Source organism: Rhamphochromis sp. 'chilingali' (assembly GCF_963969265.1).
Source record: "Rhamphochromis sp. 'chilingali' genome assembly, chromosome: 9".
In the NCBI taxonomy this organism is placed as follows: Eukaryota; Metazoa; Chordata; class Actinopteri; order Cichliformes; family Cichlidae; genus Rhamphochromis; species Rhamphochromis sp. 'chilingali'.
Genome location: NC_137936.1, coordinates 31,980,902 through 32,035,659, shown reverse-complemented (window position 1 = coordinate 32,035,659; position 54,758 = coordinate 31,980,902). Strand labels below are relative to the sequence as shown.

Genomic DNA, 54,758 nt, shown 5'->3' with positions numbered 1-54,758 from the left:
CTTGCCTAACTTTATAAGTAAAAAAAACCCAACTTATTAAAAGTGCATCATGGGTTATCATAATAGAACCAGCAAAATGTTCATTCAGCTTATTTTTCACTTCATATTTTTGCCCTGCTAGTCTAGGTCTCAGCTAAAGAGGCTCTGTGTTTGAGGATATACTACTGAGTTAACTGGTGATCCTAACTTGGCTGCAGGTGTGAATGAGTATGACTAGTTGGTGACAGACTGGCAACCTGTCCAGGGTGTTCTCTGATCCTATGACAGCTGGGAGCTCCAGCCCTCTGCCATCCAAAGTTGCATAAACAACTAATAAAACAGAATGGAGAAAAAAAAAGAGTTTTAATAATTTATCCCGTGTTTCAAGTTGCCAACTAGTGCAATGACTGAAAAAAATCATTTCATATTCCAGGAATGATGAATTTGTGCAACATGTCACGTCAATTCTCAGGTAAAACTTTATTTTTATTGCATATTTTGTCTCCATTTGTATATGATTATTCATTTCAAGTCTTTTTGGTTTATTAAATTTTGAAAACTTTGGGTTTCAAAGACTCACAGCATTAATTGCAGTATACGGCTGTGTAAATGGACCAGGCAGGGTAAACTATATAAAGGTATTCGAAGAGGAATGCATCACACTTCAGAAGTTATACATTAGAAAACAAACATATATACAAGGGTCCCTATTACACTTCCACAGCAGGATTTGAGGCAATTCCTAAAAAGAGGAAGTCCATTTCTCAGGTGCTTCAAGATGAGATAAGAAGAGTTTCCTGTTCAGACAAAGCCAGTGCAGCTGTAGACGCTTTTACCGAAGAGCCATCAGTTGGAATGCTTTGATTTGAGCTCAAGATATTTGGAAATCACAATAGGGAAACATAAACAGGCAGATCATGCAAATAATAAGGCAGTTCATGTACTGTTTTTCTGTTTTGCTTTGTCTTTGTTTTTTTATTCTGTTCTCTTTTTAATTTTGCAGCAGGAAAAAGCCTCAACAGCTACACTGTTTTTGTCTCTTCCTGGCTGGCTTTGCACAGATAAGACTGCAGCAGCTGCCAGCTGTTACTTCAGTGTTGGCAGTCAGGTGTGTACCATCGGAGTAATTCAGTGCACATGTTCAATGTCACCTTTTCGTCTCAGGAATTAGGTGTTCAGGTGCATGGTGACACAATTTGTCTTTGTAATTTTCCGAGTTCCCATCTCATCATCCTCTGTCTTCTCCTCCCACTTTGCTTGCAGTCTCATACTGGGTGAACAAACTGGTAGACCAGTCTCTGAGACACGTCGGGCTTGCGGATGATGCCTTTCTTGTAGTACTGACGTATGGAACGGCTCAGCTTGTCGTAGTTCATTGCAGGTCGATTCTTTCGTTGTCCCCACAGTCTCGCCACGTGAGCAGAGTCTTCGATTTTGAAAATACCTGGTGGGAATCAAAAGCAGTTATTACCACACAACACAACACGTGCAAAACAGTGGATGATTACACTTTATGTGCACACATAAAAAGTCCGCCACTTGGACTCATATTTCATTTGGCATGCTTTTTGCCTTTCAGGCATTAACAAACCCAATAAGCGAAACCCTGACATACATCCGGCATTCATTCCATTGCGGTTTCACTTTAAATACGTTTTAACGGTGTATTCTTATTGTGTGTGGCTGATTTTTATTGTGTAGTGTTTGTACCATTGCACTACAGGGTGTGAAAAAAAGGAGGGAGGCGCGCACACTCTTAGGTTCTGATTTAAATCTGCCTTAAAATAAGAACAGTGAATGAAATAACTATATTTGTTCTATTTACTAATTTTGCATACACATGGCCCCTTTATATAGTGTTGTCCTACAATTATTACTTTTAAATTGTAATAATGCAAATTTATTGAAAAACTTTACTCTCATTCAAAATTTCCTGTTTGTTTTTTGATTTTTTAAAATTAATGTGTCATGATTTTGGAGCTTCAAAGCAGTATGATGAGCCCATAAAACAGTAGATGAACTAATAAGAGATAAAAGCAGTTGCGACAAAAATTGAAATGTAAAAAAAATACATTTTGTTTTAAGCTGAAGAATAAAAGAAGAAATCACTTAAATTGTAATAGCACAATGTCATACACATTCTTCTGCTTTTATTTAAAAACACCAGGTAAATTAAGTTTTATTCATGTGCTCAAGGACTAAATAGAGCAAATAAAGAATAACTGAAATGAAAATGAAAGTACCCTTTTCTTTATTGAGCCAGCGAATGCAACGTCCATAGTTGTGGGGTTTGAGCAGGAGCTCTCTGAGAAACTGCCACAGATGAATAGGTTGACCTGAGCAAGATGAATCTGCCTCAGACCAAAGCTCCTCACTGCCTGCACAGCAAAACAAAACCATTCAGTCCTTAGGGTCATTGTGCATTGTTTCAATGAAAAAGCTCTGTACCGTGAGGGACCAAAAGATCAAGGAGCCCTTTAATCAGGACACTGAAAATACACAATGCAAAAGCCTGATTTTTCACTGAAATTCTGCAGCATATAGTTATTGGCGTCTATGTAAAATACAGTGTTAAAATTATACTGTGCGTTGGATTTTTTGTGTGAATGCAACTTGCATGACAGCTAATGCAAACATAAGAATCTTACCTGTAGTTTTAGTGTCTCCAATGGAAAACCGCTCTTTCATCCATGCAGCTGGAAAGTAAACAGATGCAGAAGTTCAAGCTAAGAAAAGGCTAGAACTTCAAATAATCCCACCCAAACACACATGAACGCAGTAATAAAATTTGCACCCGCTCAAAAGTTCACAGCAGCCAAATATCCGATAATAAAATCATCACAGGGGGTGCAGCAGGTTGCACATGTTGAACGTGTTAAATAAATATTACCTGACTTCCATATGTCCAGGTGTGCGTGCAGCGTGTCTCCACACTGCGGGGAACGCTGGTGAAACTCCTCCTCGCTCATGGCGCACAGATCCTTTCCCGTCAGCTCCTGGAAGGCCTTTCCCGCATGGGGCAATCTGTAGAGATGTTCAGTCCAGAGCAGCCACTTCTGGACATTCCCAGTGTTCCACTCTATCGGATCTGCAGGCGGAAATAGATATGAAATCAGTGAGAAAACTTCCAGCTGCCAATGCAATAAATGACCTTATCTTGGACCATTTCTTTAGTGACACTAATGTCATATGGATCAAGATAAGTCATTTATATATCAATATTGTTTTCACCTTTACCCTGTCTGTATTTTGTTTGCCTTTGACTCATAATAAATCTGCTGAAACCACAAGATAATCAAGCTTTTATGCCACAACAGTTTTAATCAGTAGAACAGACGATTGGGGATTGCATAGGTTTATAACAGCTAGAAGCCATACAATACATGAAAAACGCTTCCTCTGTTTGCTTTATGAGCAGGAGAGGCCTCGCCCTTAAGACTGTGTACACGTCTACTGGCAGGCAAGAACCATCACTATTACAATCCAGGAGTACCTTTGCAAAGGTCAGGATTAAACAGATCCTGGAGCAGGCAAACACAGCTTTGCGTCAGTAAGGATATGATTTAGGAGTTCTGTCATCTTGTGTCCACACAAATATGTGTTGATTTTGCGAGTAAGATCCAGTAGCTTAAGTATCTGAATCAATACTTCTATATTTGCAAATACAGAGAAACACTTCAGCATTTTGGGGGAGATGAAATATGTTTTGTTTAAGGTCAGTTTCTTTGTCAGCTATACGCTGTAATACACTCGCCACAGCTGCAGGTGTGCTGGAAAGCAGCCTACCTGGGGTGATGTTGAGCAGTTTGCAGGCTGTTTCAATGTCCTTCAGTACTTCTCCCACAACCATGCTCTGCACCTGCTCCAGGGATCGCTCCTCCTCCTGCCCCTCCAGGCCAGGAGAGATCCCCTGTTCCTGGCTATCAATGACCGGGCACTGCTCCGGTTCCTCCCGGGGTTCTACGCGGTTCATGGGTAAAGCCAGTGCTGAAGAGGCCTCTGAAACTTTCACCAGCCAAGTAGCATCTTCTGTGAGGAGCATGTCGAAGCAGGAGAGGTAGACGCCTGGCATGCCCCGCTCCAGGGCTTCCACATTTGGTTTGGTTTCCCCCATCTCCCAGGGGTCTTCGCAGCCTCTGCTTTGCTCCAGGATGGAGAGGGAGTCCTCTGTCATCCCAATCCGAGACCCATACGATGTGGTTTCTGGTACGCTGCCCACTGGGTTTGACATAACTGGTCCTGAGAGAGAGAGAGAGAAAAAGAAACACAAAAAGCCACATTAAACTTCTATCCTGTGAACTGCAAATGAAGTGAGACGTGATTTAAAAGTTTGTAACTATTCGGCGCAGCATAAAATCTGAAAGATCTCTCTGTCACATAAGCCCATGGTAACAGGTGTGCATGCCACTTAAATCTGCAGCAGACATTAGTTCATTTTAAGTAATTTAATCAAAAAAATATGCAAAAAAAAATCACGATTTAAGTCATGGTTACCTTTTCAAACAGTTCCTCTCCTTTGTTTCTCAAGATACTAAAATGACAGCTGCTTTAGTTTTGCAATGATCTCCATCAGAGTTGTGCATGAATGTGCAGAGAACCGAGGTTAGACTGTGCTGGTGTAGGCTCTATAAGAAGCTCTATAAGTCTAATGGAGATACTGACCCTCAAAACAGTTAAAACACACACAGCGCTGACAGGCGTGGGGCAAAATGGATCTGACTGAGTCTTATTTGAGGGTCACTGGCCCAGAATGATTCGTTTCATGGGGGTAGGTGACTTGTATTGAGACCCGAAACAGCTCTGCTGTCTGCCCGGGCTTTCAAGGTGCCGTCTCTGCAGCCCTCTGTCTCCACTGTCAGCTGGAGATTTTAATCAAATCGAAGTTAGATAATGTGGAGAGAAGAGCGTGCATAAAATCTGCCCAGCCAAAATGTCTGTTTTATGAAGAGCAGGCTTTATGAAAACAGCCCTTTGATAGGAGGTGGCCTTTAAAAGTGTACACCTATGAAGGTTTGTAAGCTGTAGCACAAGTGTAATCTTGATTATGACACCCATAATGCTTACCTGCCACAGCTGGTAAATGGGAGGACATAGCAGCAGGTTATCAGCAGCTGTGGCTGATGCCACAGTAAAGGAAGTAAACTCCCACAGAGTACATGTTCAGGGAGAGTCACCATGTAAATTGTCAAAGTGCAAACAATTAAAGTCTCGTAAAATTTGCAAAAGTGATATATGGCATCCACCGAGTCAAAACCAACAATAAGGGTAACTTTGAAATAAACCACAAAGACATGAGAGCTCTCGAAAGAAAAAGAATCCATTAGTTTGCAAAGCTTTAACAAACGTGAATTTCTCAGCCGTGCTGCACTGACCATGGTCTTATCTGTTTTGTTGTTTATGCTGTTTGTACCTTTGATTTTTTTCCTGCTCTTGTTCTTGTTAAAATGCTTTTACTTGGCATTATCAGTTCTCTTATTTTAAATAGAGTTTTGTTGTTCCGTGTAAGGTTTTCCCAGTTTAACCTGTCGTCATTTTATCACCACACACACACAATACGAGCTCAGAAACTATTCTCTCCTTCCATTATCAAAATAAACCAACTCAGTGGAGAATTATTGTCTGTTATGTGGGATTTCAGATTACACACTACCTGAAGCTGCTGTATGAACAGGTCTCCTATTGAGGTCAGGCGCATCAGCCTGCAATAGGAAAACCTGGATTGCGTGGCTATATTCACCTAAAAAGAAATGTAAAATCTGAACAAGCTAAAACTGTATTTCCACTATTGCCAAACACAACTAAATGAAATTTCAACTGCAAAAAGAAAACAAAACCCCCTTCTAGCTCTTGGACCTCAGCATGCCATTGATAAATAGCCTCCACAGTCTTCCTTTTATCTCTAAACTTCTCGTAAATATCACCCACAATGCCTTTTACTCCATCAGACTGTCAGATTAAAAGCCACTGGTATCCAAGCCTGCTGCTGTGTGTCAACTCTGCTCTGTAACAGCTTGCGCTAAGCCCATTAGCAAAGCAAATTTAGCCATATTACCTTCTTCCAAAAGGAAGCGGGGACACCAGAGAAAGACACAAACACCCACCCCTGCAGAGAGGGATTAAGGCCCTGACTGATCTCTAAATGAGTTTGGTCAAGACGCTGATATTCATTTCAGGAGCATTAGTTTGCTCCATTTACTCAGCAAAGTCAGCCTTGGAATCAGAAGGAATGGGACTCCATCCATGCTGGCGCCCTCCCTGGGAACCATATTTTTTCCACCTGCTTGGTCTTATTTAACATAAATACGATGATTATGTGAGGTGAAGTTTGTATCACTGTCTTAAGTTTTGTATGGTTATAGCTGCGCAAAGAGATTTTTGTTTTTTTTTTATCCAAATTGCCCTATTTTTATGTGGAAAAATTCTTTTCCTAAAATGAAAGTGGTGAAATTTCCAAACCAGTGGAGCCAATCTAGCTAAATATTAACCTGCGAGCCAATTCAGCATTGTTGAACAGTTTTGTGAAAGAAGACAGGTAAGTGTTTAATTTATAGTTAATGAGTAGTGATTAAAACAACTCTAAATGTCCGGTCTTGTTTAACTTGGATGAATCCATTCAAGCACCAAAAAAAGAGAAAAGGTCAGCGATTAGATCTGATGCCATCTATCAAGGCATAATCAAAACACACTGAGTGTTATGCTGGTAGCGTTTCAGTCTGGTATTAAAGAAGCGTATACAGCCAAGAGTGACTGTTTGCCATGTGACCCCCCCCCCCCCCCCCCCTTTTTTTTTTTTTCCCTGTTCCTCATGGGAAATTTGGTCCTGCTCATGAAGTCATTGTTCAGAGAAAAACGGAAGGAATTTCATCTTCTTCTTACTTAATATGACTGTTGCTCTGAAAGAAACGCCTGCTGGTTGGAAGAGGAGATTTAGATCTGCAGATTGCTCCCTTAGGGGATTTTTTATTGCAGCAGTGACATGTGCAGGTGCTCTGTTCACGTTATAAATTAGCTTCAGTTTATGTGCTTATTTTATGAAATGCAATAAAGGTTTATTTCGCGTGCTTGTACTTACATTGCCTTATAATACTGATCCCATTAAACTCTGTTTTTAACAAATTTTTCCAACCACCAACACTGCGAGGGGATGTATGGTGATTCATATCTGCTGTTAGTCAGGTGTGCAGGCATTAAGCCAATATCAAAGGAAAATGGCTTTGATGTTGGTCTAAATTAATCTTGACAAAGAGTCTACTTAGAGCTAATTATGCTGGTAATAAACCTCATTTAATTGGGGTTGGACCTAAAGATTGGAAAACTTGAAAATGGGATAAAAAAATAAACCTGTCACTGTTCTAGCAAAGACAGATATAAGGGCAGCCGTTACGTGGCCTCGGGCGTTTTCTTGAGCGCTGGGTTTAAATTGTAAATCATCACAAGATTAAAGAAAGAAAAAAAAAACCCAAACAAGCAAAAAAAACAACAGTTTTTTAAATTTTAAACACAAGGATGACCCTTTTCATCAGCTGCCTTACAAAGTGTGATGATATATGTTATTTGAGACACAATTCACAACTCATAACTTTATCAGATCATAGCACACACTGGCAAACAGGCACTCTGGTTAACCTTTAAATGCTAGAAATAAAAATTAAAAACAAAACAAACAAAGAAAAAAATACAGAATCTATCGGACAATTTCGCACTTGACCCAACATAACTGAAATCCTGCAAGTCTGAGGGAAATGGGCTGTGAAGCCACTGAAGAGAAAAACATGTAAGAAGGAACAAGGAACAAATCTCTATGTATAACAGGGCATATGTAGAGGATTTGGTTGAACCATCAACTTGTTTTTTCTAGATGCAACTAGATGCAACTAGTTCATATTTGCATATGACCAGTTCATGGAAACATGAATCTTTTACTTTTTGTTTATTTAATGTAATTTTTAAACTTGTGTGGGTTTGAAACTTATTGCAAATCTGAAATAGCTGTCAGCAAACTGTCAGCGTGCTTCTTTAGAAGAGAATCCCGGATCATTTTCAGTCTCCCGAGCAATCAGAGGCAGCAGATTGTTCATGAGAAGTCAAGTCTCACCCTCCTCAATGGAAGTGAAAAAGGAGCTAGGGTTTGTTCACTCTTTACACAATCATCACTGTTACCTTTCACGTGTACTGATTGCAAAGCTATGAAATTGTGTGCCATTATTTCTGTGTTTATATGATATGATATCTGTTTCAAAGCTTTAAAAACACTTTTGACTTCAGACCTGGTCCGACAACCAGGAAAGAACTACTATTTGATTGTGTAAAAACCTGCCCCAGTATTTCACACCAAACCTCCTGAATCAAGTAACCAAGTATTGCATGAAATTATCAGGAGATGTGGTTTATATATTTTGATAAAGGGAGAATAGCAAATTTTGGGGGGGAATAGAAAGGTCTTTTCTGTTTTTCTTACCCCACTGTTTGTACAATGTTATTACGTGTGATTATCTGTGCTATCTTGTTATCTGTGCCATGAATTAAAAAGAGATGTTAAGATTTATATAGATTCTACATTTAAACTGTGGCTTTAAACAGAGACAAAAATAATTTCATACACTTCTATACTAACAAGGTCACAAGGCCTCTGAGAAATAATCGATTAGCTTGGCATGAAAAGGAATATAAATGCACCTGTACCCTTGGAAGAAACAGAGCAGACAATCCTTCTGTTATTCCTCTTTGGAATTTCTCTTCTTTCTGTCTCAGGTAGTTGCAGTCGTATTTGATTTCCACCTTTGAGTAAAACCACAGTGAAATCCCCCGTCTCATCCCGCAGTGACAGCAGAAAGAAATCTGTTGGGTTTTTTGTGTTTGTTTCAAAGTCAGTCTATTGCTGTGGTTTATGGCATCTAACTGACAACAGCATTTTATCTGACCACATTTTGCATATTTCCTTTCTGAATGGAAACTTTCAGATTTGCATGAGATTTATGAAAGAAGAAGAACAGGTCTCAGTCTCTTTTTTCCTTTTATATTTGACTGGGTATTTATTTATTTGCTTAATCTAACCTGCAGTTGGTTCAGGAATGTTTGAATGTTTCTTTTTAATATTTTTACTCTTAACTTTCATATTATGAACAGGGAATGTATTTAATAATTAAACCTTTCCCTTTAATAACTGTTGCTTTTTAACAGAGTCAAAATCTCTGGACTTCACTAATTAGGTTACACGACCTGTTCAAGACTACTAAGAAAACTATAGACACACACACATATATATCTCAGATATACAGCTTATGTCCTATAAATAATGGGCCTATAATAAGATTGTGCTACAGAAACATCCAAGACCCTGTTTAACAGAGAGCAACGTCTTACCCCAGCAATGATGCTCTGATGTTCTTGAGTCAATGACTTGACTGGATGCTGGCAGATGCAGTGTTGTTTCCAGCCAGTGGCCGGTTGCTGCCTGAAGGTGAGGCGCAACAGGCAGCGGGCAACCTTCAGTCGGCTTCTTGCTGGTGACTGTCACTGAGCCCCAAACCCAGGTCTCCTCAAATCTTCTCAGGCTTTTTTGTTTGTTTGGTTGGTTGGTTTTTGGTTTTGGCAGAATTATACTTAACCTGAAAGTCACAGACTAAAACACAACTGCACACTTAGTTCAAGTGGAAGCACCTGCTACGGGTGTGTTCAAAGTGAAGCCAAGAGGACTAGTGGCTGGGTGAGTGAGTGCAAAGGAATTCCACCTCCATTGACTGCAATTTATATTTATAAGGCAGCCATGTTTACTTATGCAGACAACTCTCTCTCTCTCTCTCTCTCTCTCTCTCGCTCTCCCTCTCTCTCTCTGTGTGTGTGTGTGTGTGTGTGTGTGTGTGTCTTTGCTGATTAGCTCAGACCTCCTCAAACACTGCAAGCCAACCTTAGTGTTTAGGTGAGAGAGAATTCAAAGCGATCAGATTAAATAAATAAAAATTGCTGTTTAAAGTAAGTGATTATGTAGCCAAATACAAAATTTTAGTTAGGAATACTTTTCTTATCACGTTTCCATGTGTTGCTGGTTTTTGTTTGTACTCCTACTTTTTACTTCACTACCATTTGAAGACTATAATTACAAACGTACCATTTTTATGCCGTTTATGTTAAAAATAGGAAACATATTATTATTGATGTCTGAGCTGTGAGTAGTAACTTCTCACATAGTGCTAAAAAAAAGTGGATGTAACAGATCAAATTTATCCCTCAAACTCACAGAGTTTAAATGATAAATGTAGCTTCAAAACATGTCCATTTGTAGTGAAGTCTATAAATATAAACAGTCATTGGCTTCTGTTACCCATGACTTTAATGAGCACTTTCCTGAATGCAAGCTCAAAGGCTGACTGAAAACAACATGCTGTTCATTTTGTACATTGTAGTCCTGATTGTCATCACAAGGAAGTTAGAGTTGGAGGTAAGTGATAAGTCGCCAACATAAGTGCACCATGCAGATTCACGCCTCACTTGTGACATCTAGTTTTAAACAGCAGTGACAATGAGAGGAAAAATACTGGGCTCTAGGTTTCAAAACCAGACTTTGCAGAACATGGTAGCTATGCCGATCTTTGATATAAAGTATATTAGCAAACCCCTGTCCCCAGTATGGATGATAATAAACAGCTGCTTCTTCTCAAAAATCTAATAATGCCATACTTAATGACTCATTGTTTTCTACAGCACTGCTGTTATTGGTTATGCTGTAAGAACATTTTTAATCTAATATGTTAGTCACCACGAATTAAGTGAGATTTTAAATGTGTGTCACTTTAACGTAAACCACTAATCTGCGTATTTCCATCACTGTCTACTCAAGAACATGGAAGGAGATGCTGTTTAAACAAAAACATTAATTACTAAACACTTAAGATAATAATGTTTGTATATACCATTAAAGTCACAGTTTGATGTTAACATGTTAGCGTTCCGGTGTGCTCACATACAAAGCTGGTGTAATATTTCATTTTGCTTCTAAAAGGATTTCCGTGTAAGAACCCCAAGAGAAACCATAGACTCTTTTCTGTGTTAAGAATATTTGCACAGGCATCCACTGAAGTAATATGATGCTTCAGCAGAATGAAATTTAATATTACCTACAGTTAGTGTTTGCTTGTGTTTCTCCACTGAGCTGCAAAAAGGGAGATATTGAATAGTAAAATAATTCTGGCTTACGCATTTGTCTAACTCAGACTGCTCTTCACTACATGTCTGGTTTTTCCATTTGAATAACTATTTGCAAAAAATTACTGATGCTTTCCTCCCAAAACCTACTTTCTTTGAGACAGGGTCTTCTTGTGGCTTGTTTAAAAGGAATGAATAATTAAAGTGGTTTTAGCTGTCATATGGGAGGGTTGCACCTAAAAAATACGAACCTGTTGAGAATAACCTCTCAAAAGCAGATTTACTTTGTATTATTATTACTGCCCCCATAAGCAGCAATTTAAAGATTCTGCACATTAACACCATTGTTGCGTGGACATGACATCACTCTTACTCACCCGAGTTTATTTGCAAGTCATTCTTCTTCTTTAATGCCATGTTGTAATTTATAATCCAGTTAAACTTTGTTTTTCTTAACAATTTACTTATTATTCCTTTGTGATAATGTGCTTAGTTTCAACAGTGGTTTCTCAGCTTAGATATCATGAAACCCAAATAATTCATAACACCTGTGTGGGTGTGCCGGGCTTTCACAATATAACCGACAGAGCTGGAGGTCATTTTTTAACTGCTGAACACTGTTTATCATTACCATCACGTTTTTTCCCCTTATTATTATATTATTAAATGGCAATCACCAAAGTACAGTCACTTGAAAAAGAAGGTACACCTGTTTTATTTCTTACATTAGGTAAAACCTTAGAGGAACTACGACATATGACATACTAAACTGTCTTATTTAACAAAGACTAAGCTAAAATACAAAAGCAGTTAGTAAAAGCCTCAGTAAAGCCTTACTGCTTCCATTAGAATTAAGAGGGTAAGTAGCAGCCAGTTGCTGATAATCACATTCACATGATTAACTGACGATCAGCAAGTGTGAGCACCTCCATAAAAGCAGAAATGTTGGCAGTTTGCTGGTGTGGGACATTCAGATGTCTGTTAACACAGTGCTGAGGGGGAAAGGTTTTAGCAGTGAGCATAAACAAACATCTGTTACTTCCCATCAATCCAAGAAGGTAATTTCCAAACAATTTGACCTCCGTCATTCTGCACTGAGAGAGATTATTCGCAAGTGGAAAAGAATCAAATCACATGACTCTCTTCCCAGGTTTGGACGTAAAAGCAAATTTAACTCAAGATCAGATCATGCAACAATCAGAGAAACTGCAAAAAGCCCAAGAGCTATATCTCAGAATCTGCAGGACTCACTTGCTAAATGTTTAAGACAGTAAAATCAGAAAAAGACTGAACAAGTATGAGTTGTTTGGAGAGGCTGTCAGAAGAAAGCGTTTTCTCTCTCTAAAGAACATGACAGCACAGCTTTGGTGTGCATAGTTGCATCAGAATAAACTACAAGGTTTCTGTAAAATGTCCTTTGGGTAGAAATAACCAAAATGCAGATGAAAATGCACCACAAAGAGCTCATACCAAGTAGGGATGGTAATTAATAAGAATTTAGCAATTTCAATTCTATTATCAATATCACTTATCGATTCTCATTGGGTTTGCATTGCCTCCACTTTGAAAGCCACCACCATCGCTAAGGAGCATGTCAGACATTACATTCATGCAAATTAACTGCATGTACAAAGTAATGCATTGCACATACTACACAGAACAGTTTTCTTAAAAGTACTGGAGTAATTAATTACTCCCAGGAGAAAGTAACTACTCTTTACATTAATTGACAATGTATTGTCTCATTATTACCATTAAACAATATAAACATATAAGCTACAATCCCACTGGTCAACACAAATTCCTATCCTAATGAGGTACACATATGATCTTTCTCTTAGTATTTAGGGATGAAGCCGACAGCACAAAGCAAAGATGGAAACCAGCACAAAGAGGCTTCTAGGCGCTCACCACAGTGATTCTGCTTTAGAAACATGAACAGGTAGAAAAAGCGGCTGCAGCCTGACTGCTTATCAATTTGTTACCTGTTGAGGTTCAGGGTCTGGCTGCTGGGCAGGGGTCGGCATTCACTCAGGTTTGGCATTACTTTGGCTTCTTGGATGGCTTAACATTAGCATGCTGTCTGTGCAGGTGCTTGCAAAGAGCTGAAGTTGTGTTAGCAACATAAAGTGATTGTTTCTGTCCTGGATGCAGTTTGCACTTAACCACCCCACTCTCTTCCTTTTGTGCAATAAAAATAAAAGTAATAAAAGTGTCCATATCCACTCTGCAGACTGCCACAAGAACTGAAATCAGCTGTGCGCAGGTGCAAGTGGAACCGATAAGCGGGATCAATGACAGACTAACAATTCCAAGTAATTGAACTACTGCTGGCCCAGAGTAGTGCAGGCCTTAAAATTCACTAAGTAGCTACATATGGAGCAATCATATTTTTGTATTTTATGACAGTCCCAGATGTAAATCATGACCCAGGGAACTCCATAAACACTATATTTAAGTTCAAACTGAGATCTTTTTTTTTTCATGAACACAAATCAGTGCATTAAATTATCCATTTCACAATTTGAAGTGACACTACATTGCATTCACTACATACTGCTGAATAGCAACATCAACAACTTCTCTGAACAAATAAATAACCTGGTGAAGTTAGTCCACTTTTGTTTCCTACTGCACAGACAAGATAAACAAATAAAAAATAAATAAAATGTTTTCATATGGATGACTGCATGGACTCTGTTTTTATAGTTCATGCATAGAAAAAACACAAGGTGAAACAATCCCCCAAATAATTCCTATTTTGATTACTTGACAGCTATGTGTTAAGTGTTAACATTGCACAGGTTTTATTAAGCTTTTACATAATACTTTGCACTAATATGAGTATTTTATGATTTCTTATGCAAATCCTGGCTTGAAAATAATATTAGCACACTTGTTGTACCTTGACCCGAAAAGGCTCCCAAAATATTGTCAGAGAAATATGAAATATAGACATTTCACACAGAAAAGGGTTTGCAGCAACATAGACAACAAAGTGATATTATGAACATCGATAACAATTGCAGAAAACAAACATATATTCCCAAACTGTACTTACCTGAAGCACCATATCGCTGCTTTTAAACATGCACTTAATTTATTTAGAATCTGTGAATCTCAACCAAAATTCAGAAAACTCTTTGTGTAATTGTGTTTGCTTTAACTGCAAAGTGACTGTAATTAAAAATAAAACCTCTTTCTGCTGGAGGAGTGTTTTGTGTAATTTTAGCCTGTTTGAACAATGTGGATCTGTCAAAACCATAGAAACAGGTGTTTGTGAAAGGGCATTCAATGAAAGCTTGTTATTAGCAGAACAGTGGTAACCCACAACAATAAAAGTACTACTTTATATCTAATCTTTCCCAACTAATCTTGCTTTTAATTTATCGTCGCTAAATGGCCCGTCCTCTGATAGCACCCAGGAAATTCTAAAGATTCCTGTTCTTTTTCAATCCCCGAACACATTTTCTATTCTTTGATTCAGAATGCAAGAGCTCTGAGTTTGATATGGTGAGCCAAACAGTTTGAATGGATTGATTGTGAGATATGGAGAGGGTGTGCACAAACGGCGTCAAGGCTTCTCAGCAACCAAGTGTTTGTAGACACACCAAATCAAACTGTGAGAGATGACAGCCACCATTCATAAGACAGCTCACTTTGAAACTAAATAGGAACATGTGCATTTGTGCATGGGCATAAATGTGCAAACGTGCATTTAATTACCTAGTATACGAGTGCAAACCTGTGTATGCACACGATAATACAAAGCTGCATTTTACTAATTAAAAACTGGCTTATAGTTGAAGTTAAATTTGCAACATTATTCTAAAAGATAACATTTTTAAAAAATTCTTTCATTAAATGGAAATGATTGGAGATTTGCAGGAAGAAAAATATTTGTTTGCTTTTGGCTTTGCCCACATCCATTCCATGAGCAAAATTTGCATGGCAGTTTCTCTAACTAGCGTTTGCTTTTTTCCTTGGCTCTAGAACAATATTCTCATGGTTGAAAGACAATGAGCTAAAAGAAACTAACAGACTAAATGTCAAACACAAAGCCACAATCGGACCATGATGATCTTGATATGACTAATGATTGTGCAGGTGTCCTTACTGTAAACAGGTGCCAATGACCCACCTAAGTTGTCTTAGCAGTGTCAATAAACCCCTGTAGTTGGCCTCAGTGTAATCTTTGTTGCATGAATTTGCTTCATACTGTCATGAATACAAAGTCAGTTGTCTTTCAACTGTGTGGGAGCTTAGTAAGCTGAAAAACGAATTTCACATTGGAAAAATGAAGCATCCCGAAGCCTCATTATTAGTGTATGGGCTTATTTAGTGACTACTTCTTAAAAATAGAGAGATTTATTCACCGAGCTACGCAGTAGATCTGTAGACACTTCCTAGAGATCTACTGCAAACTGGCAGCCTGCCAAGGTGCTGTGCAGCCTGTAAATTACTTGGACCTGCAGGGACATGCCTGATGCTGACTTTGTGCAAAACCCAACTGATTTAAGGTGATTTGGTGTGGAACGTTATGTAATCATTTCATTATAGAAGTGTAAGAGCTATTAATGAGAAAGAACACAATGGACATGCTTTAGTGGAAGTGTATCAAGGCCTTTAAATTCTTCAGGCAGGCCTAAAGTTTTTGCAAAATACATTAGCTGCAGTGAGAAGATGAAATGAAATTAACAACAGGTTCATTTGAGGGGCAGCAATGAGACAACCATGAACCATGAACCAAACTTAGTCTTAGGATGCCTGATTTTTATAGGGGCAACAATATCCAAGGCAGTCTGGCAAGTGGTATGAAACCAAGAAGTGAGTTCCTCTACGTTTTGGAGTGTCTCAGGAATGGAGATTTGATTATAGGTGGAGAACCGTGCTGCAGTGAAAGAATTTAACAAACGAGATGGCTGAGCAGGGACGTGCCCCCTGAATTAATTTCTAGATAAAGAAATGTCAAACAGAACCAGCATATGATTAGAGAAAACAGGGTCAGAGACTTTCAGATTAGAAACAGGCAATGCGTGCGCTAAAACCAGATCGACAGTGTGGCCACACTGTTGTGTGGGTGCAGACACACATCGAACTAAATTAAAAGAATCAGTAAGATTCAAAAAGTCTTTAACCAGGGGCTTTTCTGGACAGCATAAGTGAATATTAAGATCCCTGACAATACAAAAGGAGTCATAGTTTATCGTGACTGCAGCAAATTCCTTTATAAAGTCCTTACTGTATTTTGGGGCCCTGTATATTATTGTGCACAGAATGGGAGGCAAATACTTTCCTCCCATGATGCATTGAGTGTTTCTTCTTTATTCACCTTTTTCACTTTTTCACATGTGTTTATACACATCTTTGCATTCAATTCTGAGTTATTGATAATCTCTGGCTCTCTTCCATAGCATGTCTTTGTCTTCATCCACTCACCCCCAAATGGTTGCAGCAAATGGCCACCCCCCCCCCCCCCCCCCTGAGCCTGGTTGTGTTGGAGGTTTCCTGTTAAGAGGGAGGTTTTCCTTCCCACTGTCACCAAAACACTTGCACACAAAGGGTCATATGATTGTCGGGGTTTTCTCTCTTTTCTTTTTATTATTGCAGGGTCTTTAACTTACAATATAATGCGCAAAAGGAGAACAGTACTTGTCTGACTGCATTGTGCCAAGTGCAAATTTTGGTGGAGGGTGCACTTATAGAATGTGGTTATTTTTCAGGACTTGAATCCACCCCCTTAGTACTAGTGAAAGGAACTTTTAATGCTTCACCATACCAAGACATTTTGGACAACTTCATGCTCCAAATTTTGTGAAAAAATTAGGGATGGCCCCTTTGTTTAGAATGAAGAAAAATAACAAATTAGCAGCCTAGCAGTTCATCACTTCAAGCAACAGTAATCATGTCATGGAGTAATCATGGTTTCATAATATCAATAAGATTGAGAACAAAGATAAGTAGTTTCAGTATATCAGCCCTTCTCTTTTCCCTCACCCCAATTAATCAGGGTGAGGGAAAAGAGGTTGGTTGGTTTTTGCACCTGAGCCTAGTTCTGCCAGAGGTTTCTTCTCTCTGGATATTTTCCTTCCCAAAGCGCTTGCTTATAGAGACCGTGTGATTATTGAAGTTCCTTTCTAATACTGCAGGGCCTTTATCTTACAATATTAGGTGCCTTGAGGTGACTGTAGCTGCCAGCAGATGCAATATAAAGAAAATTCAACTGAACTGAAATGAATCATGTCCAGGTCAGAACCATACAACGAGCTATGTTATCTAAAAGAATTAGACCCTGAAAACTGTTTCTCTTTTTCTTATTAAGTTCTTTACACATTCTGTAAATGTAAAGTTGTTAATTTTCATTGTTTTACGTTAATATCATTTAAATTAAATTTGCTGGAATAGAGTGGAGTGCTGAAGCTTAGCTTCAAACATTTTCTCAGGTCGATTTCTCAGTCACCTTTTCTTATTATGTTATCAGATGTAAAGCTCCACTGAAAACTAACAGTACTCAGGTCATACATCATGCAAATGCAAATTGACAGGTTTTGCCGTCTTTGTTGTGAAAATGTTTAAATAATTACATTCTGATGAATTTCAAACTGAAAACAATTTTGTTTCTGTCAGCATTAGAACTGTAATGACTATCACTGATGGAGACGAGAGCAGGATCACTTCCTGCTTCAGGGAAAAAAAATTTGCATTAGTATACATATATCCGTGTTTGAAGGCGAATTGTGCTAAGGGAATGTTTACTTAAAAGGACTTATTTTGACTTGTTTTTGTTTTGTTTTGTTTTTTAAGCAGAAACTGAGGGCGAAAAGAGGCATTCAGGAAGTTATAACCGTTTGCGGATCAGGACATGTAACATAAAGTTTATGTATATAAGATGCCCAGGTGCTGTCTTCTTGTTAAACACACTCGCTGCTCTCTGGTTCTCTTCTGTCTCAGGCTTGGAATTTATTAGCTGTTCTTCATATGAGATTGAAGAGCCTTTCAGCCTGTTGCAGCAATGCTTTGAAATACTCTACCACTCCAGCTCTGTTTATAATGATTAATCCGAGTTTTCGTTTTACAGGCTTTGTGACAAGATGTCTGTGAAAAGCGCTTGTAATTAAACGTTACTTACATGATATTTACTTCCTTGGTGCTGAAATACTGTGTTTGGTTTTCACCAAACGTGATGCTGTGCATTATGGCCAAACATCTCCACTTTGGACTCATCTATCTAAACGACATTGTTCCAGAAATCTTGTGGTTAGTTCATGTGAAAAACAAAGATGTGTTGCTCTTTTTAGAGAGAAAAGGTCAAGTCTTCCAAACAAGCCGTGCTGGTTCAGTGTTTTTCTAATTGCATTGTCATGAACTTTAACTTTTAACATGCTTAATGACGCCTTAGTATTGCTAGGTCTTGTTTTTTTGTTTGTTTGTTTGTTTGTTTTTTAAATATATTGTATTTTCTCTGAGCATTGCTGTGTCTGACCTTTAGGAGAATTTTCTGGAACTTCCAGTTCGCCTTGTAATCGGAAGGTTGCCGGTTCGAGCCCCGGCTTGGACAGTCTCGGTCGTTGTGTCCTTGGGCAAGACACTTCACCCATTGCCTACTGGTGGTGGTCAGAGGGCCCGGTGCGCCAGTGTCCGGCAGCCTCGCCTCTGTCAGTGCGCCCCAGGGTGGCTGTGGCTACAATGTAGCTGCCATCACCAGTGTGTGAATGTGTGTGTGAATGGGTGGATGACTGGATATGTAAAGTGCTTTGGGGTCCTTAGGGACTAGTAAAGCGCTATATAAATACAGGCCATTTACCATTTCCACCCCTAAAGATTATCATCTAAACTGAACATTTTTCACAATTGAATAAATCTTTGTTATTCTGGAATGACAGACCAAATTGTTTAGGAATGGTCTTATGTTTGTAAGACTGTAAGACCATTAGTAAGTCCTGATTATTTGGCAGCAACAACTGTGTTAACACACACCTGAATGTCAGCAAAGCTGCAAATTTCTCCTGTTATAGAGGTGGTCTTCTGGATGTTCACAGTGGGATGCAAAAGTTTGGGAAACCTTGTTAATAGTCATTATTTTCCTGTATAAATCGTTGGTTGTTACAATAAAAAAAAATGTCAGTTAAATATATCATATAGGAGACACACACAGTGAAATGAAGTTTGTTGGATTTACAGAAAGTGTCCAATAATTGTTTAAACAAAATCAGGCAGGTGGATAAATTTGGGCACCACAAAAAAAGAAATGAAATCAATTTGTAGTAGATCCGCTTTTTGCAGAAATTACAGCCTCTAAACGCCTCCTGTAGGTTCCAATGAGAGCCTGGATTGTGGTTGAAGGTATTTTGGACCATTTCTCTTTACAAAACATCTCTAGTTCATTCAGGTTTGATGGCTTCTGAGCATGGACAGCTCTCTTTAACTCACCTCACAGATTTTCAATTATATTCAGGTCTGGGGACTGAGATGGCTGTTCCAGAACGTTGTACTTGTTCCTCTGCATGAATGCCTTAGTGGATTTTGAGCAGTGTTTCGTGTCATTGTCTTGAAAGATCCAGCCCCGGCGCAGCTTCAGCTTTGTCACTGATTCCTGGACATTGGTCTCCAGAATCTGCTGATACTGAGTGGAATCCATGTGTCCCTCAACTTTGACAAGATTCCCAGTCCCTGCACTGGCCACACAGCCCCACAGCATGATGGAACCACCACCGTATTTTACTGTAAGTAGCAGGTGTTTTTCTTGGGATGCTGTGTTCTTTTTCCTCCATGCATAACGCCCCTTGTTATGCCCAAATAACTCAATTTTCGTTTCTTCAGTCCACAGCATCTTATTCCAGAATGAAGCTGACTTGTCCAAATGTGCTTTAGCAAACCTCAAGCGGCTCTGTTTGTGCTGGAGAAAAGGCTTCTCTGCATCACTCTCACATACAGCATCTCCTTGTGTAAAGTGCGCCGAATGGTTGAACGATGCACAGTGACTCCATATGCTGCAAGATGATGTCGTAGGTCTTTGGTGCTGGTCTGTGGGTTGACTGACTGTTCTCACCATTCGTCGCTTCTGTCTATCCGAGATTTTTATTCGAGCCTTAACTTGAACTGAGCCTGTGGTCTTCCATTTTCTCAATATGTTCTTAACTGTGGAAACAGACAGCTTAAATCTCTGAGACATCTTTCTGTATCCTTCCCCTAAACCATGATGGTGAACAATCTTTGTCCTCAGGTCATTTGAGAGTTGTTTTGAGACCCCCATGTTGCTACTCTTCAGAAAAAATGTAGGTCAGGTGTTACTGAGCTTACCAAGCCAATTTGAGTTCCAATAATTAGTTCTAAAGGTTTTTGAATCAATAAAATGATAACAGTGCCCAAATTTATGCACCTGCTTGATTTTGTTTAAACAATTATTGCACACCTTCTGTAAATCCAACAAACTTCATTTCACTTCTCAAATATCACTGTGTGTGTCTCCTATATGATATATTTAACTGACATTTTTTATTGTAACAACCAACGATTTATACAGGAAAATAATGACTATTAACAAGGTTGCCCAAACTTTTGCATCCCACTGTATGTAACACCTGGGTTTTACTTGCCTTCTTTAGTCCTATGGAATCAGTACTGGTTTGTCTAGGTTTTAACTCACTGCTGCTTCATTTTAGCTTAATTTTTGTTAAATAAATAAAGACAAGATCTAATGTGTTATGCGTTGTTGTTCATCTGAGGTTGTATTTTCCTTATTCTTGACAATTTTTATTCTGTCCTGACACCTTGTTAAAATAACTGACGTTACTCACTGTGCCCGTTTGTACACTGCTCAAAAAATAAAGGGAACACAAAAACAAGACATCCCAGATCTGAATTAATGAAATATTCTTATTAAATACTCTGGTCTTTACATACTTGAATGTACTGACAGCAAATCACACAACAATTATCAATGGAAATCAAATTTAGCAACCCACAGAGGTCTGGATTTGGAGTCACACTCAAAATTAAAGTGGAAAAAACACACTACATGTGCATCCAAATTTGATGTAATGTCCTTAAAACAAGTCAAAATGAGGCTCAGTAGTGTGTGTGGTCTCCACGTGCCTGTTTGACCTCCATAAAATGCCTGGGCATGCTCTTGATGAGATCGCAGATGGTCTCCTGAGGGATCTCCTCCCAGAAATGGACTAAAGTATCCGCCAACTCCTGGACAGTCTGTGGTGCAACGTGGAGTTGGTGGATGGAGCCAGACATGATGTCCCAGATGTGCCTAATTGGACTCAGGTCTGCAGGGTCAGGTCAGTCCATAGCATCAATGCCTTCGTCTTGCAGGAACTGCTGACACACTCCAGCCACATGAGATCTAGCATTGTCCTGGATTAGAAGGAACCCTGGGCCAACCGCACAAACATATGAGCTGTGTCCAAATTCATGGGCTGCATCCTCCTGAGGACCCGGCCTTCGCGGTCTACGTGGGCCGGGTCCTCAGAAGGTCGGGTAGGCCGGAAGTAAACGGCTGGGGAAATTGGACGATCTAGCCTTCTGATTAGCGTAACCGCTGTCTCGGTGGAGTTTAATAAACTCGGCCGTCTGCTCCTTGCTATCTAAAATATAACAGGACACTGGCGTAAATTCTCGACCATCTCACACTTCTGTTTATTCAGTTTTCTGTTTGACGTTTATTCAACTGTGTAAAAACCAAAGAAGAACCCACCCGGGGGATTAATAAAGTTTTATTTTATCGAATCTAATAACTTTAATCTCAGCCAAACCGATTTACTCACGAACAAATAAAATACTGAAAAAAAGACAAACAATAACATTTTTAGGTTGTCTAAGTGACTTATTTATTACATTTAACCTGAGTAGCAAAAGTCCGATGTGATCTGAAAATGATGTGCCGGGAGTTGGCCCGTTCTCGGCGGCTTCAGTAACCCTCGAGCTCTCGGCTAGCTATCGAGCTGGTGGGTAACAGACGTCTCCGAAAACGTCGAAGCACTTTTGCAAATATGCGATATCTTGATAAGCCGAGCAGATATTTGAAGTTTACACACCCACATTCTCGCCTGAAAATATGTTAAAAGTTTATTTTGTGACCCAGAAAGACTAGTAAGAGTAATTTTAAAACTTAGTTGCGGCCGCCATTGCCAGAAACTGGAGTTTGGCTGGGCCGCGCTATGAATTCTGGGATATGGTGGGCCACGAAGGACACACCCGACCCATCCTTCAAATTCGGGGAAAAGGAGGACGCATTTGTCGGCTGCATTTGGAGGAGTCTACAAATTTGGACAGCCTTCGGCGTGTTGCTGTGACGTAATCGGTCTACAAATGCGTCCTCAGGAGGATGCAGCCCATGAATTTGGACACAGCTATGGTCTCACAAGGGGTCTAAGGATCTTATCTCAGTACCTAATGGCAGTCAATCTACCTCTGGCGAGCACATGGAGGGCTGTGTGGCCCCCCCAGAGAAATGCCACTCCACACCATTACTGACCCACTGCCAAACCGGTCATGCTGGAGGATGTTGCAGGCAGCAGAACATTCTCCGCAGTGTCTCCAGACTCTGTCACATGTGCTCAGTGTGAACCTGTTTTCATGTGTGAAGAGCACTGGGCGCCAGTGGCAAAGCTGCCAATTTTGGTATTCTCTGGCAAATGCCAAACATCCTGCAGGGTGTTGGGATGTAAGCACAACCCCCACCTGTGGACATCGGGCCCTCATGCCACCCTAATGGATTCTGTTTCTGACCGTTTGAGCAGACACATACATATTTGTGGCCTGCTGGAGGTCATTTTGCAGGGCTCTGGCAGTACTCTTCCTGTTCCTCCTTGCACAAAGGTAGCAGTCCTACTGCTGGGTTGTTGCCCTCCTACGGCCTCCTTCACATCTCCTGATGTACCAACCTGTCTCCTGGTAGTGCCTCCATGCTCTGGAAACTACGCTGACAGACACAGGAAACGTTCTTGCCACAGCTCGCATTCATGTGCCATCCTGGATGAGCTGCACTACCTGAGCCATGTGTGTGGGTTGTAGTCTGTCTCAAGCTACCACTAGAGTGAAATCACCCCAGCATTCAAAAGTGACCAAAACATCAGCCAGAAAGCACAGGTACTGAAAAGTGGTCTGTGGTCACCAGTCCTTGATTGGGGATGTCTCGCTAATTGCCTATAATTTCCACCTGTTGTCTATTCCATTTGCACAACAGCATGTGAAACTGATTGTTAATCAGTGTTGCTTCCTAAGTGGACAGTTTGATTTCACAGAAGTGTGATTGACTTTGAGTTACATTGCGTTATTTAAGTGTTCCCTTTATTTTTTGAGCAGTGTATTTTGGCAGAGCATGTGCAATCAGTTTATCAGAGCTGAAAACAGGAGAAGTGACCCAACACAGAAAAGTTAGCACTGGAAAAATAAAACAATTATTTTAAAGAGATTTCAAATGTTCTCCTTCTCATAAAGTGTCCTTTGTTATAAAGTCCATCTTATAAAAATGCTGATTTCAGTACAGTGTCTGAGACACAACGCCTGGTTTCTCATGTATTTAAAAATTATATGTTTAAATCTGCAGCTGCAGGATAATAAGAGGCTACATGACATTTTTCAAGTGAGCAAATTTTCTTGTAAGGCAGTACTATTTAACTTCAGGAAATGCTTTCCCACTATTTACTTTTCGTAGTTCCCGATGCTCAAGACTTACCATCATTTAAAGTTGCCTGTCATTTATAACGCCTGCAGTGCTCCCCACCCACACAAATAAAATCCATAATCTAATCACATTGATAGCTCCAAAGGCAGCAAATTCCCCATTAACCAGATGGTGTTTGAAAACATATGGCAGCTTCCTGTCCCTAACGCTGACTCTCTCTCTCTCTCTTTTTATTGTACTAAAAATGCAAGAGTTGTACTTTAAACCTTTATTTTACATTAAATGGCTGACTTTGAGGACTCTCGTCACATGTCACATGTCACTGACAAGAGATCCCCAGGAAAAACTGCAGCAAGCTATTCTTCTTTAAACATTTTATATAAATTTGAGTTGTAAACATACCGTCCTAAACATAAATATGACAAATTAAAACATTATCTATAAACACAGACATTTTTTCAACATTAACTTAAAACCAAGTCAGTAAAATGTATTCCATTTTAATTACTTTAATATTAAAGTAAAGTTTTCAAGACAAAAACATTATCTGTCACATCTGACTTTCATTCTTTCACTAAAACAGTTGAAGCCTCACATTAAAGACCTCATTAACCTAATAGAAATGACAGAAAAAAGGAAAATAGAAAAACAGTGACTCAAGCGCAATGAGAGATGATAGACATGATGGGATGTTTGCTGAATTAACGCTGCAAAAGTCAATATTTGTCCTCAGTCACCCTGGCACACAAGACACATTCAAACAATTGCCTCAGTGCTGGCTTGCCTGAATGCACATGGACATCTCGCCTTCCCACACATAAACACACACACCTTGATATACTGCCAAAATAATAGATACAGACATAGACATATCACACCTTATCAACATATCTTATCACCATAAGACTAGCTGCTGTCATATGAGGCTTTCGTGCAAAGAGACTTACTGCTTCCACAGGAATTAAGATGATATCAGTAGTCATGTGCTGCTAGCTGATGAACGGCAAGTGTGAGCAAGACCTGCAAGACTTCTATTAAAAAAAGCAATGTTGGCAATTCACATGTCTTAAGCATTCACATATATGATAACACAATGTCACATTCACAGCAAATTTATCCCAAGATCAGACCGTGCGCATTTAGAGAAAATGCAAAAAGATCCAAGAGCTGCATGCAGACTCCAGTTATGTTAACTGTTAGAGTTCATGACAGTACAACGAGAAAAAAACCCTGAACAATTATGGCTTGTTTGGAAGTTTTGCCTTCTCTCTAAAAATAACACGGCAGCACAGGTCAAAATTAAAAATAAAAATAAAAAACAATGAAAAAAATAGAACACCTAATAACTCTGCCAATACATGCACACCATCTATCTTGAAGATAGGTGTGGCCCCAAAATACACTGGCATCAAAGCCTGACAGCTCAACCACGATGACTGACAGATGTGCTGACATTGGCAGCTGTAGGTGCTGGCGCATCCCTGGTGCTAATTAGAATCACTGATCTGCACCTGTTTACCATGTGCATGCTAATGGTGCCTTTTATAGAACTTTTAATGAAACACAATGTGGCTCTGTGTGTGACACAGATCATCCAAGAGGCTTTGTGGTTGAAATTTTATTACTATTTAATAATTTGCTTGGCATTAATTAAAGAACGCGTGTCTATGTGTTGTACTTTTTGTGTTAATGGATGCAGCTTGCTACCTTAAAACTCCACACGTTCATCCAAGTACAGTAAGCTGTGGCTAAAACTCATTTTGAAGATCTGAAGTGGGACTTTGCGTGATGTTACTGTGGCTACACAATGCATCTTTTGTGCTGTCGATGGATGTGAAACTGTAGCTCAACGATTACATGATACTGTTTGTGTTGGGTGTAGCTTAAGGTTAAAGCGGCAGCTGGAGTATAGAGTGATTTTATGCAAAGATGGCATTTACTTTGACCCCATGAAAAAAACAAACACTGAAGTCATTGTTTCAGTGTTAATTTAATCATACAAATGCTTAATTATAGTTACAGGAGGAAAAAAAACAAAACTTAATTTTGACAATTTCTCTTCAGATAAATGTGCTATCTTAGGACTATGTAAACTTTCATCTCATCCACTCACTCTGCCACCCATCTCAAGTCCAAACATAGTCACAAACTAAAACTAAAGAATGGATCCAGCAGTATTTTCTCACCATTTTTCTCTTCCTCACACACACAAGCAAGCCAACAAGAAGGAAGCTCACGCATGCACGCACACATGCACGCACACATGCACGCACACATGCACGCACACACGAAAAGGAGGAAAAGACAGACGTGAATAATCGAAGCAGTGCAGAACAGTGTATACTGTTTGGGAGGAGGACTGTCAGATGACTCAATACAAACAGAGAAGAGCTGCAACACAGAATGCTGGTGAATTTTAAAGATAAACATACATTATAATAGAAGAAACAATCCCCTTGATAATTAACCATCAAAAGTTGTTTCTAATAATCCTGTTTGAACACTTCCTTATAAAAACTGTAACACTATAATGGCGTTCTATGGACCACCCATTTTATTTTTAGGCCAAAAAGATACACAGAAAAAAAACCAAACAAACAAACAAAAAAAAAAAAACATGGACATAATGAAGGCAGCAAAGCTGAAGTAGAAATTCAGGTGTAACAGCAGACAAACTCATTCATGTGATCAGAAGAGAAAAACAAACAAACCCAAAAAACATACAATAACCTTCACAGTCAACATCAGACACTGGTGTAGGAATGAAACTAGTGTTTAACATTGAAACCTTTCATTTCAGGATATATAAAAACAAAAACCTGAAGCTGTGAGGAATACACAAATCAATATTTTGAGGAGGGGGGAATGCTGGTGTCACGATCCACAATAAGCCAAAGAAAACCTTAACTGACCCTCAGTGCTAACAATGCTGATAACAAACATCTACATTCTTCAGACAATCTGCTAGGCTCACACTACAACTCATCACCTTTCCCCCCTCATTCAGTATACTCAGCACTCATGACAAGTCTGGTGTAGTTTGGTATTCTGATTTTTAGCACCACCTGCTGGCTATGAATGGGAATTATTAAATCTGCAGCACAGACAAAAAGACAAAATAAATAACATCTGGGACATTTTTGATGCGTGAATTTTTGGTGCAGAATCACTCAAAAATACTTCTGAGGTACACACTTATTAAAGCTCTCTCAGTAATGATGTGCATGTGTCAAGTCATCCTTTCCCCAAGTAGTATACACCATTTATGTCAGTTCAATCCAAAGAGAAACCATTAACATTTACACGCACACACGCACCAGGCAGGCACATACATACATACATAGACATGGACTCAGTCATTCATCACGCAAAATAGATTTAGATGGCTTTATCAACCTTTCCTCACAACTCACATATTCAAGCTTACTCACATCCATTTGCGCTTCAGCCTCCATTAAAAGCGAAACCCACCCTAAACAAAACAAAACAAAAATAATAATAATAATAAAATAAACTCCACCCTTGTCCCATGCAGTTTCAATTATGCACCTGCAGACTATGCAGCGGATGATGCCACCCGTTAGTGTCTGGTCTCTCTGGATTTTGTCTTTGGAAGAAACTGGGTTCCTACACAAGAATGACAAATATTTATATGCAGAAGGGCAGGAAGTCTTAGCTTTTAATAGTCTATGTAAACTTGGATAATAAGACTTGTTTCTTTAGATATTTTGTCAGACGACACAAGTCAAATGCATGTTGTCTGACTTGAATTGAATGGCATCCTGGATTCACAAAGTCCAACCCTGCTTAGTTTGAAGTTAACTGCAGTAACGAGAGAAAACGGCTTCTGTTGGAAGCATCCAAGCCATCTTACAGTGCAAATCTGTATGACAGCAGAACATAAAATCTCCAAATTATCAAGGATGAGTGCTAAACTCAAATCAAGGACTGCAAAGAAAAGGGGGAAAAAAAGTGACTGAATGTGGAGCAATCAGTCTAACAAGCCAAGTCGTAGCAGGGGGGAAAGTGTGTTGCTGCAATGCAGTAACTGCTGGAGTCATATTGGAGTTTTGAGAATTTCAAGTTTCCAGCTTGTGAATTTCTTAAAATTTGAATTACAAATGGAAATGTGTGATTTTTCTGGAGCTTTAACCAAACAAATGCGGACGACTCACTTTAGCCAAAGTCAGATATTCAATGTTGCCAAAGCCAAAATTAAAGTGCCCCTATTGTGCTTTCTCCTTCCCTCCAGTGTGTTACATATCTTCTGCGCATGGAAATAGTTTGCAGAGTTAAAAAGGCCAAACTGAATTATTCCAACTCCAAAAAAAAAAGCTGTCCTCATTTACACATTTCACACATGTAATAGTGACACAAACACAGCACAGTACAGGACTAATCAGCCATTTTCACAAGGCTAAAAATCCTTGTGTTTTAACAGTAACGATCAACATTATCATAGCTAGCAGACAACAGCTGTGCTGATGAGTCAAAGTAAAAGGCAGAAGCGATACAATGTATTTCTAACAGTTTTAAAAACCTTTTGTTAGCAGTCAACAGCTTTCAGACTGTTTCCTCACCTGTCATGAGAGGGGCCTCAAAAAGCTGTGAGCGTGCCAAAAATGTGAACATTATTTTGAACACTGAAATCATGTAAAACAATTCAGGCTGTAAATGAGCATAACAGGGGCACTTTAGACATAGTGTTACATTTTAAACATGGCATCACCATATCCATTACGACCAGTTGTCTGGTGATGCAAAATTGGTTGATGATGGGAAAGATTCCCATCTCTCTCATACATGAATGCAACTTTGAGGCTTACATTTTTGTACGCACTTAAGTGATGATTTTCCAGAGCTGGCAAAGACCTGTGCATGTTTTCTTTCTTTCCTTTCTTATGTGTAGTTTTCTGCTTCTGTGTTTTACCTAAAGGAGTTTGAAACTTCTGCACATTTAGATTTTTTACATTTTTTTGAGGGGGATGGTGAATAAAAGATAACACCTTTTTTGAAATACTGTGTAAAACCTCAACATGAATGACCACTAGAATTTCCTGTACTACTCTAACATATTTAAAAAAATAAATAAAAAAATTTCTAGACCTGGGTAGGAACCCAAAAGAGAGAAAGCATTCAACTGCCCACGGGAATACCAAACTGTTTAGGGTGACTTTCACTTTAATTAGGCACGTTTTTACCACGTAAATAAAAAATAGTCAGGTGTATCTATTCGTAAAGGTTTATAGCACTCTTAAATGAAGCATTCACACATGCGAGTCCAGGTGTTGATGTCAGGTGGGATGTTTCACGGCAGCTGATGTAATCCATCACCTCACTGTCCTCTGTGTTTCTGTGGAAAGGGTCACGGGTTGTTTTTGGAAGAGGGTTGTCATGAGTCAATATAAAACAACTGTTCCTCTCCCCCTCCAACTCCTCTGTGTTTAAGGACTCCCAGGGTGCTAAGCTCTTCATTCACCGTGGGGGAGAGGGGTCTTTGTCATTCTAGCTCTGTCCAAATGGGTAGGGTCCCTGTGGGGGAAGACAAAAAAAAAAAAAAATGAGAGAAAGCCTTTTGGTTTAGTTTCTATTACAACACAAAGGGGAAAGAAAAGCATAAGCTCCACCATGTCTGTGTTTATCTTCAGTTTCAGGGCGGTAATAAAAGGTGACAAAACCAAACCGCCCAGGCAGTCTTCTTTCGAATTAATGCATCACTTAAAAAGCCACAAAAGATTCACACAGCTAGTTGACTCTAATTATTCCAGTGTAACAAACCCTGAAAAGGTTGAGAGGTCAAACTGTGAACAAAGCTTTGCCTATGAAAAGTACTGGACCACACCTCTTAACCTTTGAATTCTGATATTTGCATTTCTACAGGTGTATAAGATGATGGACGTAGCCATGCAGTGTGCCTTTACAAGCATATATAAAATAATGGGTTGTTCTAAAGAGCTTACTAAATTTGAGTGTGGTACTGTAACAGGATGCCACCACTGCAACAAGTCGGCTCATGCAAATTTCTTCCCTCCTAGAGAGTCCACGATCGGCTTTAAGTGGAAAGTGGAAGCATTGCGGAACCACAGCGCTTCAGCCATGTGCATAAAAGTCGCCAGCTCTCTGCTGACCCAGAAAGTGCAGACGCCAAAACTTCCACTGGCATAAACATCAGCATAATAACTGCATGCATGGAGCTCCGTGGCATGGGCGATCAGCTCCTCCAGGTGTAATGTGTAGGTGGTTCAGTCCATACAGTGTTTGAGGAGAGAATACCATAGAACAAAAAGGTCTCATCTAAAAGATTTAACTGTAATTTTTTTCTTCAACAAAGACCACTGAGGGAGTTTAACAACGCTGTAACATAGAGGTTTACACGTGTCACAAATAATTACCTGTCAGCCAAACTGTAGCAACAATCCATATCATCTCTGATTTTAACAGGCTGTTTAGCCACACTAGAATTGCAATTACAGTAATTAAGAATAAAAGTAAGAACTTAACAAGAAATGAGGAGCTCGCTTTGCTTTTCTCTGATACTTACCACCAACACTGCAAGAAAATACAAAACCTGGCCAAAACTAAAACTCTATAGCATTCCCAGTTGAAAAAGTGGGGCTTTTCATTCCTTTGGAATGTTCAGGCCTTCCACTGTAATTAAAAAATATATATTTAAGTGAGGTTTATTTACTCAAACTTACAAAAGAAAAAAGAAAAAAAAAAAAAAGGGGGAAAGCGGTTTTGGCTTTGACCATTTGCAGACCAACCGCTGATTTGAATGTAGCTACCGCCAAAACACACACACACACACACACACACACACACACACACACACACACACACACACACACACACACACACACACACACACACACACAAAAAAAAAACCCTACTTTGTCTGTAAAATTAGAACATTTTTTTTTTAATATTCAAACTTTGTTCTGCATCATCAGACGATTGCGCAATATGCTTCGCCAAACTGTACCGTAAGACTAAAATGGATTAAGTCACAGAAACTCTTTTCTGTTTTAAGTAATCCATCTCAAGTTACAACTAATTAGAATAAAGTTTTAAACCCTGAGGCTCGTCTAACTGTCCACAACCTGATATGCCGACAGCTGCAGAGCAGACTGCCAAGAAGACGGTTAGTGTCTAACCACAATCCCCCGAGTAAAGATATCTAATCATCTAATTACTCACGTGAACTTTCCTTTGGCAACATTTTACTCAGTGCGAAGTATATGTAGGTGAATTGAATATATTAAATTTGTGTTAAAATGTGTGCAAATATGTGTAGTCCCAAGAGGAAGAAAATGATAAATGCAATTATCACATTCATGCCCATAAAAAGAGAGAGAGGAAAAAAAGACATCTGATACTTGGGACCAGCTTCACAGGTTAAGTGGAACTAAACTAAACACTGATAATGTAATAGAATTTAATTTTACAGAGAAATAATTATCGCTTCTTCTTTTTTTTGTATAAAGAAAAAAATCCACGTAGCATTGCTGAAAGAAGGTTTCAGTCTCACAATTCAGCACTGATATGATTTCCACATCTCCTTCTTGGTGGGACAGCGTCAGAGCTGAAAGCAGCACGTAAAGGTTACTTAGTGCTTTGTTTAAATGGATCAAGTTTAAGAGCTCTAATGTGCAGCTGTCACGTTATAAATAAACAGCGACATGGAGGGTACACGAGTGGTAAAATACAGTGGGGCAAAAAAGTTTTTAGTCAGCCACCGATTGTGCAAGTTCCCCCACCTAAAATGATGACAGAGGTCAGTAATTTGCACCAGAGGTACACTTCAACTGTGAGAGACAGAATGTGAAAAAAAAATCCATGAATCCACATGATAGGATTTGTAAAGAATTTATTCGTAAATCAGGGTGGAAAATAAGTATTTGGTCAATAACAAAAATATAACTCAATACTTTGTAACATAACCTTTGTTGGCAATAACAGAGGTCAAACGTTTACTATAGGTCTTTACCAGGTTTGCACACACAGTAGCTGGTATTTTGGCCCATTCCTCCATGCAGATCTTCTCGAGAGCAGTGATGTTTTGGGGCTGTCGCCGAGCAACACCGACTTTCAACTCCCGCCACAGATTTTCTATGGGGTTGAGGTCTGGAGACTGGCTAGGCCACTCCAGGACTTTCAAATGCTTCTTACGGAGCCACTCCTTTGTTGCCCAGGCGGTGTGTTTTGGATCATTGTCATGTTGGAAGACCCAGCCTCGTTTCATCTTCAAAGTTCTCACTGATGGAAGGAGGTTTTGGCTCAAAATCTCACGATACATGGCCCCATTCATTCTGTCCTTAACACGGATCAGTCGTCCTGTCCCCTTGGCAGAAAAACAGCCCCATAGCATGATGTTTCCACCCCCATGCTTCACAGTAGGTATGGTGTTCTTGGGATGCAACTCAGTATTCTTCTTCCTCCAAACACGACGAGTTGAGTTTATACCAAAAAGTTCTACTTTGGTTTCATCTGACCACATGACATTCTCCCAATCCTCTGCTGTATCATCCATGTGCTCTCTGGCAAACTTCAGACGGGCCTGGACATGCACTGGCTTCAGCAGCGGAACACGTCTGGCACTGCGGGATTTGATTCCCTGCCGTTGTAGTGTGTTACTGATGGTGACCTTTGTTACTTTGGTCCCAGCTCTCTGCAGGTCATTCACCAGGTCCCCCCCGTGTGGTTCTGGGATCTTTGCTCACCGTTCTCATGATCATTTTGACCCCACGGGATGAGATCTTGCGTGGAGCCCCAGATTGAGGGAGATTATCAGTGGTCTTGTATGTCTTCCATTTTCTGATGATTGCTCCCACAGTTGATTTTTTCACACCAAGCTGCTTGCCTATTGTAGATTCACTCTTCCCAGTCTGGTGCAGGTCTACAATACTTTTCCTGGTGTCCTTCGAAAGCTCTTTGGTCTTGGCCATGGCGGAGTTTGGAGTCTGACTGTTTGAGGCTGTGGACAGGTGTCTTTTATACAGATGATGAGTTCAAACAGGTGCCATTCATACAGGTAACGAGTGGGGGACAGAAAAGCTTCTTACAGAAGACGTTACAGGTCTGTGAGAGCCAGAGATTTTCCTTGTTTGAGGTGACCAAATACTTATTTTCCACCCTGATTTACGAATAAATTCTTTACAAATCCTACCATGTGAATTCATGGATTTTTTTTTCACATTCTGTCTCTCACAGTTGAAGTGTACCTGTGGTGCAAATTACTGACCTCTGTCATCATTTTAAGTGGGGGAACTTGCACAATCGGTGGCTGACTAAATACTTTTTTGCCCCACTGTAAATAACTTACAAATTCCAGAGATTAATCTTTTTCTTGCCAGCACTGCTCTCTTATTTGCAACGCCAGTGTTGCATTTTTCCATTATATTCTTTGTTATAATCTCTAGTGAACACAGGCAGAATCCAAACATGTGTTAACAAAGAAAGCTGATAACTGCCACTGTGATACCTGTCAGGGGTTTGAGGTTTATGTGAAACACACAGATGCAAAGACATCCTGGCAATGTCGAACACTTCGTAAGCTACACCCTATAGAGCCATAGAACTGCATAAAGCTCAATATTTAAACATTTTGTACAAGTCAAAACAACTGCTCATCTGCTGCCCATCACCTGTAGAACAGAGAATATAGTTTTTACAAAAACTTGCATATGGTACTTAAAAGTATAAAGGAGTGAATGTAGTGATGTAGGCTTAAAGGTGAGAGCAGATCTGTGATGAGTTCATTTTTACATATACATACCTGTCCATAAGTTACCACAGAAAGATTAGTTTGGAGACCATTTGACGCCCTATTTACAGCATTATGAGACAGTCCATTCTGATCTTGCTGGATTGGCTCTTGCGTGCGTTCCCAGGCTCCACCTGGATCTCTGAAACTGTTGTCAGTGGCATCATGCTTGTTCTTCTGTGGTGAGGCAAAAGGGTTGAAGTCTCCCTGCACATTGCGCTGGGGCTGAGTGTTGAATTCTGTCTCGAAGGAAGATAGCTGCTGGGTCACTCCAAGAAGACCTCCAACTTCTACACTAAGAATCACCCATATTACATCTGTGGAGATAACAAACAAGCACAAAAGTGACCTGACTGTGTAAGACTCAAATGTTTTGCCAGTTTGACAACTTTCTTAGTGTTAAATTGCCATTAAGAGAATATGTAGAATCACAATTGCTTTTATTACCAAGCTTGTACACAAACAGGAATTTGTTGCTGTATGTTGGTGCCAAAAAAACAAAAAAAAGAGTATGCAGCTAGTAAGGTTTTTAACGGGTAACTTTTCTGCTCTTTTCCAACTGTTTATATGGATTTATATGTACTCTTTTAGAGCATTTTTGCATGCTTTACAGCTGGTGAAACACTGGTTTTTGGAGGTTATCCCCTAAAGCATGCACTGCATTGCTGTTTTGAAGCTTTTAGAAAATAATTACTGAAACTATTATCTTCCACTTTGTATTGTGACCTCTTCCAACACTAACACTGTTACCAGCAATGTAACTAATGGTGCTGACATAATTGCATAATTTCCTTAGGGATTAATAAAGTTTTCTGATTCTGATAACAACAACAAGGGAGAGGTAGATGTAAGCACAGGAGTGCATGATGAGGAAGGAGATAAGAGACTGCTGTGAACAGGTTTCACAGGCTAAGGTGTGAATATCTACAGCTGAGGGTGATGTTGATTCTCTGCTGGGCATTTGTGGAGCTCCCCAGGTGACCTTCTGTCAGAAACATGCAGATTTCACTCCCTTCCCCCTTCACTTTAAACCAGCTTTCTTCTGATTGTCTGTCCCTCTAAAATAAAAGACTGAGATAGCGGGTGGGACCTCTGTGCTCACAGCCAGAGCTACATGCTTGAGACAACAATATGAAGTAGGTTTGTTACAAGTCTCAAATGAAGGCTTAAACCACGGGCATCCTCAACATTGTCTGGTGTCTGGTTAAAGCCTGACAGTCTGATGAAATTTTGTTGTTCGTCTTATTTTATGAGAAACTGAAGTATGCGCCAACCAGCGTGCAGCCTGTTACAGTCGCTCCTGCTTTTCTCTTAGTTTAGCTTTTTTTTTTCTTACGTATTCTTTTTTTTCCTGACTTGTATTTTCCTCCGTTTTCTATCTCTTACTCAATCATGTGGATTGAGAGAGTTTTTGTTCTTCTGGTGGCCGTGGAACTGTTACTTTTATCAAGGAACGGGACCGCGGCACATCTCCTACACGCACGGACTGTTTACTCCAGAGATCAGCTGATCGCCCTGATGCCGGCCGGTTCGCTGGCCAGGCCCGCAGAAGTACCAGCTGAAATTTGGAGGAAAACACATCGGGGATGCAGAGTTCAAGGACAGAAGAGAAGAAAAAAGGAGACGGTGAGACAGCGGAGGCTCGAAGCGAGGAGGAGGTATAAACCATGTCTGCAGTCTATCATGATGGGAAATGTGCGATCGTTGGCAAATAAAATCGACGAGCTCTCAGCACTGGTACGGAGTCAGAGGGAATACCGAGAGTGTAGCCTGATGTGTTTCACCGAATCATGGATGCACCAGGACATTCCCGATGAGAATGCTTCCGTGGAAGGCTTCCACACTGTTTGGGTGGACAGGGACAGCATCGCTAGCGGTAAGCGGAAAGGAGGTGGGCTTGCTGTTTTAGTTAACAACCGGTGGTGTAACCCTGCCAACATAACAATCAAAGAAAAGATTTGTTGCCCGGACATTGAACTGTGTGCTGTTGGACTCAGGCCGTATTATTTACCCAGGGAATTCTCTCACGTCATCTTGGTGGCTGTTTATGTTCCCCCCTCTGCTAACCCCACAGCTGCATGTGACACTATCCACTCTGCCATAGCTCGGTTACAGACTCAGCACCCGAGTGCCTTTATTGTGATCTCGGGTGACTTCAACCATGTATCACTGGACAATACACTAACAACATTCAAACAATATGTGGACTGTCCCACCAGGGGAGAGAAAATCTTAGACTTACTGTATGCTAACGTCAAGGATGCATACAGCTCCTCCTCCCTCCCCCCACTTGGTAGGTCAGATCATAACCTGATTCACCTCACCCCCCGCTATGTGCCAATTGTGAGGAGGGAACCTGTGACCACCAGGACTGTCAGGAGGTGGTCAGAGGAGGCCTTAGCAGAACTACAGGGCTGTTTCGAGGTGACCAACTGGGAAACACTCTGTGAGCCTCACGCCGAGGACATCAATGAGCTTACTGAATGTATCACAGACTACATAACTTTCTGCACCGACTCCATTGTTCCAGCTCAGACTGTTCATTGTTACCCAAATAACAAGCCGTGGGTGACTAAGGACATCAAAGCCCTCCTCAACAACAAGAAGAGGGCTTTCAGAGGGGGCAACAAAGAGGAGGTGAGGAAGATCCAGGTGTTACTAAAGGACAAGATCAGAGAGGCTAAGGACAATTACAGGAGGAAGCTGGAGTGGAAACTCCAGCAGAACAGCATGAGAGAGGTGTGGAGGGGCATGAAGACCATCACTGGATTCAGGCCAACCAACAGCAGGGGAGCTGAGGGAGGTGAGAATAGAGCCAACGAGTTGAATCTGTTTTTCAATAGATTCGACACCACAGTGTCTGCTCCCACCCCCACAACCTCACCTGTAGTTAGCCTGGAATCCAGAGCCACACCACTGTGCCAGCCTCTCTCTTCACATGTTGCCTCCTGTGAGATTCCTGACACCCCTCCCCCACCCATCACCTTCACTCAATACCAGGTTGAGATGCAAATGAGGAGACTTCACTCAGGCAAGTCTGCTGGACCAGACGGAGTGAGTCCCCTCGTCCTCAAGACCTGTGCCCCCCAGCTGTGTGGAGTCTTTCATAAACTGTTTATGCTGAGTCTGAGTCTGCAGAGGGTCCCAGTGATGTGGAAGACATCATGCCTCGTCCCTGTACCAAAGACGCCACGTCCCAGTGGCCCCCAGGATTACAGGCCCGTGGCACTGACCTCCCACATCATGAAGACCCTGGAAAGGCTCATCCTGGACCAGCTGCGACCCATAGTAAGACCACATCTGGATCCCCTTCAGTTCGCTTATCAGCCTCGTCTCGGAACTGAGGACGCCATCATCTACCTGCTCAATCGTGTCTACACCCATCTGGACCAGCCGGCGAGCACTGTGAGGGTCATGTTTTTTGACTTTTCTAGTGCTTTCAATACCATCAGGCCGACCCTCCTGGGTGATAAGTTAGCAGCGATGCAGGTGGATGCTTCTCTGGTGTCCTGGATTGTTGATTACCTGACAGGAAGACCACAATATGTACGTCTCCCACAGTGTGTGTCTGACAAGGTGATCAGCAACACAGGGGCACCACAGGGGACTGTCCTCTCCCCCTTCCTCTTCACCCTCTACACCACAGACTTCAGCCACTGCACAGAGACATGCCATCTTCAGAAGTTTTCTGATGACTCTGCGGTGGTTGGATGCATCAGCAGGGATGATGAGACAGAGTACCGGGCTGTGGTCGACTCCTTTGTCACGTGGTGTGAGCAGAATCATCTGCATCTCAATGTGGCAAAGACCAAGGAACTGATCGTGGACTTCAGGAAGACCAGGAAACACTTGACCCCTGTTTCAATTCAGGGGGTCAGTGTTGACATTGTGGAGGACTATAAATACCTTGGAGTTCACATTGACAATAAACTGGACTGGGCTAAAAACACCACAGCACTTTACAGGAAGGGCCAGAGTCGTCTCTATTTTTTGAGGCGACTGAGGTCCTTCTACATCTGCCAGAAAATGCTCAGGATTTTCTATGAGTCAGTTGTGGCCAGTGCGATCCTCTATGCTGTTGCATGCTGGGGGAGCAGGCTGAGGGTTGCAGATGCCAACAGACTTAATAAACTAATCCGTAAGGCCAGCAATGTTGTGGGGATGGAGCTGGACTCCCTCAAGGTGGTGTTGGAGAGGCAGATGCTGTCCAAGATAAAGACAATGTTGGATAACACCTCCCACCCACTCCATGACATGCTGGTCAGTCACAGGAGCACGTTCAGTGAGAGACTGAGATTACCGAAAAGCACCACTGAACGACACAGGAAATCTTTCCTGCCTGTGGCTCCCTGTACAACGCATCCACTTAACACACTGGTTACTGCTACAACTACACGTTTCTTTTCCAGCTATTTATTTATGAGTGACTTATGTATGTATATATATATATATGTATATATTGTACTATTCTTAGTTAGCGTATTGTCTGTCTTGTCTTACTGTTGGTTTATGTTGGTTTATAATGGAGCACTGTAACAAAAAAATAATTTCCCCCAAGGATCAATAAAGTATTCTGATTCTGATTACAGACTAAGGCAGTTCAATTATGGCAAAAGTCATAATCATGGGGGGTGAGGAACAGTGTTAGGCCTTGACCAGGGGGCAATTTTTTGTCTCCGGTAGCTATTGGTTCCTGCCAACCTGCCTCCGCTGTGGGAAGTCTGCCGGCACAGATGGAGGCCAAGAGGGCACAGAGTGACAGTGAGCTCAAGTGGCTCAGAGACCTGCAAAGCAGTCACAGAGGCGAGAAAAAAACCAAAGCCGACAGCAAATTGTCGCACACTGTTGAAAGTGGGCTGAGTGAAAGACCGTCGGATCTGCAGAAACAGGGAGCCACACACAACTGATAATCCTGCAGTTTTTGACTACAAAAACTTGAGTCTTACTTCCTCTAGATCAGGGCTGCCCAATCCCAGTCCTCGAGAGCTACTATCCTGCAGCTTTTAGATGCATCCCTACTCCAACACAGCTGAATCAAATGGTTTGATTACCTCTTCAGCATGCCATCGTGTTTGGCAAAGGCCTGATAACAAGCCATTCATTTGATTCGGGTGTGTGGGAACAAGGATGCATCTAAAAGCTGCAGGACGGTAGCTCTCGAGGACCAGGATTGGGCACCCCTGCTCTAGATTGATGTCTCTTAATGAGCTTTTCTGAAGCTGCAGTAAAAAGCGACTGACTTTAAGTTATTAGGATGAGCAAAGAACACAGCTATGAAGAAAAGGGGAGCCTAATGTATTACAGAGTACCTAAACAAGACCTTTGTTCTGAACATGAAAGCAAAATACTAACAGTTGTATTATAATGTTGTTTTTAATCATCACGGGAACCGAAAATTGTAAATGAGATATAAATCTGATTAATTATCTTGGCTTAGTATGAACTGAAATTATTATTTATTATTATTAGTCATAGGTCTCATAAATGTACTTGATAGTTAATCAAAGTAGTAGTGGTTCTTACCTCCATAAAATAATCCAGTGGCAGTACACATCCTCCACTGGCCCTGGTACATGCCAGGAGTTGTGGGACTTCGCATCTGCACACTCACATCTGATATTTCCTGGGGATCTAGCGACTTCACAATAACTGTGTTTACATGCCCAAACTGATCGCCTCCAATGTACTTGAGACAAACGCCCGGTGGCCATGACTCTGCACCTACAAGACACCAAGAAGAATTCATTCAAAATACATCTCAACAAAATCCATGAACACGTTACAGATTTATAAAGACTATCTACATGTATACAATGTGAAGGTGTAAATGTAAAGCCCATATACCTGTGTTTTGTATCCTCCAGGTCTTAGTGAACAGCGTATCTGGAGGGACAGACTCTCCTTCCCCAATTGTCACATCCTCAACAAAGGACATAGATGGGGTGTTGACATTGGGACTTTCAAAGTCATAATATGCACCAATAGCAGCCTGCAGATTCCTGTTCCAATGCAAAAGAAGCGAGCATAGAGTTAATACACATCAGCAATACCTATCGATCCTGGTTATTAAACTTGAAATCATAGTGCTGAAGTATAAAGTAAAATCTGTCCAAGTGTTTTTGTTTGTCTTTGCAAAGCCTGCCCTACTTTTACAATTAGCATTATTTGTAACATATTTGCCAGATCAGCTTGTCCTCATAACATATTTGACTACTTCAACATGCACCTCCTGAGTACAGTACTGTTAAAAAGTATCTGCCTTTTCTGATTTCTTACATTTTGGATATTACACTTACATGTTTTCAGATCAAACAAATTTTAATTAGTCAAAAAGAACAAATACATTTTAAATGATGATTTCATGTATTAGGGGGGGGGGCTATCCAAACTAAAATTCCTCCAAGAACATCATCTAAGGAACTGCAGGCCACACTTGGCTCACGTAATGTCAGAGTGTATGACTCAACAAAAAACAGAGACTGGGCAAAAACACTTCTGACCAAAAATGGATTCTTATATGGCACTTTTCTACTCTTCCACAGCACAAAGCGTTTTGTATAACATGCCTCATTCACACACTCCTATTCATTTTTCTATGCTTAAGTGCTTTCTATCTAAATTTTACACACATTCATACTCTGATGCATCCATTCTACTATGCATAGTTAGTATCTTGCCCACAGATATCTGGCATGCAGACTGGAGCTGCCAGGGACCAAACCACCAACTTTCCAATTATTAGATGACCTGCTCTACCTACTGAGCTACCAAAAAAATCCCCACAAAGGCTTGCCAAATGCACCTGATGATCCCCAAAACAGAAAATATTCAGTGGAATGATGAGACTGGTTCAGTTTTTTGGAAAGTTTATATCTGGCATAAACTAACACAATATTTGATAAGAAATAACATCACACCAATAGTCAATCATGGTGGTGGTAGTATAATGGCCTTGGGCTGCTTTGCTGCTTTAGGAGCTGGACGACTTGCCATTATTGATGGAATCGTGAATTCCAATCTATACTAGAAAAACCTGAAGCCATCGGTTTTTTGTCCTGAAGCAGAAGCACACCCAGGTTATGCAGCAGGACAACAACAAAATATCAGAAAGATCAAAATAAATAAGATAAAAAGAAAACAAATGTTTTGGAGTGGCTTAGTTAAAGTCTGAATTTAAATCTGATTAAGATGCTTTGGCATAACCTTAAACAGGCTGCTCATGATCGAAAAGCCTCTAATGTGGCTGAATTAAAGAGTGGGCCATAATTCCTCCACAGCTGTGTAAAAGACTCATTGCCAGTTACTGCAGACTCTTAATTGTAGTTCTTACTGCCAAGGGTGGCAAAACTAGTTATTAGGTTTGTCTCAGATAGGTTTGGATAACTTTTCCCCCCTTAATTAAATTGTCATATAAAAACTGTATTTTGTATTAACTCTGATTATCTTTGTCTACTCACATTTTTTGCTGATCTGAAGCATGTAAGTGTGAAAAATACACAACAAAAAGAAGTAAAAACAAAGTTGTACAGTCCTACATAGTCATCTTAGTGGCACTTCTCTTAGTTTAGCTTTGCCAGTAAGAGAGAAATAAGGCTGCCTGGTTTAGTGGTTTGCTACCTCTGAGCCATTGCTCATATACTAGCCATAAATTCATGTTTACTTAGAACTTCCAAATCTTGGATTCAGGGGACAGATTCAAACAACTGCCGCGCAATGATGCCTTCTTTCCATTATGACCTCCTAAGCTCCATTCCCCTATACAGAAGCTATGTGAAATCAAGTTTTATCTTTCAAAATTGATCCAATAAAGGGTATCAATCGCTGACAAACTAAAGAACGTGAGCATAGCTGGCCAGGAGCACAAAGGCGTTGTGATCAAGACCACTTGTTGTCGGCCGCTGATAGATCACGACTGGTTACGTCATCAGAATAACGTGAAGTGAGCGACGCTGCCTTGAGTTTTGGCTTCCCGATGAGCACGGTTTAACTGGCTCTGTGCGCTGTTATGTAACATGGCTGACGATCCGGGAGGGAGAGTTCCCTGTGCTTAAATTAGCCTGCTAGCTATTTGGTTCCTCGGTGACTTCACCTTACTGTTTCCTCTGCGGTCACGGCAAACTTTACCGTTTCACTTCCGTTTGCCAGTGATGATAGCTTGGAGTTAACAGTCATCCCATAGAATGGGAATGGTGATATGATTCCCTTCAGGGTTCAACATCACCTCCATAGCGCTCTATTTTGAACATTTTTTTTATCTATGTAGGCTAACAAGCTAATTATAAAGCTAGGTTAGCGTCATACTCCTGTCCTCCCCACAGCGGGCCCTCCAATCCCCGCACTCACCAGTTGGTCATGTCCAGGAAGAAGGCGCAGCCGGCAGGGTTGAGCTGAAAGCCCAGCAGCCTCTGGAACTCCGAAATAAGGACGTCCTTGTCCGTGGTGCCCATGCAGCTGAACTTCTGCATGAGCTCCGCGTCCACGTCCATGTCCGTGCCCTCCATGGGTGCCAGGTGTCCCGTGGCGGAGACGGGGGTGGTACGGGGGTCCTCTCTCAATTGAGTCCGAGGCCTTGTTCAGCCATAACAACCAGTTCAACAACAACAACCGTTAATGCGCATGGCACAACTAGGGGGACGATGTTTGACGTTGCAACAGCGCGCTCGTCGCCCTCCGCCAATCACTTGGTGGGCGTCGACGTCATCTGTTGCTATTTGTAGCCACCTTTTCATTGGTTTATCAATGAAATCTGTTTCCCATCTATCTGTTCAATGTAAAATATGGACAGTATGACTACCGATGTACATGAAAACAGCACTGAATATATTAATTATATAAAATTTGAATTAGAATTAGAATTTAATTACACATATAAAATTTTTCAGAATTATAAAAACTCACTTTTTTAAAGATGTACTTTTCCTTAACCTTTCTATGAAGTGATTATGCTTGAAAGCAAAATTCAACATACAGGAAAGAAATATATAAATCAATAACGATCTGTATATATCATTTACATATATCAAATTTTCACAGTTTAACATTATACCTCATGTACCTAATCTTTTATCTATTCACATAATCATATTTTATGTATCAATGTCATGCTTCAAAATCCCCATTTTTCAATTTTATAAATGATAAATGAATACAAAGTTTTAAAAAACTTGTGTTGTTCATTATCAATATAAGGGGTTATATGAATATAGTGCTTTTGACAACATTTCCTGTCCAGTGTCTTGGGAGAAATGAACACATTTATTTTATTTATGTTGGGTTTTTTTTTTGTTTTTGTTTTGAACAACACTGAATCTACTACATACATGTAAATGGTGCCCTTTATCTGCACCACCTTCTTTTTTTTAACTGGATTGCAAAATATAATTGTTTTATTATTGGTACAAATAATATGGTGGGTTTAAAAAATGTAATTAGTTTGTTTGTTTGAAAGTTGCTGATTTTGGTTGCACTTACGAATGTAATTACGTCATTTACATGCAGGGGTAGTATGTACTGCCTAATAGTAATGGAAATCACTAAATGTCAAAAAATTATTATTATTATTATTATTATTATTATCATTGTACTTTTCATCTACTGTATTTAAATCACAACTAACTTGTGAGTTCATCAATAACTAAAGAAAAAGCACATACAACACATACAAAATTCAATTCATGTCATTTGCAGTTAACAAACTACTAAATCTAATATATGGTTTTAGAAACTGGGTTAACAAGTTAAAGCCAATACATGCCACATACATGCTAATTTGTGACTTAAGCCATGGCTGTGATAACAACTAAATACCAACAGAAGAAAGAAAACCATGTAATTTTCCATAGCACGATTTTAGGCGGAACTAAATTTGTGTAGGTCTCCATATCTTGTCGGAACGCTTATTGGGAGCACCGGCGTCGCGCTTTCTGGTGGAGGTTCCTGTGAAACATGCCGAAGTAAGTTCACATAAAATTTGTTTTTACTGATAAGTCTTCTACCTATTTCGTTTAACAGCATTGGTGTGCGTTTGTATTTAAATTAAGTAAGAATTGGTGGTAAGAAAAACCCTGGAGACTAATAACCGGGGTATGCTCAGACCGAGGCTGTAAGCTGTGTCTGGGCTCTGGCTATTTGCTGGAGCGAAAGCCAACATAAACGTTTACCAGCAAATATCGACAGATAGTGAAGTCATGGGTCTGTGATATTGAACAGATCAGTCTCTCAATGGTTTCTATTGAGGCTTACGTAATTTGTGTAATACGCTTAACAAATATCTAAACTACAGAGCAATTCACTGTTTTGTTCGAGTTTTCTCGCGGTTCCTAATGGTCCAACAAACAAATGTGTATTTAGTTCAAACTTTTCATTGTTTTTTCCCGCAGAATTACAGTGGCGTTTGCCTTTTTTTAAAAGTCTTTTTTTAGCTAAAATTAGTGAGTCATCTGGCCCGAGAATATCTTATCTATTTCTGAAAAATAAGAATAATGTAAACATTTCTTGCATGACCACAGAAGTATACATGCTATCCTTTGTGAAAGGTAAATATTTCCAGCCGGGAGGGACTTTTCATGTAGGGCATCTCAAAATCTAGGTGGACATTTTCTAACACCTGCATGGAGCATATGTTACTTAAAAAATGCATTCTCCTTTACAACACACTTCTAATATACAAAAGGATATATTAGAGGGAATATTTTGTGTAGTGGTGATTTGAGCTGACATGTGACATGGTGTTACCCTGTTGGAAAACTGTGGTTTCTAAAGGGCTGGACATTACTCAGGTACACCATGTTGTTTAAAAGTTGATTCATTTTATTTGGATGCAGCATTTTCAGTGGGTGAATAGTTTAATTTCTCATCCATACTTTTCCCACTGAAAAATGTTATTTACAGATGAACTCAATAAACCTTATGGGATTTCCTTACCTGGATTATTGACCATCAAACCGTGAACCATTGATACAAGGCAGGATGGATCCAGCATTTTATGCTGCTTCCACCAGTCTCTGACCGTTCAAATATCACAACAGAAGTAGCGACTCGTCAGACCAGAAAACATTTTCAATCTTTTGTCTGCCAAGGCAACGATTTGGTGTGAATTGTTGCCTCATTTTCCTGTTCTTAGCAGACTTTAGTGACACCCAGTATGGTCTTCTTTTGCTGTAGTCCATCTGCTTCAAGGTTTGATGTGCTGAGCATCCCAAGAAAATCAAACCAGCGTGCCTGTGTAGAATATCCACAAAACTTAAAAAGAGGTTATACACACACAATACGGTAATATCAGAATCAGAATACTTTATTGATCCCTGGGGGAAATTATTTTTTGTTACAGTGCTCCATTTTAAACCAACATTAAGACAAGACAGACAATACACTAACTAAGAATAGTACAATATATACATATATATACATACATACATACATAAGTCACTCATAAATAAATAGTTGGAAAAGAAACGTGTAGTTGTAGCAGTAACCAGTGTGTTAAGTGGATGCGTTGTACAGGGAGATGGCCGCAGGCAGGAATGATTTCCTGTGTCGTTCAGTGGTGCTTTTCGGTAATCTCAGTCTCTCACTGAACGAGCTCCTGTGACTGACCAGCATGTCATGGAGTGGGTGGGAGGTGTTATCCAACATTGTCTTTATCTTGGACAGCATCCGCCTCTCCGACACCACCTTGAGGGAGTCCAGCTCCATCCCCACAACATTGCTGGCCTTACGGATTAGTTTATTAAGTCTGTTGGCATCTGCAACCCTCAGCCTGCTCCCCCAGCATGCAACAGCATAGAGGATCGCACTGGCCACAACTGACTCATAGAAAATCCTCAGCATTTTCTGGCAGATGTTGAAGGACCTCAGTCGCCTCAAAAAATAGAGACGACTCTGGCCCTTCCTGTAAAGTGCTGTGGTGTTTTTAGCCCAGTCCAGTTTATTGTCAATGTGTACTCCAAGGTATTTATAGTCCTCCACAATGTCAACACTGACCCCCTGAATTGAAACAGGGGTCAAGCGTTTCCTGGTCTTCCTGAAGTCCACGATCAGTTCCTTGGTCTTTGCCACGTTGAGCTGCAGATGATTCTGCTCACACCACGTGACAAAGGAGTCGACCACAGCCCGGTACTCTGTCACATCATCCCTGCTGATGCATCCAACCACCGCAGAGTCATCAGAAAACTTCTGAAGATGGCAGGTCTCTGTGCAGTGGCTGAAGTCTGTGGTGTAGAGGGTGAAGAGGAAGGGGGAGAGGACTGTCCCCTGTGGTGCCCCTGTGTTGCTGATCACCTTGTCAGACACACACTGTGGGAGACGTACATATTGTGGTCTTCCTGTCAGGTAATCAACAATCCAGGACACCAGAGAAGCATCCACCTGCATCGCTGCTAACTTATCACCCAGGAGGGTCGGCCTGATGGTGTTGAAAGCACTGGAAAAGTCAAAAAACATGACCCTCACAGTGCTCGCCGGCTGGTCCAGATGGGTGTAGACACGATTGAGCAGGTAGATGATGGCGTCCTCAGTTCCGAGACGAGGCTGATAAGCGAACTGAAGGGGATCCAGGTGTGGTCTTACTATGGGTCGCAGCTGGTCCAGGATGAGCCTTTCCAGGGTCTTCATGATGTGGGAGGTCAATGCCACGGGCCTGTAATCCTGGGGGCCACTGGGACGTGGCGTCTTTGGTACAGGGACGAGGCATGATGTCTTCCACATCACCGGGACCCTCTGCAGACTCAGACTCAGCATAAACAGTTTATGAAAGACTCCACACAGCTGGGGGGCACAGGTCTTGAGGACAAGGGGACTCACTCCGTCTGGTCCAGCAGACTTGCCTGAGTGAAGTCTCCTCATTTGCATCTCAACCTGGTATTGAGTGAAGGTGATGGGTGGGGGAGGGGTGTCAGGAATCTCACAGGAGGCAACAGCGCCATGTGAAGAGAGAGGCTGGCACAGTGGTGTGGCTCTGGATTCCAGGCTAACTACAGGTGAGGTTGTGGGGGTAGGAGCAGACACTGTGGTGTCGAATCTATTGAAAAACAGATTGAACTCATTGGCTCTATTCTCACCTCCCTCAGCTCCCCTGCTGTTGGTTGGCCTGAATCCAGTGATGGTCTTCATGCCCCTCCACACCTCTCTCATGCTGTTCTGCTGGAGTTTCCACTCCAGCTTCCTCCTGTAATTGTCCTTAGCCTCTCTGATCTTGTCCTTTAGTAACACCTGGATCTTCCTCACCTCCTCTTTGTTGCCCCCTCTGAAAGCCCTCTTCTTGTTGTTGAGGGGGGCTTTGATGTCCTTAGTCACCCACGGCTTGTTATTTGGGTAACAATGAACAGTCTGAGCTGGAACAATGGAGTCGGTGCAGAAAGTTATGTAGTCTGTGATACATTCAGTAAGCTCATTGATGTCCTTGGCGTGAGGCTCACAGAGTGTTTCCCAGTCGGTCACCTCGAAACAGCCCTGTAGTTCTGCTAAGGCCTCCTCTGACCACCTCCTGACAGTCCTGGTGGTCACAGGTTCCCTCCTCACAATTGGCACATAGCAGGGGGTGAGGTGAATCAGGTTATGATCTGACCTACCAAGTGGGGGGAGGGAGGAGGAGCTGTATGCATCCTTGACGTTAGCATACAGTAAGTCTAAGATTTTCTCTCCCCTGGTGGGACAGTCCACATATTGTTTGAATGTTGTTAGTGTATTGTCCAGTGATACATGGTTGAAGTCACCCGAGATCACAATAAAGGCACTCGGGTGCTGAGTCTGTAGCCGAGCTATGGCAGAGTGGATAGTGTCACATGCAGCTGTGGGGTTAGCAGAGGGGGGTACATAAACAGCCACCAAGATGACGTGAGAGAATTCCCTGGGTAAATAATACGGCCTGAGTCCAACAGCACACAGTTCAGTGTCCGGGCAACAAATCCTTTCTTTGATTGTTATGTTGGCAGGGTTACACCACCGGTTGTTAACTAAAACAGCAAGCCCACCTCCTTTCCGCTTACCGCTAGCGATGCTGTCCCTGTCCACCCAAACAGTGTGGAAGCCTTCCACGGAAGCATTCTCATCGGGAATGTCCTGGTGCAGCCATGATTCGGTGAAACACATCAGGCTACACTCTCGGTATTCCCTCTGACTCCGTACCAGTGCTGAGAGCTCGTCGATTTTAATTGCCAACGATCGCACATTACCCATCACGATAGACGGCAGACACGGTTTAAACCTCCTCCTCGCTTCGAGCCTCCGCTGTCTCACCGTCTCCTTTTTTCTTCTCTTCTGTCCTTGAACTCTGCATCCCCGATGTGTTTTCCTCCAAATTTCAGCTGGTACTTCTGCGGGCCTGGCCAGCGAACCGGCCGGCATCAGGGCGATCAGCTGATCTCTGGAGTAAACAGTCCGTGCGTGTAGGAGATGTGCCGCGGTCCCGTTCCTTGATAAAAGTAACAGTTCCACGGCCACCAGAAGAACAAAAACTCTCTCAATCCACATGATTGAGTAAGAGATAGAAAACGGAGGAAAATACAAGTCAGGAAAAAAAAGAATACGTAAGAAAAAAAAAGCTAAACTAAGAGAAAAGCAGGAGTGACTGTAACAGGCTGCACGCTGGTTGGCGCATGCGCACTAAAAGATATTGTGTGTGTATACCACATAAAATCGTTTTGAGGTCAGTAAACACAACCAGAATTCATACATAAGGCACACGGGATTTTATTAGGGGCACTGCCGATTTTCAGAAAAATCAAAGGATTTATTTTAAGTGTGTCATATTTTCCAAAAAACACAGTAATAACGACAGCCCGCTAGCATGCGCTACCAAATACAGAGCTTTGTTGTGTATCTGACGGGCGAAAGCTAAACCAGTTCCACACCACTGAAGTTGCAGCATTTTTACAAACCAATTCTGGTTCATCCGTTTCAACAATCCGCGTTCGCCCTTCTCATTCGCTGTCACCGGCACTCTTTTTCCTCCATGTGCATATGTAAAGAAAGGCACTGCGCATGTGCGTTTTACCCATATTCTATTGCAATATTTCATTTTCTTATCATTGCCCGAAATTATACCGGTATTACTGTGAATGGTATGATATGGCCCAGCCCTATTTTAAATATACATGTATTTTGCCAGAAACACCAGGATTTCAGGTTAAAGCTCAACAAACTATTAAAAAAAAAAAAAAAAAAAACGCCAAACAGCTAAAACGGCAAATGAGAGCAGGTAAACTGATTCAGCAAAAAGATGTAAACACAAAGCGCGTTTGTTTGTTTTTATTTTATTTATTGACCTCTGGCAAGAAAGCCAAATTTTTGCTCTTCAGTACTGAAGAAATTAAACCTTTACAAATTATGCAAAATTTCAAAACGCTTAGCTGCGTCTCTAATAAAACCGCTGTAACTTTACCTTCAAAAGCATAAGGTAATATTCATATGTTGATTCATGGTATTTGTCTGTTGTTGATCTACTGCAGAATATTTTTAAAGGTGTCATCTGCTATAAAATGCCAGGACAGGAAAACCTCCTTCATGTTCTTCTGTATTGTATCCTCAGTTACTTTGACACAAAGGCAAGTCTCACAAGTGTCAGCTTTAGTTTTTATACATAGATATAGAAATATGGATATGTACTGATAAATGATCAGAATTATAATATCTCCGATTGGTCATATTTAAAAGGTCTGGATTTAAAAAACAAAAAAAACAAAAAAAACAACAACACAAATACTAAAAAGTTAACCTCTGGGTTTTTTTGGTTTTGTTTTTTTAATCCTCAGGTTTTACTGTGACTACTGTGATACCTACCTTACACATGATTCGGTAAGTTTTGTTTGTATCATATCAAATTGTTGAAAGGCATTAGCGTGTGCGTGCGTGCGCGCGTGTGTGTGTGTGTCTTTTCTGTTCCAGTTAAATATCTCATGGTTTTACTCTGTTTCTGTTTAAGCCGTCAGTGAGGAAAACCCACTGCAGTGGCCGAAAGCACAAAGAAAATGTGAAAGATTACTACCAGAAATGGATGGAGGAGCAAGCACAGAGTCTGATTGATAAAACAAGTAAGAATATTATTGTCTGAATGTCTTGTGTCAAGAATAAAATTACTATAGGCTTTGGTTTGAGGTAAGATTAGGAAGCTTGAGTCATAGTCTCCTGATGACAAAACATGTTTTGATCAGGGGAGAAACTCTGTTCTGACTCTGAGCTCTTCTGGATACAGATCACTTGTCCAACAAGCCTATCGTAAATGTGAAAGTGCCCTCTAGTGGCAGTATCAGTGATGTTTTTATTTGCTTGTACAGTGGTCCGTCGTTTATCGCGGGAGTTGCGTTCTAAAAATAACCTGCGATAGGTGAAATCCGCGAAGTAGCCAACTTTATTTTTTACTGTTATTATAGATGTTTTAAGGCTGTAAAACCCCTCACTACACACACTTTTCTCAGACAGGCAAGAAGATTTTCACACTTTTCTCTCTTGTTTAAACACCCTCAAAGTTCAAATCTTCGTAGAAAAATAAGTCCAGTATTATATTATAATCCGAAAAATACGGTAACTTCTACCTTCCTTTAGCATGTCCAGAAGTCCAACTTTTTGTGCGATGGTGAGCATCTTCCTCTGCCTTTTGGGTGCTACTGCAGGTGCCTTTGACGGTGCAAAACGTTTCGTCGACATTGTTGTGCTTGTTGGGGAGAAAACTTACAAACATATAGTACAGCACTTCAGAGTCACACTGCTAGCGATCGAAGATTTATTTAAATTTGACAAGCTGAACACATTCTGTACTGGACAGGTGACACGGCATGGCGGAGATTGTTTGACGATTGTCTACAACCGATCAGGACGCAGAACACAATGCACTGTAATTTAAAAAAAAAAAAGCATGCAAAATTGCACAAAAAAAATCCGCGAAACGTGAACCACGTTATAACGAGGGACCACTGTACAGCAAACCGTCTATATGCTTAATGTAGGCACCGCATGCTCTTTTCCATATTTAGTAAGCTGGTTTAGAGGCAGACAGTAAAAGCCTGTTACATATCCCACACGGGCATGCTTTTGCACTCATGTAGGATATCCAAGTTCCCTGCTTAACCAGTGGGCTCTATACACCAGCTTACTTGGGCCTATGAGATTACATACCACTAATCCATATATAAAATGCAAAGCTCATGAGTGTTTTTGTCCACTGTGGAGGAATCTGTTGTTTTACAGACTAAGTTCTTCTTTGTGGCTTTTAAACATGACACATGATTTAGTTTTTTGAAGTCACTTTTATGTTACTTCCTCTCCCATTTAAAAAGATCCCATTTGTTGGACTCCATATGTAGAGCATTGCACTGAAGTTAGATTGGGATCTGTACAGGATTCATAATCTTCATGAAAAATGTCTTTTTTTTTTTTTTTGTGTGTGTGTTTTTAATTTTGTCTTTTCTGCCAACAGCGGCCGCATTTCAACAGGGAAAGATTCCTCCCACACCGTTCCCAGGTGGCCCTCCCCCAGGTGAGTCCATCTTTACACTTGGTACTAATCTAATTTAATTAACCAACCATAACATGGACACTGGCTTTTTATAAATTCATAACCATATGGGAAATTTTGTTAACATTTTCTTTTTAATTGGAATGAAGTGCATTTCACTAGACTAACAAGAAGCCATACATGTGGAGCTTTAGCAGTCATATCCACAGGATAACTAACAATTAATTTGCATGAATAAAGCATCTCATGACATGAAAAAAAAAAATTCAGTATTTTTATATATATTTCCTGAAAGCTGGATTTATGACTCAGGTTGGGATTGCTTAAACGTGTATTAAGTCCAGACTATGTGCCAATTATTAGCGTTTTAAAGCTTTTAAATAAGAGCCTTTGTATTCAGCATCTAAACTTATTACATGCATCTAGCGTGTATGCTAGAGATGCATCTGACCCTGTGAGATCAGACAAAAGCACACATTCCTTAAGTAATGTCAGATTGAGTTCATATGTAACTAGTCCCTGTAAAGTTGAGTAAATTCACTTTAAGGTGCTTCTTGGGTAGCGCTTGCAGGAGACAGAACATGATGTGCCTCCTGCAAGTGCTATCCAAGAAGCACCTTTTGCTTATATTATTGTATTATTGCCAGTAGTGAGAATGCATTTGAAGCAGATTGTCTCTTGTTGTGTGTTTATGTGCAAGGAAGGGCAACTACGAGCAATTTCTCAGTGTTGTGTGAAAATAAATTATTATATATATATATATTTTTTTTGGTAAATAAAATGTTGTTTTGTTTTGTTTTTTAAATTCCAAATTGTGGTAAAACTGTGACCACAAACCTGCACGACAAAGTTAATGGTAAACATATGTTGAGTTACCCCCACTCTAACTGACTGTGGCAACTCTAATCACATAAATTAATAAATAAATAGTTTATTAATGTTTATTAATCTTGTGGTTGCAAGATGTTAAGAGGCCGTACACCATCATCCACCACTGCAGCCCTAACAGACAGCAGCAGCTCTTTCTCTGTTAGTGTAGGTTGAAAACAAGCAAAGTGGGAGGTAAAAGAAATGATGGTTGAACATACTGGTGGGTGTGGTTCTACAGTACTTTAACCTAGAAATAAACAGTTGCATGTTTGGTTTACTTCCAACACGGCAGTGTGTAACCATATTCTGCACAGTTATGTGCAGATTAGCCTGCAAGGAAAGATGGCTACTGGTGCTAGCACTAACATTAGCATAGGCAAACTGTTAGGTGTTATGCAGTGTAAAGTACTGCACTTATCAGTGAGATTTAAAAACCCTGAATTTAATACTGAATAATGTAATTATTAGTTATTAAATGCTGCTTAAATACACATCCAGTATTTTTAACATGTTTAACCTCATCCATTAGCTGGTACTCTATTTTGGCTGTATGCTGAGTGTTGTCTTTTAGAAAAGTTGACTAATCTATTTTCCCCCCCCACCAGGAAGCACCTCGCTTCAATTATTTTATGATTTCCAGGAGTGAGAATGCATCTAAGTGAACGGTCGCCTGCTGTGGTGCTACAGGGAAACTCTTTAAAATTTCCCAACATTGAGCTCATGCGTGAAAATGAATTAAGGGGAACAACAAAACTGACAAGTTTGCAGATTTATTGATCAAAGAGAAGGAGAAAAAAAAAAAAAAACAAGGTCAAAGATAGTGATGATAAAACTGCAACCAATAAAACGATCCCTTAGAGCTGTAGTGAGCATAAGCTTTGTCTGTTGTTGGATATTTGTTTTCTCTTGTTGGTCAAATATCACTGTAAATGAGGCTCTTTGCATATACTGTGATTCACTCTATGGGATTTTGACATGTAAATTTCTGTGCACTTGTACAGAGTCTTAACATTAATTGTGCACTGGCATTTTTCTGTCTCAAATGCAGCTGGTCCTCCTCGTCCAGGCATGCTACCAACACCCCCAATGGGAGGTCCTCCAATGATGCCTATGATGGGGCCTCCACCACATGGCATGATGCCCGGTGGGCCTGGTAAGAAACATTTTTCCTTAATTTTTTTTTCTTTTCTTTTTTTAAACCCCAACAGTTGCTGTTGTTTTAACTTCTGTTTCTTTTAAATCTTACTGCCAATACTACAGCATTGTAAATAAGGATGTGCTATAAATGCCTCGCCGGTTAAGTAAAGGTGTCATTAAACTTGTTGCGCCATCTTGTGATAAAATTTGGTATTACCTGAAGGTGTGGCCTGGCCCTAGTTCCATTTTTAATTGATATTTATTCAACATGATACAGAAACATTTGAACATAGTCAAGTCATTTGAAAAGTTTGTTAAACAAGAGTGTGTTCATAAGCAATGACCACACATGCAGATGAAGCTGTTGACCACACAGGGTTATTTAAATATTTATTTATTATTCTATTGTGTGTGAATTCTCTTTCCTGATTGGCAGCCTTTCTTTTGCTTTTATATCACTGTAAAATCAATATCTTTTGAATCAGTTTTGGCAAAATTTAAATATCTTAAGCAATCACACATTTCTGTGCCTTGGTGGCCCGATGAGACAAAAGACAAGGAGGTTATTTGAAAAAGTCTGTCAGCGCACTGATGTGGGCGTTTGGGTAAACTGGTGTAATGAATAATACCTAAAGCTGTGTATGCCATCACCATTACATCTAGGAGGCATGAGGCCACCAATGGGAGGACCCATGCAGATGATGCCAGGACCACCAAACATGATGCGTCATCCTCGACCGATGATGATGCCGCCGGTGAGGCCGGGCATGATGAGACCAGACAGATAAGGCTGAGTGGACTTTGTGCTTTGTTTGTTTCCATCAAGAGCCGCTGTGTACGGAGGACACTTGGCTTAAACTCTTTTTATTTTTTTTATTTTATTTTTAAGCCTGCTCAGCCTGTCTTCAACCTTGAACATACATTTAAATTATGTCATTTCTGTATAAATACTTCATTTCCTGGTATTTATGATAATATCCATACAAATCTTGTCATTTTGAAGTGTATGATTGGAAGAACTTTTTTTTTTTTCCCCTGATATTCAACGAACACATAAGAGAAGCAGGTTTGATTTGACAATGTTCATCACTAAGGTTTTGCTTTGTTTTAGATTTTAAATGTTTTTGTACTTTGTTACAATGGTTGGAGGAATAAAATGTTGATTTAAAAACCTGTTTCCTTGTAATTATTTAAACCTTTATGTTCAGACTCTAAGCCAAGCCAGTATTAAAGCATTTACTTTATCAATCAAAAATTTTAATAAAACTCGTAATGTTGCCTCCGTACAACACCACTGTTGATTGTAAGTCAGTCACAATCTAACCATTTCTGTAGTATTAACTGATGTGACTTTAACTGATGTGTGATTTTCAGAGGCTCAATTTGATTGGACAAAACAATCATTTTTAATACTATGAAAATCATTTGCAGTCAGTAACTAGTTGAAATCCACAGCTCATGGACATCACTAAATGCTGTTACTTGCCAGGCCTGGCAGAGCATCACATTCAGTTGCTTCTTGCTTGTGATGTTTTCTCTGCCTTCAGTTTTGTTGTCAGTGAATGAAAGCCGTGCGCTACTGGGTTGAAATCAAGTGATGGATTTGGACATAGAACAATATCCAATTTCTTTGGGTTACTTTTGCAGTGCGCTTTGTGTCATACATGGGAGTGAAACGCTGGTTTGTTTGAATCAGGGTAGTAAGTATATCTCTGTACACTGCAGAATTCATCCTGCTGTGTCAATCAGCAGTCACAACATAAAACACTGGTAACTAGATG

General features: G+C 40.5%; 3 protein-coding genes across 4 annotated transcripts; 1 reads left to right on the top strand and 2 right to left on the bottom strand.

The window, feature by feature from the left end:
* Positions 1-498: 498 nt before the first annotated feature.
* Positions 499-9,669, bottom strand: spdef (SAM pointed domain containing ets transcription factor). Of its 2 annotated transcripts, none has more exons than XM_080892324.1 (6): positions 9,343-9,669; positions 3,766-4,218; positions 2,870-3,067; positions 2,628-2,675; positions 2,223-2,357; positions 499-1,423 (listed from the first exon to the last, which is right to left on the bottom strand). In XM_080892324.1, the coding sequence occupies exons 2-6, from the start codon at positions 4,208-4,210 to the stop codon at positions 1,245-1,247; spliced, it is 1,005 nt and encodes a 334-aa protein (XP_080748450.1). In that variant the 5' UTR covers positions 4,211-4,218; positions 9,343-9,669; the 3' UTR covers positions 499-1,244. The 2 variants fall into 2 exon arrangements, with proteins under 2 accessions (XP_080748450.1, XP_080748451.1); XM_080892325.1 differs by lacking the exon at positions 9,343-9,669 and adding an exon at positions 4,474-4,613.
* Positions 9,670-25,729: 16,060 nt separating this feature from the next.
* Positions 25,730-42,161, bottom strand: ilrun (inflammation and lipid regulator with UBA-like and NBR1-like domains). Its single transcript, XM_080890665.1, has 5 exons — positions 41,865-42,161; positions 39,366-39,520; positions 39,045-39,242; positions 33,534-33,838; positions 25,730-29,290 (listed from the first exon to the last, which is right to left on the bottom strand). Exons 1-5 carry the CDS (start codon positions 42,020-42,022, stop codon positions 29,264-29,266), a joined length of 843 nt encoding a protein of 280 aa, XP_080746791.1. The 5' UTR covers positions 42,023-42,161; the 3' UTR covers positions 25,730-29,263.
* A 1,217-nt stretch (positions 42,162-43,378) lies between these two features.
* On the top strand, positions 43,379-54,148 carry snrpc (small nuclear ribonucleoprotein polypeptide C). The gene is made up of 6 exons (XM_080892689.1): positions 43,379-43,474; positions 49,271-49,313; positions 49,441-49,549; positions 50,932-50,991; positions 52,889-52,993; positions 53,641-54,148. The coding sequence occupies exons 1-6, from the start codon at positions 43,467-43,469 to the stop codon at positions 53,763-53,765; spliced, it is 450 nt and encodes a 149-aa protein (XP_080748815.1). The 5' UTR covers positions 43,379-43,466; the 3' UTR covers positions 53,766-54,148.
* Positions 54,149-54,758: the final 610 nt, after the last annotated feature.

What these genes read in the sequence shown, in the direction of transcription:
- spdef (XM_080892324.1), bottom strand. Translation starts at nt 4,210, where the DNA reads ATGTCAAACCCAGTGGGCAGCGTACCAGAAACCACATCGTATGGGTCT. An exon ending in ACTGCTCAACATCACCCCAG is followed by an intron (nt 3,068 to 3,765) that starts GTAGGCTGCTTT and finishes TTCCGCCTGCAG; the next exon opens with ATCCGATAGAGTGGAACACT. An exon ending in CTGGCTCAATAAAGAAAAGG is followed by an intron (nt 1,424 to 2,222) that starts GTACTTTCATTT and finishes GATTCCCACCAG; the next exon opens with GTATTTTCAAAATCGAAGAC.
- snrpc (XM_080892689.1), top strand. An exon ending in CCCAGGTGGCCCTCCCCCAG is followed by an intron (nt 50,992 to 52,888) that starts GTGAGTCCATCT and finishes TCTCAAATGCAG; the next exon opens with CTGGTCCTCCTCGTCCAGGC. An exon ending in CATGATGCCCGGTGGGCCTG is followed by an intron (nt 52,994 to 53,640) that starts GTAAGAAACATT and finishes CATTACATCTAG; the next exon opens with GAGGCATGAGGCCACCAATG.
- ilrun (XM_080890665.1), bottom strand. Translation starts at nt 42,022, where the DNA reads ATGGAGGGCACGGACATGGACGTGGACGCGGAGCTCATGCAGAAGTTC. An exon ending in TTCCTGGACATGACCAACTG is followed by an intron (nt 39,521 to 41,864) that starts GTGAGTGCGGGG and finishes GCATTGGAACAG; the next exon opens with GAATCTGCAGGCTGCTATTG. An exon ending in CTGGAGGATACAAAACACAG is followed by an intron (nt 39,243 to 39,365) that starts GTATATGGGCTT and finishes GGTGTCTTGTAG; the next exon opens with GTGCAGAGTCATGGCCACCG.